The sequence below is a fragment of the Vanessa cardui genome, chromosome 11, assembly GCF_905220365.1.
Source record: "Vanessa cardui chromosome 11, ilVanCard2.1, whole genome shotgun sequence".
Classification (NCBI taxonomy): domain Eukaryota; kingdom Metazoa; phylum Arthropoda; class Insecta; order Lepidoptera; family Nymphalidae; genus Vanessa; species Vanessa cardui.
Window position 1 is genome coordinate 4973988 of NC_061133.1, and position 72089 is coordinate 5046076.

Here is a 72089-nt window from a genome sequence, read left to right on the forward strand (position 1 = left end):
AATGTCTGTTGTAAGTATGCTTAGACTATCAATAGTGCTCGACCCCTTCCGAAAGCCAAATTGAGAGGGAGCAAGTATGTTTCTGCTTTCCATTAACCATTCCAGGCGATTCTTCAAGAGATGTTCAGTGATCTTTGCCAAAGTAGATGATAAAGCTATAGGTCTATAAGAATTGCAATCGGAAGGGTTCTTACCCGGTTTAAGAATGGGAATAACAATTTGTGACTTCCAAGGTTGCGGGATGATTCCTTTGATAAAAACCGAGTTAATAATATTTAAAAAACAATGTTTAGCTTTATCATTCAATTTGGAAATAAAAGAGTAAGGAACGCCATCTTCCCCAGGTGTCGAATCGGATAGACCATTTAGTGTACATTGAAGTTCGGAAAAAGAGAAGGGGGCATCCATTTCATCCAAAGTAGATGCTGGCGTAGAAATTAGAAAACTGTCCTCATATGGGACAAAAGGGGGGGCAAGCTTATCAGCAAAATTGTTAAGCCACTCAGAAGGAGTATTTGAGGTAGGGTTGTCAGAGTTAAGGCAACGGCGGAATTTTTTAAGTTGGGACCAGACTGCAGAGGAAGAGGAACGAGGGCTCAGGGATTCACAAAATTGAATCCAACTGACTTTTTTCTTTTTAGAAATCAAACGTTTTAATTTGGCATCGATTCTCTGATACTTGTAAAAATTATCCATAGACATACACATAGTGTATGTTTCTTCAGCCTCTAGTCTCTGTTCAGTTAATCGTTTGCATTCCTCATCCCACCAGGGGGTGGAAAGCAAATGATTTTTTGAGATGTGTTTTTTGGGAAAATGGAGGTCAGCTGCAGTTAAAATACCATTAACGAAAAGGTCGTAGCAAAGGATTACATTTCGATAGTCTTGCGACACAAAGAGGGAGTCAATCATGTCGTCAACAGATTCAGCATATGCAGACCAATTAACATGCTTTAATTTATATTTTAATAAAGGATTTGGGTTGGAGTATGGGATGGATCGGTTATTTAAAGAAAGGAGGATAGGGAAGTGGTCACTACCAAAAGAGGATGATAGGACATTCCAGGATAATTGAGAAGCAAGGGCAGGAGAGGTTAGGGATAGGTCAACAACGGATTTTGGGTTTTGATTGGGGTATACTCTACGAGTTGGTGAGCCATTATTGAGGATGCAGAGGTTTGCATCATCAAACATGTCCATCAACAAGAGAGCAAACGAATCACAAAAATGTGAACCCCAGGAGGTATGGTGGGCATTAAAATCCCCCATGACAAGGATAGGATGAGGGAGATTAGAAAAGATGGCGGATAATTCGGGAATTAAAGCGGGATTAGGATGAGGGATATACAGGGAGAGAAAAGAGATGTTGAGGGCTCTAACAGCAACAGCATTAATATGCTGGCTGGACAGGGATAGAGGGATTTGGGAAAAGGGAAGGGAGTGCCGAATAAAAATGGCACTCCCGGCATAACCATCACTCCTGTCATCTCTCAAACAGGAGAAGCCCGGTACCCGGAATCGGGATCCAGGGATCAACCAAGTTTCAGAGATGGCAATAATGACAGGTTTATGGAGATTAATAAGAGAGAGGAGTTCGTGTTTTTTAGGCCGGACGCTCTTGCAGTTCCATTGAAGGAAGCTGATTGGGGCCATTTTTAAGGATTGAGAATAGTTGACCTAAGTCTTGAGCAACGTTGGACGGTAAAGGGATATCATTACAGGTTGAAATAATGCTTAGAAGTATCTTCGTTAACATTTCCAAGAAGTTGGGATTGTTATTTACGGGGAGAGGAGTATTTTGGTTGAGAGCACAACCGTTGGGAGTAGTAGAGGGACAATTGCTAACAATGGATTGGTGAGCCTGTTTATCGTATCCTTTTCCAAGCGGTGATCTTGGGCGAGGAGTACTTATAACAGTCTTACGATAGGATCTGACAGGTGAAGGGATAGATTTGTTTGGGATAGTTGGAGAATATATAGGAGGGGTAAACATCTCTTTTGCAATCTCTGCATAGGATCTACGAACAGGAGGGAACCTTGAGGATGCTTCTATATATGACACATTGTCTTGGGACATAACAATTTTTATGGATTGTTGGCGTGAAAATTCAGGACAGTCCTTATCCGTAGTAAAATGAACACCTGAGCAATGTAAGCAAGTGGCGTTATCCTTACTTACATCACAAGACTCACCTGTGTGGGATTTGGAGCACTTAAAACATCTAGGTTGTGATCGGCACTGAGTTTTTATGTGACCATAACGGCAGCAGTTCAGGCATTGGATCGTCGGAAGTTTATACATTTCTACAGGTAGGGAAGTATGATAGGAAAACACTTTATTGGGAAGCATTTGCCCCCTAAATGTGATAACCACAGATTGGGTTGGGACCCATGTGATAACACCATCGGTAAAAGTTTTCCTGTTAAGGCGTCTGATTTTTAAAACTTCACCACATCCAGAGGGAAGTTCGAGTGATGATGCTAATTCATCCATTGTCCAGTCCACGGGAATACCCTTAATCAAACCCATTCTAGTAATATTGAAAGTCGGTACAATAGCTTTATATTTACACATTTCAATAACAGGGTTTGCTAGAAAGGAGTTTGCTGCCTTGCTTGTTGAAAACTCAACAGATATTTTATTGCGTCCTACATTTTTAAGACCATCATTAATAATACCACTAATTTTGTGAGTATGTAGAAATTGCCCAAATTTGATAGCCCGTATAGTAGTTCCTGAAGCAGGATCAGAGACTTCCCGGGACACATGAACAATGAAAGGGCCTTTGTCACTGTCTAAGTAACTCTTAGGGCCTTCAGAGTAGGAAGGATGGGTGTAGATCGTTTGGATGGAAGGAGTTGCGGTTGTGGGATGAATTACCGTTTTTTTTATGTTGGAGTCGGAATTAATTGATTCCTTATCACTTTGTCGTTTACGAGAAACAGGTAAAGAAGGAGAAGAACAATTGTCAGGAACTAAATCCACTGAGCCACCTGGATCAGGGGGTTCGGGAGGAGTATCAACCTCCATTATAAAACTTAAAAACTACAGAATATTAAAATACAGCAAATACTCACAATATGAATAAATGTTAGTAACACCACTAACCCAAATATCAACTAATAGTACTATTAACAGTAAAATACACTACAGAACTAAACGTAAACACTCAAAATCTCTTAACACGTGTGTTAACCAACACTAACGCAAGCGAAAAAAAAAAAAAACTAAAAGTGGTTTAATTCCGCCTAGGTCAACTGTCATGGAGGTGAATGATTCAGAACGCACTTATAAGTTGTCATTTGTCAAACGTCATCTTGACATGAAACATTTGTGATTTATTTTTGTGGTGTTTATCGCTTTGTTTTAATTAATGTAAATTTATTTATTGATATTATTTTAAATTGCAGTTTATATCTTGAATCATATATGATGACATCGTTCCTTAGATTCTTAGGATGGTTCGGTCTAGTGTCAATCATAACGATTGCGTTACTTGGTTTCGAAGTGTATCTTACTTTGCTTGTATTTTTAGTTTCTTTCCTATTTGGGTAAGTAATTTAACTAAAATTTAGTAATAGAAGCATTCATATGTCAGGATTGAAGTAACTTATTTGCTAAAAATATGTTTTGTTTACAGTGCTTTGACAATTTTATATTTGAGCTATGATAACAAGAAAGTATTCTCTGGTGATATTGATTGTTTGGATGATCCATTGCAACAAACAAACTTCTCCATACAATCTTCTAAGGTAATGAAGTGAATTACACTTACCAAAAATTAATGTAATACTAATGATTACTTTTTTAAATTTATTTTTGAATATTAAATATAAATTTACAATACATATTTAGAAATGAAAAAATTCAAACATAATTTACCAACCTCCACAACCAACAATTCATTTTTTTTTATTTTTCTATTGTAGATTATGAAAGTATTCCAGGATGATAAACCTTTGCCTAAATTTGATAGTCGAATTACAGGCAGTGAAACTGTCGATTCATTTCTAAACGAAATTGTATCAATCATTGTTAATGATTACGTAACTCCTTGGTATGAACTGATTACTGATGATCAAGAATTCACTTCATATGGAATAAGAAAACTTGTAGTGGCTGCGGGTGCAAATGTATCCAATCGGTAATATTTTTATATTAAAGAGTAAAAAGATAAATGAAGAATAGCTATTGACATTGTTGATAACTTACAATGTTTAATTTCAAGCAAACAATCCAATTATGATAAGTAACTCTGATCTTATAATGTTGTTTCATTTTATTTTATTGAACAGTAATGTATCATTGAATATAAACATTATAAAAGTAAATCAAAAAACATTTTAATGTAGTATTAAAAATATACACACACAAAAAAATGTGCAAGATTATTTTTGTACTTAAACACACATACACAAAAGTTGTAATCATATATAAAAATTAATATTTATTTAATCAATATAATATTTATTTTTTATTAGAGTGAAAAGTGTGGATTGGATTCATATGCTATCTACGAGATTTCCTGAAGAGTTAACTTTGCACTTAAAATTATATAAGCAGTCAAGAGTGAGGTTGAAGCATGTGCAATTAGTAAATGCCAAAGAGGTCAATGGGACGTCGAAGCCGAGCCCCAAGAAACAAGAAGAGAAGAAAACTCATAGAAGGAACAAAAGTGAAACTGATTTGTCATGGCCACCAGGTAAAGTAACTGTAAGAACCTTTTTAAAATTATATCCTAACTAATATTACCTGCTACATAATCTATACTTCTATAGTAATATTATAAATGTGAACGGGACTCTGTCTGTCCGTCTGTTGTTATTTCCAAATGAATGAACAGAGTTTAGTTAAATTTGGTGTAAAGCAAACTTGAACTCTAAGAAAGGACATGCTTTTTTGCCTGACAACTACATACTTTTGTATATATGCTTTAGGGTAAATAACCATTTTATGTGATCTTACACTACCTTTCTCTTTTTTTATTTTGGAAAGTTCTATGAGAATCATTTGAAACTCAACTCAACAGAAATAAGAGTCACTAATATAGTTTATATCTGAATGTTGGGTGGTGGCAGCTGATGCCACAAATAAGTCCTTATGTAAAATGATTAATAATATAAATATTAAAATGGTTTAAGAATAAATAGTTAATTTAACTGCAATATTTATACTAGTTTTTTCTAGTTCTTATAAAGAATATTTTTGTAAAATAAACAGAATCATTCAATTACTAAATACAAATTGTCTACATATATATGTATATTATATAAAATGTGATTGAAGAGCAACAATGAGGTTTACTGCAGTGAAGGAATCAGAGATTCAAATTAATCATAGATCCTATTTTCTTTTTTTTTTTTATCAAATATATATATATATATATATATATATATATATATATATATAAAATATATATATATGTATCAAATATATATACAAATATATATATATATATATATATATATATATATATATATATATATATACTTTCGATGAAGTTCACATACCAAAATTTTTCTGCTTTGGTGTTCTCTTCATAAATCTATGAACAATCTGAATCATTCCAGATACACAAACTTTTGGGAAGTCTAAATTCTACAGCAGTTCTGAGAACATAAATAGCAACAACATTACGGATCTCTTTTTTGATTTGGAATGTTCAATGGAAAACAAGCAAATATGTCGGGATATATATTGTAGCGATCCCGAGAAAGAAAATGGTAAGAAAATAAAAATGAGATTTAAATTACGGGTATTTTCTTATAGTACGACACAACTTAGATGTAGCATCGGCAAATTCAATAAAACCGATTACTGCCGATTTATACAACCAAATAGCTCCCTATCGCACCATTCGATGCTATTATCGCTATAGATTCTCGCGTCAATTCAACCTGAGAAAGCAAGTGAATGTAAATCGACGTGTCAAATTAACGAAATTCACATAAGAAATAAATATTGATAATTTGGCATACTTAATTCGGATGTGATCGGTTTTACGAATTTTGCCGATGCTACATCTAAGTTGTGTCGTACTATATATGAATTTATTTTTAATATGTCATTGATATCAATTTTAGCATTGCTCTGTGAAGTGTCTGAAGCGATATTATACTTAATTGCACCAGAGGAGGCGTGGAACTGTCATGCTTTAAAGTTAATTTTAATAGATTTGATATCAGCAATTGTTTTGAGGCCATTAATAAACCTTTTAAGTGATCCTGATAATATAAATAGAACCATTATAAGATATGTGAGTATCAAACTGCATACATTTTATTTAATAAACATCGCCATCATCCTTTATCAATTACAATAGATTTCTTTTGTAAATAACTATCTGGTACGAATTTTGCTGTACCTTTTATGATAATGAAATATTTAAACCAATTTAATAGTAAAGTTCCAATCATGCAAACAAACATTATTTGTGACATTAGCAATATTATCAGACTAGTGATCTGAATGTGATATTTTGTGTATGTTAAATTTGGACTCTATTACCATTATCTTAGAAGTCATATTCTATATGACATAATTGTGTTCCGTTCATATTATATTTACAGTGTTGTCGAGATTCATGTTTGTCTTCGGAATTATTTCTTTTGGTTATAAGATCGTGCAGCGACGCCGAAGAGTTGGACGCTACACTTGAATTAGTTCAGAAGGATATACAGAAATTGGTAAAGTTATATTTATATTATTATGAATACAGTAACGTCTCGCTAATCCAACTGTAATTGGTATTTGAATAAAATTTAATATTATTTTTTGTTTTGTGACATGTTTATAGTCTGGTAGCGTTAGCTACCAGACTATAAACATGTCGTGTCCAGACCTTGTAGTACGTAGTACTTATTAATATTAATAGTAGTTAATTTAATGAGACTGAAAAGTAATAAATATACGCACACATACGTACATATTATGATCATTTTTAATGACCTCTATGATGACCAAACTTTAAGTTTGCGTCAAGTTCAAACTAGTCAGGTTTAGCGGTTGATTTTCGAAAAGTATATTTCAGAAATTAATTTTTTTTAATACAGTATTATTATGTTTATAGCATTCAAAAGACAGCGCTGGAGAATGGGAATTACAAGATCGTCAAAAGTTATCATCTTTGCAGTATGTGTCTAGAATCATTCAAGCCAGGAGAGCCACACTTGGACCTCAAGAAGGTAAAGGGCTGTTCTTATCATAACAGGAAGATTTAAGAACAAAATTATATACATGTAATATACTAATAATATGAATGTCTAAGTTGAGTTAATTTCAACTAATAACACAAACACAAACAGGTAAATTTAATATATTCATATTGTACATGTTACGTGGTTAAGGAAAATAATTTTGATACTTGTAAAGGTAATTCAAACAACAGCAGCACAGAAAAGATATCAGAGGAAGTAATGAGGACGCTGAAGTTTCTAAGGGCGGTCGCTGCTTGGAAATCGAATGCACAATATTTGCTCGAGATTGAGTTAAATGAAGCAGGTATTTATATATATATTTAATATTTATTATATACATCTAAAGAGTTTTAGCTCTAATGAGGTAGATAGACTTTTTTACTTGTAGTTGCTTTGAAGTTTAATTTTCAGCATTTTCCTATTCGGGTTTGATACCCGTATAGGCAAAAGGTTATAAAAATGAGTCCAATTTAATGGAGTATATGGTGTTGTAAAGTTTTACATAGTGATCAAATATCACTTTTTATGAGTTTTTATGTGCTAAATTAGTGTTCGTATCTCCGGCTTAAGGGTAACCAGTTTGTATCATTAAATTTTCATACATCTGTTGAATCCGAACCGAATTTTCCACGGGGAATGTTCCGAGGAATTGTTCGGATTAATCCCGGCTGCTGAATTTCACCTTCGGACATCTCGCCAAAATTCTAAGTTTCACCCGCACCACCTTGATGTCCGAAAATCCACAACAGCGCGATTTCTCAGACATTTTCTGCCTCCCACAACCACTTTGTGGAACCAGCTTTCGCCGGCGGTTTTTCCGAACCGATACGACATGGGAACCTTCAAGAAAAGAGCCTACTCCTTTTTGAAAGTCCGGCAACGCACCTGCAAGTCCCCTGGTGTTGCAGATGTCCATGGGCGGTGGTAGTCACTTTCCATCAGGTGAGCCTCCTGCTCGTTTGCCACCTAGCCACATAAAAAAAAGTCGTGCTCAACCAAGTTCTAAGGCTACAACATCAGGAACAGAGTCACTACTCAGTTTTATTCTAAGGTATCAGTGAACCAAAAACCGATATGTTTCATTAAATCACAATATAAACACAAACCTATTGAACCAATATGATGGGTGGGGTATTGATTTGTAAATTAATGACGCAATATTTTTATGTATAACTTTTTCAAATACTTTGCTGATTGTGTTAATTATTGATATTGGCCGGTAATGTTCTATTTTATTTCTGGGACCGGTTTTGTGTGAGGGCATTATTAATGCTTCTTTCCATTTAGCTGGATAAGTAGCAAAGCCATTTAACGATTTGTTAAATATTATTTAAAATGACATGGTCCTATATGGTTACTAAACGTCGTCGGCAACGGGCGGGCTGGGTGGCCGTCGATGCAATGGGTGTGCGGTGTGTGCAGACGCGCCGTCGACGTCGAAGGCGGTGGTTGACAACCTGCGCTCGTCTGCGCTGGAGCTGGCGGACGCTCACCTGTCGCCGGGCCGCGCCGCCGTGCTGGGCGCCGCGCCGCACGCGCACGCCGACCTCGTGCGCAAGATAACCACGCACGGCGGCGACTTCTGCGCCAACCCCGTGCTCTGCTTCGACGATCTGCAGAAGGCCGTGTGCGACGCGCTCGAGGTGAGGAGAATAATGCTCGCCCATTGGTCGATAGCAGCCGATCACGCGATAATCAACCAATGAGTGCTCGTGTTTTAAAAAACGAACATTATAGTCTGTTCGCGTTAAGAATGCAGTGAGTTGTCATTATTTACCGGCCTGACTCCGCCCCCTTTGACCAATCAAATCTTTTCAAATTACAAAGTCAAGTTCACATTTAATTAATTATTAACTGATATTTTTTTTTTTTATAATTTAAATTTTGTTTATTTATATATTTATATTTAATTTATTCAAGCCTTACACGTAATAATTAATGTAACCTATAGCTACAAGATGACGTTATGTCAAAATATGTAAATTTCTACATCGCGATGGCAAGATTCGCAAACGATTGTATATACCTAGTGTTAAGAATTTTGTTGATTAAATACCCCGATTCGATTTTTACTTTAATGTGTATTTTTTAAATTCATTATACTTAGTCTTTAAATCAAATATAATTTGTTAGAATTTTAACACAAATATGCATACACCTTCACCCTGCTGTTAAAAAAGATTTGATTGGTCAGGGGGCGGAGTAAAGCCGGTAAACAATGACAACTCACTGCATTCTTAATGCGAACAGACTATAGTTAATATTATATTTCAATAGCATAAGGATTCCATGCGACCGGATAATCTGCTATATGCATACGGTACTCAATTAATAATTCAACTCTATTGAATATTTAACTATTTCTATCCACTTTAATTTTACTTCCAGGGTTTCGATGGCAACTTTTTCTCGAATTCATATGTAATACCAAAGATTCATTTTGTTGTTTCATCAATAATGTCATGTCCATTCAAAATCAAAGTTGTTTGTCTTAAATCCTATCATTGGAACGATCATTACAAATGTGCCTGAAATGATTTCGAATGTCTTGAATGAAATATTCTTTTTTATAGGACGATCCATCTTGGCAGGCGGATTTCATGTTGGATAGTGATAAAGATATACCAGATAAAATTAATAGGTAATATTAACATAATTTACGTTGTTTTACAAGTTTCAAAACTGGAAATAAATAATTCTAACATTTTTCTAGTGATTTCGGTCGGGAGAACAAGATGGATAATCTTAAATACGGCGGTGAGTTCGATTTTACAGCTTAGTTTAAGCAAAAGTCACATCGAAATGAATTGTATATAACAATGTTTTTTTTACACACGAATACATTTATTTTTGTTTATTTCTCGGTGATTTATGTCATGAATGTTATCAACAGACAAGTGCAAGCGAATAATGAAGACATGTCTCAGCCAGTTGCCAAAATTATTTAACAAAACGAAGTATAAATATAACATATCAAACAAGTCCTCAACCTTTCCCCGCTCCTTGACCCGAAGAGTTCCAAGTAACAGGAATCATACGATACCCAAATGTACTTGTGGGTAGCAGTTCTATATATTTGTAATTCAGCTAGAATTTTCGTTTTCTTTTTTCTTTTGCACGGTACCCGCGTGCTCGTTCGATGTTTGCATGGTTATAAGCGCCAATCTACACGAGAGTACATTATTGATTTTATTTTCTGTAGGACTACTGCCGTAGATACTATCGTTAGTTTTATTTTATTACAATGGCCGTTCATACATTTATTGAATCGTTAATGCGTGACGTTCTTTATATACGTGTGTCTATTTTTTTGATTTTGAATATAAAACAATTTATTTATATGAAAACAACAACACAAAACACACACTTAGATGTCGCATCGGCAAAATTCGTAAAACCAATCATATCCAAATTGAGTACGCTATCCCAAATTATCAATATTTATTTCTCATGCGATCTTTGCACAAACGTAATAACCTGTAATATCATATGACCTAATATATTCGTCAATTTGACGCGTCGAATAACATGTACTTGCTTTCTTTGACGCGTGAATCTATAGCGACGAATAGCGTCGAATGGCGCGATAGGGAGCTATTTCTATTGGTTGTGTAAATCGGTAGTAATCGGTTTTATTTTCATTCCATTGCATTTTCTGATGCCACATCTAATTTGTGTGGTACTATACTTTACTAAATACAAAATATTACAAATCATTGAGAAATGTATGGACGGCCTAGATGTTTTGTTCGTGTTTTCATGCGTTTTCCGTGATCACCACAGGCGATGTAGTCCCGCCGGTGACGGGAGCGAGACACAACCGGTCACGGTCGGATATTGTCGGCAGCTTCGCGCAGAGAATGGTCAACGAGTCTGCAGGTAATAAATATTCGATGTGTACTCTTATATATGTGTATATACAGGGTTATTGGTAACTCGACGTATATCCGTTAGGAGATGATAGGGGTGACTATTTGCAATTAATTGTAACCCTCGTATACATAATCCAAAAGTGAACCGAAAAACCGTTAAAAATTCCCGATATTTAAGCGAATGTAATCACAATATTTAAACATTTATATCGTCATTTATTTCAGCATCATTACATAGTATAAAACAAAGTCGCTTACCGCTACCTATCCCTTTGTATTTTTAGATCTTTAAAATTTCGCAACAGCTTTTAATGCGGTTTTTTTTTATTAGATAGATTGACTCGAGAAGAAGTTTTTTGTATACAATACATGGACAATATAGTAAGGAAACACTGATAATTTTAGAAGTTTCTAATGTGATGTAAATAAATATATCTTTTGTAGTATATTTATTATCAGTATTTTACTCATGCAGCCGGGCGGGGCGCTAGTTCCCATTAAAGCTTGGTTAAATAGGCTATTTGATTTTTGCGAAAATAAATTGTGATTTATTGTAATCAGTGTATATTATGAGTTTAAAAATGGTTATTTACTTAGAGAGCTTATGATAAAGTCACTTTCTTGTTAACCTTGCTTTTTTACTGTATGTACCACAGATTATAATACAAGAAAGTGACTTCACCGACCCTATTGCAGCGCCATATTGTCCAAGAACCTTTTTTGCGCGCTATTTAAATACGGAATTTTTAATATGATATTTTTCGGCAAATATGTACTAGAAATAAAAAAAAATCAACTTTTACTGGGTTCCTTAACTTCTACTAAATAATATAAAATGGATGGTCGTATTAAAACATCCCGTCCTAAAAGAAATATTGGTGATTACTTAATTTTGTTTACACTGATGATTATTATTGTATAACATTAGTTAAAACTCTTTCCTGTGTCTTAATTTTTATTTCTTTTCTAGGTCCCTCAAATCTAAAGTCAACAAACACAAGCAACCTATCTTTGTCGCATTCGTCAATAAGTCAAAGCGCAAAAAATATGATGTCGCCGCTCTCCGCTTATATCATTGAAACAGGTAACAATCAATTTATCTTTGATTTTTTACATTTAGATTATATTTTGTTATAAACATATTTACGATGCTTAGGAGAAATCACAGAATGCTATTGAAGTATTCTGTGATTTATCTAAAGCTTTTGATTGTGTAGAACACGAAACGCTTATTTATAAGCTTAAATATTACGGTGTTAAAGGTAAAGCTCTCGGTCCCATTGCTTCATACTTAAGTCAAAGAATCCAGTAAATTTTCATTAATGGAAAGCCTTCTAGTTCTACGTTAAAAATGGGTGTTCCACTAGGTTCAATTTTAGGTCCCTTTCTATTTCTAATATATAGAAATGATCCTCCTTTCTATTTTAAAGTTATTTGTGATATAGTGTTGTTTGCTGACGATACTTCACTGATTTTTAAGGTTGATAGGAAAAAAAATTGACTATCACGATGTGAACGATGCATTATCAAAGATTCACGATTGGTTTACAGTAGTTATTTTAGTTTTTAATGCTCTAAAAACAAAATGTGTAGTTTTAACCCTAACTAGTGTTAGAAAGCAAAATTATAATATATCTTTAAACGGTGACCGTCTTGATGTAGCTGATACTACGGCGTTCTTAGGAATAGAATTGGATTCCAAACTTCAGTGGGGTCCTCATTTATCATCCCTAACAGAAAGTCTTTATTTTACATTAGAGAGCAATCTGGTCTATTTATAAGCCTACTTGAATAAAGTTTATTTTGATTTTATATTCCAGCTCTAGTTCAAGATAAAGGCAGAACTTTTGGGATATACGCGATAGCAGTGACTCGAGCGTCTGATAACGAAGTGTGGCACATATACCGACGATACAGCGACTTTTATGACTTACACGCTTCTATTAAAGAGAAGGTTCTGTTTTAATATATGTTTTCGATGCGTTAATTTAGTTTTGCCGACTTTTTAAATTATTATCAGATCATATAATTTAGTCTGCTCGGAAAGACATTTTAGCAAAACAAAAAATAGTGGAATTAATTATTTTCAAACAAAATTACGTTCAAACAAAAAAATTATATTCTAAATCCGCTCTGAATGACACGAGTTCTTAGGTTTAACAAACGTTTAAAAAAAATATGATTTTATTTACCTCCTTATTTTTTCGAAGTAATTTAAAAATAAGAACACTACTTTATTTGTTGATTATAGGCCTCAATCTCATTTCGATCTGAGCGACAAAATTTCTGTAAACGAAACATAATTTAAAATACGAAACAAATAAACTTGTGTTAACGTTCACATTCCTTACTCCACAGTGGCCGGAACTAGCCCATCTACCGTTTCCGGCCAAGAAGACATTTCAGAATACATCTCGAAGCGTCTTAGAGAACCGAAAACGTATGCTTAACAGCTATTTGCAGAGTTTAACGAGTATATCGAGGGACGCCAGGTACATGGCGCTCTTGTCGTCGCAGTATCTTGGGGGATTCCTCAGTCCTGAGATACAGACTGAGAGACATGGTAATTCGGTAAGATTTACATGACGTGTTGTAATCCATTTTTGTCTTGACTCGGTAACGGCGCGATTGAAAGGTTGATGACCTTGAGTAGGTTTAAATAAAACTAATTATAACGGATGAATCGCGTATATTAATTATTTTTAAACATCCCGACGTTTCGAGCACTTTGCAGTGTTCGTGGTCACGAATAATAATTAGTTTTATTTAAATGTGTAATAATCTTGAGTAGGTTGTTGGTTCTTTTATAGAAAATATTATATAAATATCACATAATATTTTAAATTAAGAACTGTGTAAAAAAATAACTAAAACGATGCTCAATTGTTCGTTTTAGTAATCATATTTTTTTTATAGAGTAAAACCTTTTTGATGGTTAATGGTCACCTTTTTCTATAGATATTGGTACTACAAAAAACTTTTGACCCTCCTTTCGCTATTAACGTACCTTGTGTGTTGTACTTGCAATAGAATAAATCAAAACAATTTGTAAAAATCTATTATAAATAAATCGAAGGCATAAGACAAACCATAGACAATATATGTGGTATTATTTTATTCAAAATGTCCGTTAACATAAATAAAATAACAATATATTGTTATGTAAAAATATTCTAAATCAAATTGTGTTTAATGAATATAAAATTTAATTGATATTTTCAGATCGATGCCCTTTTAGTGAATTCAATAAAGGCTGGTATGAGGACTCTGAAGAGTATGCCTGATCAATTCGCTAATACCGTGGACGGTGTCATGGACGGTAAGAACACAAATACGTATGTTTTTAAAGGTCATATTGGCCGGTTTTTAAAAATGCCGATAAAATTTGCATCCCCCTAAAAGATAAAATGCTCCCTTCGTCACTTTGCTTATGCTTATGCTTTGTCTTTTAAAGAACCATAAATTAATATTGTTTTAAAGAGAGAGATCGCTGTGTAACAATTCAGACGATATGGAATTAGTACTTTCCTTGGGATATCATTTATCAGGTAGCGATTAAAGAAGTTAAGAATATATTAATTGATTTTATTATTAAAATACACTGCTATAGCCTCTTCGAAATGCATTTATATATAATATATATGAATTTGATGACACTTGGTATAAAGCAAACATAAACTGCAAGAAAGGACATACATAATCTACTTTTTTGCCTAAAATATGATAGTCATGACACCCAACACCCTAAAAGGCGACTAGTTAACTAATAATCTAAGACATTACCTTCTCAACTGACAACATATTTGTTTGTTTAACATATAGACTTTAGGGTTACCACTAAAAATAATAAAATTAATGATTAAAATCTATATATTATAATCTTTCGGTCCCAGCCTGATCATTATATTATTATATATAATTTATTTATTGTTGATATGATATAATCGTGTTTTCTCTTGTGCAGGTATATCAAAAGTGTTTCAAGGGAAAGGTGGGGAAAGCTACGACGATATTAGATCTGCAACCTCCAGTGATGTGCAAGATCAAGTAAGTTTGCTGTGAACATATTTAATACTGTGAAATACTTAAGTTTCCTGTGGAAATTAAAACTTAAAAATACCAAGGAGTTGGTCTCCAGTAGGTGTTCGGATGTATATACTTGTTTAGACTTGCAACTCTGTGCAATCCCGCCTGGGTAGATTTAAGTGGGTATTAATTCCAGCAGTAATCATTGCATATTCTTCTACCAATTGATTTGTTTTCCCGTTTGCAAGTATTAAAGGAACATAACATCTTAAAGCTTAAGACGCTGGCGTATGGATTGATAATGGCGCAGTTAATAAAACTTATGCTGTACTATAATAATTTGTTGCTATTTTATATCATGCTAAACGAATAAATACAATAAAAAAAATATATTAGCGTTACAGTGCCAGTGTATATCTGTGGTCGTAACTAATTACCATCAGTTCGCCCATTTTCTGGACTGACATATTCGATAGATTTTTAATTTTAATTTAACTTAAAATACTTTATTGCACAATACACGACAGTTATTAGGTATTAAAGAATAAAAAAAACAACAACAATTGGTGTGCAAAGGCGGTCTTATCGCTTATTATTTTTTTTTATTTTAGTATTACTACTAGTATAATTGATTTTGCATGGTGGTAGGGCTTTGTGCAAGCCCTTCTGGGTAGGTACCACCCACTCATCAGTTATTCTACCGACAAATAACAGTACTCAGTATTGTTGTGTTCCGGTTTGAGGGTGAGTGAGCCAATGTAACTACAGGCACAAGGCACATTGACGATGTAAGGAATAGTTAATATTTCTTACAGCGTCATTGTCTATGGGCGATGGTGACCACTTACCACCAGGTGGCCCATATGCTCGTCCGCCAACCTATATAAAAAAACCTTTTCTTGTTTTTATGTTAAATCTCAATTGTTGTAATTTTTTTTAACAGGATAGTGATGAAAGCGTTCCCTTACGATTGTTGGAGGAAGTTTTGGGTATACGAGGTCTGTGGTTGAGACGACGTCTTCTGGCGCCACTGAGGACTATAATTGCGGATCGAGTTAATAGGTATGTCGCTTTATTACACGATTTTGTATTACTCATTATTGATTACTTATTATTGATTCGACAAATGTCCACGATATTTTTTCACACAGTCACATAATGGTGCCGGCTTGAATTGAACCCCTAACCCGCTAAGATGTTTCCATCTAATTTCGGGTCAATGTTTGATTAAGTAAATATTACATGAGATTTAAAATTAACAGAGATATTTTTATTACAACAATTATTAAATATGGGGTATTTACCATGTTTTTTTTTTTTTAAATACAAGAAGTAAAAACAAAGTATATGTACAATGTACATATAAATTGTTTTATTTTTATTGATTGCAAACTTATGCATACTTTTCGTTATTGTGACCAACTGTGGGCTAACTTATAGGAAAATAAAAGATTAATGACGTCATTTAGTATTTCGTTCATATTAATGACATCATATATCGTACTTCGTACTTATATTTGTTTTTTATTTTCAGAAAAGTTTTAGAATTTGTGTCATCGTTGACGTCTCCAAGGAATGTAGTTCAGTATTTGAAAACGTTTAAGTAAGTACATTGATTTCGCTATTATTTTTTAAAGTATGTGAATAAATAAATTAAAACATCTTAATATTTTAGACAATGGCTGACGAATCGAGACAATCCGAGTGCGGTATCAAGAGATACCGCAACGAAGGCAAGGACGAGGGTAGCCGCTAAGATCGCTTTGTTAGCTGCCGCTTCAGGTAGGAGAAAAATAAGTAACTTATTGAGTCACAAAAACTACACGATACTTGTACTGTGTTATATTGTGACTGTTCAGAATATATATTCCATCATACAGATACACCATGTCTGAAGACCTTGGTCGAGTGGTGCGTACACCGGTTTTCATGGGTACGCCAGTCCGAGGTCCCGGGTTCGATTCACGACTGACTCAATATCATTAGTTTTCTATGTTGTCTTGGGTCGGGGTATTAGTGGTACCGTCGTTACTTCTGATTTCCATAACACAAGTGCTTTAGCTACTTACATTGGGATCAAAGTAATGTATGTGATGTTGTCTCATATTTATATTTATATTACAATGCCTTTAAAATAAATGTTATTGAGATTGAAAAAAAAAAACTATTTTTGTTGTGACGGTACATTTGTACACAGATGTTTCGTAATGTTATGAAATATCTTTGAAATAATGTGCATTATATTATGTAACAGGTAGCGTCATAAAAAATATTTTTATACTCTTTCTAAAGGTTGGAACATTCTTGTAGGACTTGATAATATTCATAATTCTAAGTGATTTTATTTTCTTTTTTGTATATTAATTTAAAAATTGTTTATTCTTTGGTTACTTATAAAACACAACATGTTATGGAAGAGTGGGTCCATCTGACACGAGTTTGAATCATGCTCACTAGAGAGACTCATCCTTAAATATGCTATGTAAACAGTGGTAGCGAATAAAAAAACAAGGTGATGTTATGTAGATGGGGTCAAATATTATAGTCAACTTAAGTTGCATTAAGCGTCAGGGTTATCTTATTGATTTCCTATTGGAAGTTATTAAGACAGATTCTTAAATATATATGTATTTAATTTTGACGGATATCCGCGTTTTGAATGCGAGAGTGTTTTGTTCTTGTGTTTTTAAAGGGACATAAAATACTTATCTTTTAGTTGTTAGTTACCGTCTCGTAAAATATTGTTTATGTACGAAGTCCCGACAACATACTGGTCTGGAACAATGAGTCACATATTTAATGCATTGGAGATATAAAATTTGACGACCTCCATAATCGAGTCGTGTGTACACCGGTTTTTATGGGTACGCCACTCCGAGGTCCCGGGTTCGATTCCTGGCCGAGTCGATGTAGATTACTATTAGTTTTCTATGTTGTCTTGGGTCTGGGTGTTTGTGGTACCGTCGTTACTTCTGATTTCCATAACACAAGTGCTTCAGCTACTTACATTGGGATCAGAGTAATGTATGTGATGTTGTCTCATACCATGCCTCTTGTGCCTACCAATTGATTAAATCACAATGAATTGCCTGTACTGACTTGCCATTCAAAATGAAACATTAAAAATACTGATATATGCACTTTTATTGTGGTCAGGTGCTAATTGATACATTGGCTCAGGAGATTGCCTTCATCTATCCTCTGTAAGCACATGAAAGAAGAATTAATGGAGTATTTCTTTGCGATTCGTTATACGTAAACGTTTATATGTGGATTCAAATTGAACCGCCCTAGTCTCGGGCTTATTTAACTGGGCTACGCCTTTAACTGCGTTATTAAAATATTTATTCGTGATTGTTATGCGTTATTTTAGTTACGTGTGAATCGATTTTAATTCGTTTTTTCATTATTTAAATAATAAACTACTGAATCAATTCAGTAAAGAAAACAAGAAGCACTTATCCACGATATATTTATACAAAAATAGATTTATTTTCCCTTAATTTATTCGGTACCGAGATAAAATAAAACAAAACTTTCTTTCACGTAATACAAAATATTTGTTACAAACATTAAGTTGTCAATATGTACTGAATTTTTATTGTCTTGAAAATGGAATCATGTGTCATCAATCAAATATTTGAATTGATTGAAACTTCAAAAGTTTAAATTGATCTATTTGCTTACCGATTATACTTAAAGTATTGTGGTGTTGCCTTTTTTTAACCCCTCCATTCTATCTTACTTACTATCAATGATTTCCAATATATGGTTAGATTTACATATAAAACCTTCTTTCTTTGCCGAGTGCAAGATGCTTTATAAATAAAATTAGGCACATGAAAACTCTTTGGTCATGCCTGTTTGAACACGCGATATTCGCTTAAGATTCACGTATTCTAGCAACAAAATTCTCTCAACAATTTCCATTAGAAATTGTGGAGTGAAGTAAATGGCTATAAATATGTATTCATGCCCTTTTATAAGAAAATCCGTTAACATACGATAAAGATTTATTCATTTCGTTAATTCAATGAAAATTTTGAATATAGAATTTTGAGGTTAAACCATGGTTGAGTTACGCGATTCTTAATTTGGCGAATCGCCAAATGTTTCGGGCTTTATCAATACGATATGAGACACGGTATTGTGCGGTTGATACTAATTTACTATGTTTTTAAAATATTGGCTACGATAGCGGTATGTGTTGAAAATACTTTTGTTACTGTCGCATTTATAATATCTTGTTAATTTACTTAATTGCGAACTGAAATTTTCGAAATTATATTAATGTTCTAATATTAATTAATCGTCGATGAGAGCCAAGATGACCAAGTGGTTAAAACGCGTGCATCTTCATCGATGATTGCGGGTTCAAACCACTGAATTTTTTGTTGGTGTGCTTAATTTGTGTTTATAATTCATCTCGTGCTCGGTGGTGAAGAAAAATATCGTGAAGAAACCTGTATGTGTCTAATTTCAAAGAAATTCTGCTACATGTGTACCAACTCGCATTGGAACAGCGTGATGGAATATGTTCCGAACGTTCTCCTCAAAGGGAGAGGAGGCATTAACCCAGCAGTGGGAAATTTACAGGCTTCTGTTGTTGTTATTATTGTTGTTGTTGTAGATGATTTTGGTACGTCGCTAAAAGTTATTTCATTATGTAAATTAAAATTTAAGGACAGCAAAAGCAAATAATAATTTGTAGAAGATTTATTGTTTATTTTCACGAACGAAGTTTGCAATGAGTAGATTGTCGTATAAGTTGCCGCTACGAGCAGCACTATATAAAAATTATGACATCTTAAAATGTTTTGTGTTACAATAAATATTTTTCTTAACAACACGAACGGGTTATGTGTGCTCATAAGCAAAGTTTATAACATCTTAGATTCCATAGTCATATAAGATGTACATTTAAATAAAACTAGTTATAACGGATTTTAATCGCGTATATTAATTATTTTGGACATCCCGACGTTTCGAGCACTTTACAGCGTTCGTGGTCACGGGTAGACTAAGGTGGCATTTGTCTATTTGAAGAACAAAAGAAAATATTATTTGCAACTACCGCCAACGATTTCTCAATTGGTATCTTGAGTAACGTGCGTGCAATCGGAATGTTACTCAAGATACAAATTCTACCCGTGGCCACGAACGCTGTAAAGTGTTCGAAACGTCGGGATGTCCAAAATAATTAATATACGCGATTAAAATCCGTTATAACTAGTTTTATTTAAATGTGTAATAATCGTGAAAATTTAAGACAACATTACATATAAGATGTAATTATTAATATCCGGATGACTTTCCTACCTATTTTATTTCCCCCATTTAAAGATGGGGTTGGTATTTGGGACTCGGGACGGTACCCTCTCCTTTTCAGCGACCGCTACAGGATCGCATTCTCATGATACTGTAATTACTTACATACCTGCTAATGTGATGGCTGAGTATTACCAACAATTCACAATCTCAAAGATTTGACAACTCCTACACATGTATTGGTGTGCTATTCTGCATAAATGTGTACGCAAACAAGTTGTACCCTCGATTTCTTTATTCTTGAGTCAGTGAAACAACTGTGGAGATAGATTAAATTTAGAGGACCAACGACTGAACTGATACTGAGATTCGCAACTCGAGGTCAGCAGCCGTATACAACTACAATAAATAAGTTATGTTTGTTCCAGACGATCTCAGACACATAGTGGGGACTGATGCGGCTCGTAGGGGTCTCCTCACGGTTTTTGATATGTTCCAAACTCAAGAAATAAATAGACGACTACTCTTCGTTTTACTTGAAGGTATATAATTATTATTATTATGCGTAAAATTAAAATCGATACCTCGAAACGGTAGGTTTATACCTACGTTTTCGAGGTATCGATTTTATTTTATCAAGTGTATTGTATCTTGACAGGTACAATACACTTCATGATAAATACAGTAAATGGTATGGTATGGTGAACAGTGGAGCTATTACGGTTTTAGCAAAGCAACTGTTGTTACCAATTATTTTTTAAGAATTATGGACTTATGTACCATAATACTCAATGATACAGATTTCTCGACTGTAATATTTATGTAACCGTAATAGCATCACAGTAATACATATAATATAATAACTGAAAATAGTTTTAGGATAGAAAAGAGTTAGAGGATAACTCTTCTCATATCATTCTCCGTCATCTGACTGTTTTTTGTTTGAAAATAAAAATAGTAAAAAGAATTTATTCAAATGTGCAAATTAATATGTTTTAATGTAATTTACGACTGTGTGACGAATTGATCCAGTTCGTATTGTGCGCGTTCGACACTGTGCATGAAGTTATTTTAATTAAGAAAACATCTTGTTACAGTTACGTTGTGTAATTTATTCCCGGACAATAACATACAGGATATGTTCAAGAAATTATATTCGAACTCACCCCGAGTGGCCATCGTGAAGAAATCCGTTAATATATAACATATATATTATTAATAATTTAGATAATTGTCAATTCTTTAAATATTTTGACCAATTTTACAAGTCAAATGTGTTCTGGTAGGTACTTACCTATGTAGTATTATTTTTATAAGTTTATCATAACGCCGTGAAGATCCTTAAAGGAGTATCATATAGATGAAAATATAGATACGCAATTTTAAAGCTTAACTGCTTTGAAATAGAGCACGTTTTAGCTCGGAAAATTTGTATGATATGTCATTTGATTTTTAGCTAGTTTAATATTGAAATACTTGTTGTGATATTTTGTACCTAAATAGAATGTCTATAAATCATTGTGTGCTATATCATTAATTCGAAGTGGGTTGTGTTGGAGTAACCCACTTTGTCCTTGAACTGTGAAAATTTAGTGAATCGTCAAAGCCAAAATCGATTTTTTTAAATATTTGCATTGTGGTAATATAAGGATGTATACTGTTACGTTTTGGCTGCTAAAAATATAATAATATAAAAAAAATATAAAGATTATTATATACTTATTTAATGAATATTGGATTTGATTAGAAATGGGGATTAAATTAAAGTTATATGACATTATAAGGTTAAAAAAAATCCTTACATGGTTTGTTTATGGTAACAAAATAGTCTTTTTATTTTTAATTTATATATTAGTTAATTAAATTTAATTAGCAAAAGATACTTCTCAAACGATATTTATTTTATTTTTGAAGTCGTAAATTGATGTTTTTAAAATGTAAGGAGGTGTGTCTAGTATTGTTTCCAGAGTATATAGAAATATACAAAAATATATTATCTGTGAAAAATTTGTAAATGGAGGTAACTGAAGCAATAACAAGTATTTTTGTACGAGTGCCATGAATGATTAAAAATTAAGTTTTTTTTATTTTATTTGGTCAGACAATAAATATTTCATGATTTAAAATTAGTTAAGTAATAATATTCTTGTTCCTTTAATAAATAATTTAAAGTATTTTTTTTATATTCAGCCTGTATGATTTTAATCGAAAATTTTAAAAAGTCGCTTTCTTTAATGTTTTATTTTTCGAATTTAAAACTTAGATTTTATCTGTCATTAATAATAAGGAATTTTGTAATATTTCTACAGGTTGTATTTACTAGGAGTTATTCTTTACTCAGAATTTACTTAGGTTTAATATTATAAATTGGAAATTCCAAAGGATTTCAATAGAATACAAGTATCCATTGTTAACTAAAATTGTAGATAATTTATTACATTCCAATTGAGATTGACGATATTTATTGTGCTAACTTAAGAGTTTAATTCATAATAAAATTAAACTAAATCCTTCTTTCTTTTATTTCCCTCTCCCTATATAATATTTCTATCCCTTCTTAGTACGAATTTTTTTCAAAAATACATTTATTTAAGTAATTGAAAACATTTATGGTTATTCAAATTCTATATTTTTTTCATATAAACAAAAAAAGAGGACTTCACCCAGTCATCGTTGATAGAATTTTGGGTATGTATTGTATAAAGAATAAATTGATAGATACACACATATATTATTGTTAATATGATTATTTGCATCGCGGGAGATCTGTTGATGAAACTTCAAAGTGTTAGAAGAAATTTCTTCCAAGAGTTTTCTTGAAGGTATATTTTGGACAGGTAATGAGCAAGTGGAAGAGCAAAATACTTTTATATCGAATAAAGATTTGATTTACATTTCAGTCAGTTAGTCAGTTAGATAGATGTAGTCAAAGAAATAATACTGATAGACCTTGGTTTTGTATTATTTGTTAAGTGGTATTTCGTCAGATCCACTTGATTCCTGTATACTAGAATGAGAAAGATAGCCAGACTAAGAAGATAATTCTACTTAAAAGAAGTAGTTGTATCATTTTTTTTGTTACACTTTTTATATATATATATATTTTTTTCTATTTTATAGAATAAGTTGGCGGACGAGCATATGGGCCACCTGATGGTAAGTGGTCACCATCACCCATAGACAATGACGCTGTAAGAAATAATAACTATTCCTTACATCGTCAATGCGCCACCAACTCTGGGAACTAAGATGCTATGTCCCTTGTGCCTGTAGTTACACTGGCTCACTCACCATTCAAACCGGAACACAATAATAATGCGTACTGTTGTTTAGCGGTAGAATATGTGATGAGTTGGTGGCACCTACCCAGGCGGGCTTGCACAAAGCCCTACTACCAAGTAAACTTCCGTTAAACCTAAGCATTTTCTTCTACATATCAATAAGGTCAATAATCAGCAATATTCACTGTTACGCAGATGACAGCAAAGGGACAAAGATAATGACCGCACTAGTATTTTTCAAGAACTCAAATAGATAGTTTCAATTTAATGTGAAAACCAACCTTGGTATTCACACCAAGGCAAGACAGCAATTTACGTCGGCTTATTGTATAAAACTATACGAGGCGAAAATTTGGCCCTACGTGGAGTACTAGCATTACCTGGGGGCGAAAACTTAGTACCAGATTCTTCCAATTTACCATTCTCGACGTAGACTGCTGCTTGCCTCTGCACGGAAATATGAATCTCTCTGCATCAAACGCATTTTTCATTGGGCACGTTCTGAGTAATTGTTTAGATTAATCGCTGCCGTTGAATTTGCCTTCCGTGTCGTAATTTGTAATTTCATCTACACGACCTCGTTATCCAGAAATTCACAACAGCTCAGCTTTCTCAGGCTGGTCATCTTTCACGGTAGCATGCGTAAGCGATCCCGTGGCACCCGCCGAAAGACGGAGAGGGTACCACTGGTTTTTTAGTGGGTAAACCCGGTCCTGGGTGAACTCGGCGTCCAGGAAACCGGGGAGTCCCACACACCCCCCCACTTTCCATCACGTGGGGGAAGCGCGTAAAGCGTTTTTCCAGCGAAAAAAAAAGGCTGGTCATCTTCCATCCGGTGACCTGAGTAAATGATTTTTGTGTTACAAGTTGAGATAGAATTGGAAGAATTAACTCACTTACATTTTTACTCTTAAATATGTTACACGACGACTTGGAATAGGAATAAAAATGTTTAATGAAATCGTAATAGAGCATTATATAAGTAAAATATGACATTTTAATAATTAATTTTATACCCATATAGTGTATTGATATCATCCTGATCGATTTCGACTACCGCGGTCAATCTCAAGGGAGACTAGGCACTGCGTAGGACATGTTATATTATAATACAAATGTATTAAACTGTATATCATGTTACAAGCGTGTGTACACATAGATTCGCTTTCTATTTTTTCCCTAATTCGACGAAAGAATAATTAGCAAGAGTTCAGGACTACTCTATACGTGCTCACCGAGGTAAGGAAATGTTCCAAATTCCAGAATTCAGGCTGTTGTTGAAATTTGTTTAAAAAGAGTAACTACTGAGCTTCTTGCCGGTTCTTCTCGGTAGGATCTATTTTTCGGACCGCTGGTAGCTTTGTCAAAAGCCTACTTAAATATATATTATATTTTGATTTTCATTTTTACCTGTATGGAAAAAATTTGCTAATAACAATTTACTTGAGTTTTGTTTAAGTTTTTTCCTTATACAACCCTATTCTCTCTAACCCACCAGTACTTTTTCTGTTCTCTTATATTAAATCGCAACAATTTAGTAAATTATAATTAAGACTCCTCTTTATGTTTCTGCACATCTATAGCTGGTAAATGAGACCATAAACGATGTTCTATGTGCAGCTATCGTCCTGTAATCACTGGAATAAAAATTGGCTTACTTAAGCATTTAATGTTATGAATTCTTGGGTTAATAAAGTATATTTTTATATATAAGATTAATAATTACCTTAGATCTCTTAGTGTTTATATGTATAGAAACATTTTTTTAAATAATACATGGATCTCTTTTCGGTCCGATTCCGTAATAACGGGTCAAAACCGATTCCGATGGAAGTTGAGAGATTTTCGTACTTTGGGTGGATTGCGTTTCCCGTGGGAATTTACAGACATAGGGTTTTTCGTCAAGATTTTCCTGTAAACAATGAGTAAATGTGCGAGTTCGTGAACGCTATATTATCTACATATATTTTGTATTTTTATTCTTAGAGATAAAGGAAAGGAAAGCGATTGCTCGAAATTTCTTGTAAAGATATAATGTTTCCTCATTTTATATCACATTAGTAGTTTTCACTACCAGTTTTCATTTGGAAATTAACCATGAAATCTCAAATTGCTTGATACATAATTGGTCAAGTCTGCATGACCCTTATATTTTTTATTTGTTATTAAAATAACTAAGAACAAAACTCATTAAAACTTGTAAATCAAAAATATATCTTCGCAAATTTTCAAGATTTTTTAAGTTCACGTGACAAATCATCACAAAGAATATAACTATCTAATAATTCTAGTCTAGGTATTATGCTCTCTCAATTTGAAATTCGTTCAGTCCAAAATTAAATAATTCAAAGGAGTTGAACGGTAAGTTGGATTGAAGGCGCATTATGCAGCAAAAGATTGCCAAATGAAGGCGGTAAACGCGCGATCACTTTGTGTCGCTCGGTTTGAAGGGTTGGGCGGCCGCCAGCGATCTACGTCTTGGTCAATACTCTTGGTAATGTCTATGAATTCAATACTCTTGTAGAAATTTTGCTACAATTTCAAAAATTTTGAAGTAATTGATGTAATAGAAGATGTTTCACACTTATTGTCGGCATGTGTCCGTAATCACATTTTGAGAGAAACACTAAAATTTGAACTTAATTTAAATTTATTTGATATTGATGTTTTTAATTTTATTCTTAGTTAGCCTTTCAATATTTAATTATATTCCAGCAATTAAAATTAATGAATTTGTTAGTAATTATCTCAAACTGATTTAGTTTTATTCTTTTTTGATCATATTTAGCGTGTAACGATGAGGCCGATCTAAGGCTGCCTATAAAGACCCCATAAAAATACAATAATAAAAAAAAGAACAATTGTATACGTACTAAATATGATGTAATTTTTGCAATATAGTCATAGCAAAATTATCGAAATATTATTATTAAAATAAATAAACAAATTACGCAAGATTCAATCGTGTCTATTGTATCGTGTCACTCGTGTTTTGTACCATATCTTGTATCTTGGACACTTAAACGTCCGATGAGGGTAGTGGCGTAGTATCTTTCTTGTTTTATTGTGATCGATGCTACGCTGTTTTAAATAAATATATTTATATTGTTTTATACATCCGTACCTTAAATACTTAAAATGGTAATAACCATAGAGTACCAGTATATATTGAGAAAATAACAAAATGAGAAGTCGTAAAATAATAAAATGATCAACAACAGACAACAACAGCAGATTTTCCACTGCTGGGCTAAGGCCTCCTCTCCCATTGAGGAGAAGGCTTGGAATATATTCTACCACGTTGTTCCAATACGAGTTGATGGAATACACAGGTGGCAGAATTTCTATAAAATTAGACACATGCAGGTTTCCTCATGATGTTTTCCTTCACTGCCGAGCACGAGATGAATTATAAATACAAATTAAGCACATGAATATTCACTGCACAAGTATTTATTCAGAAATAAAGTGCTCAGATAAGTCTAACTCGAGTGACATTATTGAGAGTACCACTGCAATTTGAACGGGTTTGCTGACGCGGTGGTAGATCTTTCCCACGGATCCCACCGCTATTGTCGTGTAACTCTGTCCGGATAACTCAAGACACACGTTTCTCGCAACTTGATAAATTATCTACCAAAAAAAAACTTCGTTTCACGAAATCGCTCTTATCGTCGGACGTAGAATAAAACGTTATTTAAAGGTAGGAGAACATTAGATTAGCATTATAAGTAGTCTATTGTTAGACGGACTTTTCTCAAAGTTGTTTTTCAGAGCGGCACACTTACATTTTTTTATATTCGTTTTTATCGCCGAACCCGTAGGCAAGCGTTATTGAAAGTCCGGTCGACTTAATATAAAATTAAGATCACAATAACGACATTTGTTAAACAAACTGCCTGTTTTTAAATTAAATCGACTTTTTTAGGAGCCTATTTGTAAGGTATGCTCTACGTCAAAAGTAAATTGAGTGTGATTACAACAGTAGCCTGTAAATTTATCACTGCAGGGCTAAACACTCCTCTAACTTTGAGGAGATGGTTGGAACATATTCCACCACGCTGTTCTAATGCGGGTTGGTGGAATACACATGTGGCACAATTTCTATGAAATTTGACCCATGCAGGTTTCCTCACGATGGTTTCCACCGCTGAGAACGAGATGAATCATAAACACAAATTAAGCATATGAATATTCAGTGGTGTTTGCTTGTGTTTGAAGCCGCAATCATCGGTTAAGATGCACGCGTTCTAACCATTGGGCTCTCAACAACAGTCCATAAATTTCCCACTGCTGGGCTAAGGCCTCCTCTCCGTTTGAGAAGAAGGTTTGGAATATATTCCATCACGCTGTTCCTATTTGGATTGGTTGGGCTCTCGCCTCATATTTATTATTGATTAAGATTTTTTCAACTATTCAATAATATCACCATTTAGTTCATAGTTTTCATACATAGCTATTAAATAAGATAAACGTCATTACGATCTACAACTTCGTCGACGTTATTAGCAAACTGGTTGGGCATGCTCTTCAAAGTTCTCATACCAGCGTTTATTGAATTCAGATGCGCATCGAATTGAAAGTACCAACTAAAATTAAATGATTTCGTTTTAATAGAAATTTCTCGAGGTATTACAGATCGATTGGCTTTTTTTGTTACAAATAATTGATTTGAATGTTATAATTACCTAAGATGATATGACACGGTTAATAATAATAGTCGAGTAGCAATATATGTAAATTTATGTAAATACATATATGTGTATTTTACTTGGTGGTAGGGCTTTGTGCAAGCCCGTCTGGGTAGGAACAACCTACTCATCAGTTAAACTACCGCCAAACAACAGTATTTAGTATTGTTGTGTTTCGGTTTGAAGGGTGAGTGAGCCAGTGTAATTACAGGCACATGGGACATAATATCTTAGTTCCCAAGGCTCGTGGCGCATTGACAATTTGAGGAATAGTTAATATTTCTTACAGCGTCCTTGTCTACGGGTAATGGTGACCACTTACCATCAGGTGGCCCATATGGTCGTCCGCCAACCTATGCCATAAAAAACAAAGAAATAAAAATAATATTTGTTGACGTAAAAATAAATGTAAATAAACAGAAGTTAATTTACCAAATAAATGTAAAATTCGTTACATGTATTTTTGCACTTTACAAAGACTGAAACTTATAACTTATTTTTTATATTATAACTGGTTTCCGCTCATGACTTCGCGCGCATAATCCGGGGACAGGGTAAGGCTGTGCAAGTGTTATGTACCCTACGTCCTTTGATTTATGTAAATGTAATGATCAGTAGTAGTTAAGCAACTTATTTTTGCATTAATAATATTACTTGTTTTCGACCCCTGCTTCGCCCACGTGATACTCGATAATCGGACAGTCGAAAGTTTTAGGTGAGAAAATCCCTAAAAATTTCGACTGTCGAATTTAATATTCTTCCTTGGGGTTCAAGGTTGCTTCATATGAAGTTTCATCAAATTCGATTCAGAGCTTTAGTTGTAACTGACAGACAGACAGTACTTTCCAATTTATAATATTAGAAACTTCTAGGATTGGATTGAGAAAGGCAATTCGTACATTGATAGGCTTGGAATTCTTTACATAATTATATTTATACAACATTTATAAGAGTTTGTTTATTGTGTGTGTTCTATAATAATCGCTTATTTCAAAAATGACGAGAAACCTTTTTATGAAACTAATTCCTTTAATCCCGAACGAAGCTTACAGTTCATTTTATTTTTATTTTCGGCCCCTAAAAGGGTGAAAAGGTGTGTAGAACTTTTGCTTGTAAAAGTTAGGAAAAAAAAGGTTCTATTGTTTTTATTTTTTGGTAGTATAACTCTTTAATATTATAATAAATAAAAATTTTAACAAAAAGAAAAACCGACTTCAAATAAAACACTATTTTAAAACAAATGAATATGACTCTAAAACTCTAAAAAATATGTTGAATACGCAATTATTTTTATTACTTTTTCGTGCATATTCATTTGTTTTAAAATAGTGGACATCATATGACATCACATCACATACACAAAATTTGATTAAAGATAGTAAGAAATTCTGCCCCATATCGCACCCTAACTGCGAGCCGTATAGGAGCTCCATCACTACATAGTATAAAACAAAGTCGCTTTCTCTGTCCCTATATCTTTAAATCTACGCAACGGATTTTGATGCGGTTTTTTTTAAAAGATAGTGTGATTCAAGGGGAAGGTTTGTGTATATAATACATGAACAATATAGTAAAGAAACACTGATAATTTTAGAAGTTTTCGATGTGATGTCGTAAATAAACAAATTCTGTAGTATATTTAGTATCAGTATTGCACCCGTGCGAAGCCGGGGTGGGTAGCTAGTTGATTATAATATTCGACTATGATAATTACATAAACATAACCACATTACGGAAGGTGACTCAAATATCCAAATAACCTATAAATAAAAGATTCGACTGAGTATCGCTAACGTGCTCCTCAGAATTGTTCCGTTCCCTTCCGTTCCGTTACTTTCTCATGGATCCTGTGCTCAGAACCTTACCAAACTTTCCAAACCAAATTACCCTTGAAGTATATATTTTATAATAAAAAAAGAATTATCAAAATTGGTTAACGTGATTTTCAGTTATTCACCTATTTGTCGCGCATATACATAATGCAAATTTAAGACTTATGTCGTTTTCATATGGATACCATCATCGGAAAAAAATTAAAAAAACTGGGACCCCACGGGAAGCACTACTTTTCAAACAAAAAAAATTATCAAAATCGGTCCACCCAGTGAAAAGTTATGAGGTAACAAACATAAAAAAAAAAAAATACGGACGAATTGATAACCTCCTCCTTTTGGAAGTCGGTTGAAAAAATAATCAAATTATACAATATATTTTGATATATATTTTTTAATTTACCAGGAAAACACGAGTGATAGAAAATTAGATAACAAATTTAATGAACAATGTAAAGTATTTTCTTATTATTATTTTTTTGTTTCATAAATATAAGGAATAATAATAAAACGCATTTTATTGCACTTTATGATCTTATTAGCGATACCGGCTGGTGTATTTCTTTATCACGAACTCGGTTTTAACTTCTAGCTGTGAGAATAGAAACAGAAAATTGTAAGACATTTAATTGTTTAATTTTCCAAATAAACTAAATCATTTTTAAATTATTTCCAGTTTATTAACGTAAGAATTAATTGCATAAATAAAATATGAATTAAAACTAGTTACTGTATAAATCTTGACCGCGTGGAATGGTGGCAAGAATGCTAGCAGCATTTCCCCGTTGAATCGCAATTTCGATGCTCTGGGCAAAAAACGAACCATCCTGGCTGGTTTAGATATGGTTATTTATACGTACACTAAATATTAAATAATCTAAAACTGTAAGTGTTTTCGATATACAGCATAAGTCTTATGAGATCGAATTAAGTAACTTCAACAGTTCTTCAACATAACATTCTTCAGTTCGATCGAATTAAATATTATAAGTGTTGATGAGTGCTTACTATAGCAGAAGCCGTCTCCAAATCATTGAGATTAAAATCCAATTATGCGAATATTCGCACGAATAAAGATATGTTGAAATATGTTTTAAATAATAACAAATTATACAAAATTAATGAAATAAAATGAGCCTGTATAACTTAGATAGCGCCGGAAATATGAAGCCTAACAAAGAGTATAGTATATTTGTCATGAAGATTCCTTGTGGCTGTAATTACACTGGCTCACCCAGCCTTCCAATCAGGACACAATAATATTCCGGCAGTATAATATGCGACGAGTTTCCACAAATCCCAAATCCCGAATATATAACATCAAAAATATTACATTATAATACCATGTCTACATCCTGTGTATATATTCGTAATAACTTGAATCTTGTTGAATTCCTTCGATATATTATCCTGAGTTCAAAGGGTTTCAGTATGGATGTGTATCGATCATTTATTATGTAGGAATCCTATTTCAAACGGTAAATAATTTTACGGATAGTGGTTCAATTAAATTGGAGAATCACTTTTTCCATTTGGGGCCAAAAACCGTCGTCAAGTGCCACATTGACAGGGAACAAATGATGTATTTACAGATAGAGTGGAAGGGTTTTTAGATTTCTAAGCCGGGAGTCGAACTTGCGACTTTCCATCCTCGTACACATGTCAGCGGGATTTAATCGAATGTTGCCAAAGTATATTTTAATGTCTCTTGGTATTAATAAAATAAGTGCTTCCTGAGAATAACGATCCAGTTATTTTTAAAGTGAGAGTGAATATTTTATCTTTACTTATCTTAGACTACATTAATTAGTACTTGCGAGTACAATAATTGCCAATGCCTGTATGTAACCTATATTGATTAAAATACGTATTTGTTTTTTTTGTCGTTTCATCATCATTATTTATATATATAACTTATTTGAAAATGAAGTAGACTTCAACAAAATCCAATAGATATAATTTTATTAGACAATTCATAGTAAGAAATCTTATGAATGATTACTGAAATCAAAGAACTGCGTATATTTGAGTACGACCTCGATTCGATGTCGACGTGAAATAATTTGTAAATAAAGCGCCCTACGATATTTTAAAAGACGAAATTGTTTCCGCTATTACACTGGCCTTTCCAGCGTCCCAGCGCCAATAAATGTAGGTGGGTATTTAACAGACTATTTACTGCGCGACACTCCGCTCCCCGACTCCACTAATGCTCTTAATTATTTTTGCCAGTGTAAGCTGTTTTTCTGACGGGGGGGATGCAATTGCAACATTTTGCATCTCGCCCTACCCTCCACGCCGAGTCGCTCTCATTACGTACTCCGCTACCGTCCGCTACGGCTGAGATCTCACTATAATTACACTTTAAATCAAGTGTAGCAAAGCGGTCAACCGCTCGAATGTGGTATGAATAGTCAATCGTCATTAAATTGTTCAGCTTTGGTAGTCTAATGCGGATGAGAATGGAGTGCCCTGCCTAATGCAGGAATATAAAGGGCTCTTCTTTTTTCACTGAATACTTCAAGCTACTTTGAGGTGATTTACTGGATCTACGTAACCTTACCGTCGCTACTCGTATTATATTGAAAATTAAAGGAGAGCAGACAGATTGTATGCTTTTATAAGAGATTGAATGGCTGATCGACCTATTATAATTTTCTTTCTTTCATTTTCTATTATTAAATATTTGTATATCTGTATACAATTGACTCAATGTTAAGTACCTACTTAATTAATAAATGTACCTTATGTTTTATTAAAACAACTTACATATATTTCAGTATAAAAGTTTATTGGAATAAATTATTTATTAATATCTAGTATAATACATAATAATAGGTAGTGAAAATTCGTCATGAATAATCCGTAAAAATAGTCATGAATAATCCGTAAAATCCGTAAATATAGATAATTAGCATTATAATTTTAAAGTATAAAGCTAATATTATATGAATAATTCTTAACATTTGACTCCAATAGCTACTAAAATTTTCTATTTTTTTAATTTATAACCGTGCGTTACAACAACAGTTAAAATTAAATTAATGCAGCCCAGTGATGTTCGTTTCAAATTTAAGCAGTGCAAGATTTAAACGAGAGTTCACGTTTCGTAGGTACGTAATTATACCGCGGCTCGCCTCGCTTCGAGCGCAATGCCAAATCGCTTACTCGCGCCTCCGTGTCCTCTACCTCAGGACAACTTTATCTAAGTAATATTTTGTAAAAAAAATGTTTTAAATACATTTGTATCGATTGTGATTAAAATTAGTATACATATACATATATACATAAACAGGATAATATCGCTTTTTGGCTAAAAGTATCTCAATAATTAAAGTTTAATTAAATAAATATTAGATGAGACATGATTCAAAGTTGTGGATATATTTGAAAATATTTTTAAAACTTAATTTTGTATATGCGTATATCATTGACGTATGTTCATAATGATATATATGAAGTAAGTACATAAGCTATATATTATTGATGTTGAGTTTCAATAACAGTGTCAAGCTAATGAATAAAATAAAGCAAGAATATATCAAATCGAGTTCGAGTTCGAATCGCAATCGAGTTTCAGTATTACCGTCTCCAGTACCCTGAGTCAGCCCTGCTCACCGCGCTCGGCTGCACACCGCTTCCTGTCACCTTTGCTACAGACTTTCAGTTGATTTCGTCCTTGTACGCAAACGTCATGCCTAATTTACTTATACGTAGGTACAACTCGGATTTAATCTAGTTTCATTTTGTTCTACGCTGCAACTTATATGTGGGTCAGGCACACGTGTTGTTTTGCTTTCAAAGTTGCGATAGACGTAGCTTACAATAAAATACGGAGTTCTTTTTATATATCTTTCGTATGTATAGCTCTACTTTTATTCACGAGGGATTGTTACCAAAGAGTACTTTATCTTGCAAACAATTCAAATGTATTTACATACGTATTTTTTTAAACATAACCTACATATAATATAATTTGTGTGTTGTAATATTACTAGCTGTGCCTGCGAACTTGTACGCCTTTGAATATTACAAAAAAAAATATTATTGTAGCCTAAGTTACTCCCAGTTATATCTTTGTCTGCCAGGGAAAGTCCCGTCAAAATCGGTCCAAGCGCTCCCGAGATTAGACGGTACAAACAGACAGACAGACAGACCGACCGACAAAAATTGTTATTTTGGTAAATGTACCGCGCATAAATAGATATGCATTGAGTAAAAAGGGCTATTTTTATATTACAAAGAGACACTCCAATTTTATTATATGTATGGATAAAGGTATACGTAGAATAGATGCGTGTAAACTTCGCAATTAAACGCATAGGAGATATATATGTAACTATGTATAGTTGTGTTTGATTCTGATCGTGATATTAAGTGGAATCCCATAACATATACGTTTACATCGCGTCTGATTAGAGTTCGCCACAGAAGCGAACACAATCTAATCGCTGTCCTGATGCACAGTTTAATAAGCATACCAAGCTTGAACTAATAAATCAGACTGATTTGATTATTTACTGCCGGCTGCGGCACCTACGTATTTAATATAGGATTACGTTAGATTTCCTACATTAGCGCGCTACGATTGTACTTGTATGAGCCTTACATATTTGTCCGCTATAGGGTTGTTAATGTGCGCCCATTGAAACATACAATCTTTAAATTAAAGCGATAGGCGAAAGTATGTTCTCTATTAAAACTGAAACAGTCGATTTATTTTACAAGTAATCATATTTTATTATTATAGTTATTCGCTCAAGAGCCTGCAAATTAACATAAATACTGTCCAGTCCCTGTGCTTTCTGCTTAGTGAAAGCTCTTTCAGATGGGAAGGTTTTCCCGCAAATGTACAAGCTGTTTCAAGATGGTATTAGTCACATTAATAGATGCGCTTATCTAAAAAATATTGTAATATTTTCTGTAAATATATTATATACACAATACACGTTCTTTCTTTCTCAGGATATTGTCAGGTTTCTTGATTATCGCTCTATCGATTTATATTGTACAACATAAAAGGAATTAATACATTACTCAATCCAATCACTTCTATCTTCAGTATCTATACTAGTTTTGAATAATGAAATATATACATGAGTAATATGTTACATAATACGTGCGTGTACAAATAAGTACAGTTACAAACATTGTACATTTTTATAAAAATAAAGTAGTATAGTGTATCTAGAATCGGATTTGAATTTCTAAATCTGAAGTTTCAATTCTCCCTGCTCAGATTACCCCAATGCATCTTAGTTGGATTGCACAGCCCTGAATATAACAGACCGTTGAGTTTGCCCTAAATTCATATGATGATCCTTACTCGGCAGCGTCTGCCGTCGGCTATGACTTACTAGGGTTGTCAGTTAATTATAATCAAGAAGGAGCAATTTGACTGACCGCCTAACCGCCTCGTCGCTTACAATGTACTATTACGTATATTGCGACCGATGTCTGTATCTTGAATTAATTCTGCGAATCGATCGTGATCATCAATTCTAACAAAATTAATAGTTTCTCGAATGCTGTTTATAGATGACATGTTTTTGAATATCGAATTAAATAAATTGACCGTTACAGTTTGAAATTTTGTTTTCAAATTTATTTTTAGTCTGTTCTTTTTTTGTCTTTTTAGAAACACTACGAAACTTTTTGAAACAACATTGTATATACATTTACTTTTGATATTTGAATAAAATTTTACAAGCTCGTCAAAAACGAGTATATTTAAATCCGTTAATATTTTTAAAATGCTGACGTTGAATATAAAGGATTAAGTTAAAAAACTAAATCCGCTATATTTGAACCCTTATCGCAGGCGGTCATTCGTCGGATTTAACGCCGTGACACTATTAAGTACCTCCGTAACGTACCTGCATTCCTAGTCATCCGTATAAACCCGTAAAGATCGTTTGTTTTATGGCACCGTTCCGAAAACGCTTTACTGAATTACCAGTAAAATACAAAGGAAAGAAACGAATGTTCTACACCTTTTATCCTGAAGAAATATTTCCGAAATTTATGTACCCTTGCAAATCGTTCTATATGACGATTCATTCGATTTTTTTATAAATATTGATTTAAATACGTTATTTGATTTAACTCAATAATTTGTGACATTCGTGTACTGCCGTTTAATATTTTCATTACAGTGCAAATAAATGCATCCGATAACAAATACACCGTGTATTTGTTATCTTGAGAAGTATTTCCTGGTAATTTTTAATGGATTTAAAAACGCAAGTTTATTTGTTAAAAGATATACAAAGTTCTAGAAGATATATAACATACCTTAACAGAACTCTTAAGATCAAGAAACTCAAATATTAATTGTAAAAGTAAATATATTTATAATCAGTTTTTTTTAAGGTATTTGTTTTCGTTTTAGATATATACTTTTATACATCCATTATTTTTGACAATTATTTCTGGACGAAAAATGTTATTTTTCACGTTGGCAATACGAGAATATTTCGAATGTAAAATGTTTGCAGATTGCAAAAATTTGTTCATATGATGGATACAAATTACAAAGTGCATAAAATACGTTATGAACAATCAGAATAGTGGAGTGAACGGCACTCTACTGGGGCCTGTCATAGTGTCATTTCAAGTAGATTCCCGGCTCTGGTAGCATAATTACATACAGATTATACGCTAAATATTATAGAATATTAAATTCTGTTTATACCCAAAATAGATGCTGCAAGATGTATATTAGATGTAAAATTTGGACATTCGCATGATTTCCATGGAGTTTGAACGTTCCGTGACCCTTTTTGGTTTTAATTAACATTTAGAATGCACATACAAATTTATTTAAATATATATAGCTTAATAGGCTTAGACTACAACACCTTGGCATTTACGTTTTTAAGCTGTTTTGGTAGAGATGTAGTTTTTGAGACATGTATATTGTTTTATATGAAGAATACCTTAGTCTACTTAACAATATTATAAGAAAAAAAAGTATAATATACTTACTGCTCATAAAATTAACATCAAAATAATCATTTTAATATAAACGTTGCAGGTATTATATGGAGAGGACGACTTTAAAACAACAACAACAGCCTGTGAATTCCCACTGCTGGGCTAAAGGCCTCCTCTCCCTTTGAGGAGAAGGTTTGGAACATCTTCCACCACGCTGTTCCAATGCGGGTTGGTGGAATACACATGTGGCAGAATTTCTATGATATTTGTCACATGCAGGTTTCCTCACGATGTTTTCCTTCGCCGCTGAGCACGAGATGAATTATAAAGACAAATTAAGCACATGAATCAGCGGTGCTTGCCTGGGTTTGAACCCGCAATCATCGATTAAGATGCAAAACTCTAGGAGATTTTTTTAAACATCAATTTAGAATTTTTATATGAAACTGAAGTAGCATTAATAAGACATTATTATTTCTCAACACAAATTGGTTTATTAAAAGTCTAGCATGAAATCTTAGATTGAAAATAGTAGTTTCAGCTGAACTACAAATAAATTAAACATTTTAAAAGTATATGGATTATCAACAATAAGATATAATGCGTTCAATCGAAATCATTGTCGGAATTTATAACGATAACATTTAAAGAAATCTATAAGCAAAGTTGAGGGAAATTTTGAAAAATATGATATAAGGGGGCAAGAGGCGGGAGGTCGGCAACAACTTTGAAGAGGAATCGGTCCCTCGAGGGCCGTGATGAATCTTTCAAACGCTTTATCGCTTTGCATCGGGAATCGAATCGCCGGTCTTTACTCATTCTCGAATCATACAATTTATAGGTGTTATCGAAATATAAATATTTCTCGGTTGCGTAAGAGATTAAACATACTTCAGAGATTTAAATATCAATAGGTAAATAATAAAGTACTATGTAAGGCAGTCATAAATAATAAGTGTTTCCTGCCGAAGTCTGGAGTAATGATTTCATATCTTTATAAAGTTTGACATCTAAAAATTTTATAAAATCAAAATGGCTCATTATATTTTATGACAAAATAAATTGTACACGTTTCGTCGGGCTACGTAAATTCTTTTGTAATTTCATTGTTGAAATTGTAACGACTCTGTTTTCCGGGCAACAAAATTACATAGTCTTTTAATTTTCATGTACACAAAAACATTCCGCGAATGTAGCTGCAGCAACAACCGCGTAAAAACTAAGTGCCTACTAATACTAGTTAACTTTATGTTATGAATTCTTGGCTAAGTGGTTAAGCTGGTGATAGTCGGAGGTGAGGTTGCACCGACGAGTTGTGTAGGTCACATTACAGCCCGTGCTCTTAGCCGCTGGCACTCACACTTAACTCGGTATGTTTACATCTCTCGTTATATCACTTAATGAACATAATTGTACTTAATTTAGGAAAGTGTTTACTTATTTGTGTTTACGTTCGCAATTTTAATTTTACTTTTCATTGGACTTAATATTTCTTTTGTTGGTTATGTTCGAATATTGAGATATTGCTTTTCATGGGTATTAAATATTTAATTCTGATTTTTGTATATCAATCAAATGATCTTAAGTGGTCACATAAAAGTGAAATGCGCTTCCAATCTTGGGAACTAAGATCTTACGTATTTTGTCCCTGCAGTACTGGCTCACTAACCCTTTAAGGTAGAACACAATAGTACTAAGTATTCCTGTTTGGGAGTAGAATATCCTTTTGTTATGTTACTATTTGTGGAAACGGTAAATTGAATAAGGTTTTAATATTATACATTAAAAAAAATGTATTCAATGCGTTCACGCATTTTTCATCTGAGTAAAAACTTTTTAGAGTTGCTTTTGGCTTGGATATCAGCATTGTAATATCAAGGCACAATCGGGTTTACAAAAATATTTATAAAATATAGAGGCAATGCAATACATGAAAACTATCTATTTACAATGAATTATTCGATTGATATAATCAGTGATTTTTTTTTTATTAAAGCACAATCGGGTCTTGCAATATATATATAAAAAAAATAGTAGAGTTGTAATGTACCATAACTATCTATTTACAATGAATTAGTCGATTGATATTATCAATGATATTTTTTTAAATTAGGATTTTCGATATAGCCCAAACTTTTTAATATGTGAATAGTCAAAAGAACACACGTACAAAATGTTCGAGTCTGCTCGAAGTTATTTCGATATTATTTTGACTAGGAAATATCCTGGAGCGACTTTAATAAATGCTGTGAAACTTTCAGCAATCTTGTTTTGCTTTATTCTTTTACGTTCGACATGTTTGCTTTTGAGATTTGGACGAACGAATTTTCTATTGTTGCTTTGTTTGAAGTTGACACAACTATCTTCTCCTTCGACTTCTTATTTCGTTTCGCACATCGCGTTGACAAATTTCTTTACTTGTTTATATGTATATTTACATTTTGTGCTTAATTTAATCTCTTTATCATTCGTACAAGACAAAGTATTTTTTTAATGCAACAATAAGGTCAAGAAATATTATTTACAGTCTGTAGTTATAAAAATAATGTAAAAGATTTAAAAAATGAAATTATTACGAAGTTAGTCGCAAACGTAAAGAATTTCAATGGCTACACTTGAGTATCTTCCTTTTGAGCTCAAGTTTTGCGAAACAAGCGACATTGGACGGAATAACTTAATTCCGATTGAGAGCACTTAAAAAAAGAATGGGTCTTAAAGGCAGGCACGATAGCTCCCGCTCTTGAGATGTGCTGATGCTGCGAAAATCTGTAAAATAATACCCGTTGCTAGTTAAGCCGGTTCCTCGCTGATACAATAAAATAAATACTCAGGGACTAAACTACAAATTACTACAGTCCTTGTTCAGCTTAAAATAATTAAGATTCTTTGTCCGGGCGACGGTTTAACTTTGCTGCATAGTGTCTGCAATCTTGGTGAAGGGTCGCATGAATGTCTTTTCATAATATTGTTAGCGCAGCTTTGCTTTGTTAAATCCATTGCTAATATTTTTGTTGTGAAAAATGAGTTATATTTTATGACTGCACACCGGAACTATTGTCGTGATAATATTATTATGTTACTTAATTTATTATTTTATAATTTATAACATGAAAATATAAAACATTTTCCCATTTAAGAATTATATTAACATATGAATCTATTCTCGTATAATTTAACTTGTATGTTGTACGACTGATCAATTTTAACGTCTATGTAAAAATCCGATTTTTCGTGTAAAAAGAACTTTGAAACCTATGGTATTTTTAAAAGAAAAATGTGTCACCATTTTCTTTTCTATTTTTCTAAAAGAAGCAAGAATTTCGCTCGAGGTAAGTTGAAGGTGCTAGAGGCTGGAGTGGCGGCGTGCAAACTATGTGTTGTCACCGTATCTGTTTATTCACGCTGTTTTAAAAACATATAAATGGAACACGCAAATTGTGCACACAACTATAGCGTGTTTATTTTCAGCGAAATTTAAAGTTATCAACGACGAAAACCAACGAAAAGACTCGATATATGCCACATGGAATTTTCCGGATTCTTAGAATTTTGTTAAAATAATGATGCTTATTTATTATTGATTTAGAATATATAGAAGAAGAATTAATATGCTTTGCATATGTAAATATATTACGGGTAACGTATACATCATTTCATCCTGTTCCTACATCATGGCGTCTAAACATGCGATCTACTTTTAATTTGACTATAAACCGGATACAATTTTGGCGCTCTATTTTTTAGGATATTTCTCGGTAATAAGTGTTTCGAGGATAAATATTTTAGCCATATGGTATCTCTATGAATGATATGAACTTTGTAACGAGTAAATTTTTTTTTATATATTATACATTTTTTGTAATAGTTTCACGATGTTTTTTTGTTTTTATTTTTTTTTTCAATTTTTTTTAATATTTTTTAAAGAATTGGACGTGAATGATTGTGTAAAAACAGCGGGATTGCGAGAATAGGGTAATTTTGGTAATACTGGGGTCAAATCAGCGTGAGGTCGGCCTAAAAACGTGCTGTCACAAAGAGAATCGTGCGAGTGAGCAAGAGGGCGCTGCGAGGTCACGCCGGCCGCGAAGAGCCCTTCGCTTTGTTCAACTGCCAACAATGCCTGCTCGAGCACCACTACAGCATACTTGTATCGGATGCAAGCGATGTTTCAGCGACGGATTAGGGTCCACGAGTAATTATACGATATTTATGCCCACTCCATGTAACAGCTCTGCAAGAAAAGCAATGTTGAGATACGGTTATGACACCGTAATTTGGATCCCGTATAATTTTTTGGCAGGAATATTAATGTAGGTGGAGCACAAGCCAAATTGTATAGATTATCGCCGATTGGAAATTTATCGTTGGCGACGGAGTGTAATGGACTTACTTAATGTTAGGGACTAATTTTGTGTAGGTTCTTACTGCGAGCCAATCCAATCCTTCTAACATTTATAAATATTAGACATATTTTCGTTATTCGTGTATTTAATATTTGTCTCTCTAATGGATTATATTAAAAAAATATTACTGTATAAATAGAAAATGATTTCATATATTTTAAAATAACAATAGATAAACTATATCATCTTTATTATTATGATACCATTTTATTAATCTTCTTGACATTTGAATCTGAATTAGATTTATAGAAATTTTGTAGAAAAAAGATAAACAAATATCAATGTAAGTGAACTTTATAAATCAAGTTGTGTCATTACAAAGCCATCTTTTTCTAAAAACAAACATAAATTAGTTCAATGCCGAAAATTGAAGCAGTTAGTCAAAATTTGTTTATCAAGTCGTAAAAAACAGAAACACACGTGTACAAGCCAGTCGTGATCTCATTACGTTCGTCGTAGTCTTCAAACAGAGCTCGTATTCATTTTGAAGGATTAACTTGAACTTTACACGGTCGACTCTTCCGAAGCTACTAACCGAGCTAACTAAGCCACAAGGCTGTCCTGCGGAATTTGTCGCGTTGCGTCGCGCCACAAAGCCGCAGGTGCCACGCTATATGTCACTAGTTGCCCGAGACCACTGGGGCCTTTTCCTAAACTTTACGAAAATACTTCGTGCGAAAGAACTAGGGAATACTTTGTATGAAATTAATCGGATATTTTATTGAGTTTTGTTTTCCAATAATATGGTTGTAATTTTCACCAAGAATTTGGGTTGTCTGCAAGAGATGGCTAATTAGCCATAAGTCTGCCCATTGTACAACACTCTTAATCAACGTTCATTTTTTATTTTTCGTTCTTGTATTTTACTAATTTTGTTTTTTATTTTTTCTGTGTCTTTCTTTATTTTTGTTTGTTGTGTACAATAAATATATATTTCATTCAATCATTCATTCAAGATAAGATGAGTAAAATATTCGAAAACGCAGCTAATTTGCAATACAGCTAAGCAAGATCAATAGTGCGAATCGATCGAAGTCACGTTTTCCGTTCAAGAACAAGCGAATAATGCGAAGAAATCCGCAAGGTGTACAAAAAGACACAGAGGTAGATGTTTAACTACAAAGTCCGGCTAAAAGGAATAACGCAAGAGTGCCTTTTGCTTTGTTACACCATGCAACAATAGTAAGAAGGGAAATGATTTTCCATTCCACTTTTTCTGAGGTTCGCGAAATGGCGCGTTTTGTCACGGCAACAAACAAGTCCATTTCGACATTTTCCAGCTTTCATTTAGAGCAGGTGGCAACCGTCATGTCGTTTCTAGTGTGTTGCTGACTTTGCATCGCATAACTTTGAAAAAGTCTGTCGCAGCGCTGAAATAACAGATCATTTGTTTCGATAAATGAAGTGAAAATGTTACACCTTTGTTACGTGTACAAGTTTTCCGATGTAAAGAATAATACGTGTACTGTGTATACGTATCGTAAACGCGACGTGCAACGTTGTTACCGAAATACCCTTTATTACATATAAATAACAACTTGTATTTTTATTTAAGATAACATTCTCACGATACATAATAAACAAATATGTTAAACTTTCTTATTTCAAATTCGAAGGCGGTATTCGGTAATTTGAAGAATTCTTACTTTCGAGCATGAAATACCAAAAAACATTTTGTATAATGTTTAATATCGGTTAAGATAAGATATGTAAGTACATTTTTTTAATTTATCAAATAGCTTTTAAATGAACATTTAATGCGATACACATTATTATAGTTGGCCGTTAAAAATAATGTCATCACTAAAGCAAAGTGCGCCGTGCGACGCTGGCGGTGGACATCGTGCAATTGTGTAATACAGGTAGCTCCATTTCAGTGCCCACATTATTTTCACTGCAGCGGGTATACCACAAGAAATAAAAGAGACCGAAAAAAGGATACTCTTTGAATGTTTTTTATTTCATAGAACTGCAGCAAAGTGTGGTTTAATTGCGTGGTGGTATCGTTATGGTTACATATATATATATATATATATATATTTTTTGTTTCCTTTATAGATTTATAAGAAGTAGAAAGGAAATATAAAATCAATACAATACTTTCAGTTAAAGATTTTGTATGAGGACTTTATCTTTCACGCCTTTGTTGAGTCTGCTTTGTGCCGTGTTTGGTTCACTTAGTTATCGGGAACGAACGTGAAAATGGAAGGATATGGGCGATATTCTTTAAGTCGGATGTGGGAGTCAGTGGAAAAAGCTTGTCCACTTGTAGTGTAACGTTTGTTGTGAAAATTACACAACTTTCTAGTGGGCAGCGAGGGAAGAAACTAGAGGGGCGCCGCCCCCCACTACGCCTTCCCCGCACTCACCTATGCCCTCCCCAAAGACAATAGCGAGCCAATAAAAGTTTTATTGTACGCTATGATTTTGGAAACATTTTTCGAGATGACTTCTATAAAATTCGCAATTTATTCAGCTAGTTCTGAGCAATTCTCACAGTTTATATACGTCCACAGACTAAACTTTAGAACAAATTTACTTAGACGTTTCATATTTCATTTTTCTATTAAATTCATACGAAATGGAAAGCTAAAGAAATTAATGATTCATATTAAACAGATATGAAATAATTATGCGAGTATATTGTTATATTATTTCTAATTTTTAAATCGTTTTTATTAGTGTTAAATATATTGTTTATATAAATAGTGCTTTATTTAAGCCAAGTTATCATTTTAGATCTTAGATTGCGCAAAAGGCCGGACTATAGTCCATAAATAACCAAAAACTATTCGAGTATCTTTGTAGCGTCTTCGTGGCGTAGGTGTTAATGTCATAAGGTTAAAAATTTAAATATAGAACATGGTATCTTAAACCTTTAATCCTGGCGCATATTCGAAATAAGATTTAGAATTTTAGATAGACGATTTTGTTTGCAAAATGGAGTTTTGCTTTACAAAGAAAACATTTTACCTGTTTGTATTTTGGATGTTTGTGAGGGCAGTAGCGGTTAGGGTGGTGGGGGTGAGATAAGAATCAAATAGATGTTGTTTCGTTGCATGGCTGTGTTGTACAACATATGCAAGCGGCGACAAATGGTGTCAACATCTTGACACTTGAGCTGAGAAATTATGATTCCCGTTGAGATTACACACAATATACACAACGACACAACGTTAACATCGGTACAATGGGTTACGAGTTCTGCCAGTGAATAAAAATTAACATCAATGCATATTTACATCATAAATAAATTTATTTAAATACGTACATATCTAATTAAATCCTCAAGACCATTTTGAATCTGCTAAACTAAAAAAAAGTAGAATTAATATTATATTTTACCTTCTTTACTTTCAACGCGAACTTTTGATAGAATCAAGTAAGACGAAAATGAATAATCTAGGAACCTTAAAATAAACAAGCACATTTCAAAGGACTTGGGAAAATATTTTAATGGCCTTAATTCGCGCGGACGTGTTACAATAAAAACACGCGGCAAATTTAATTTAAGGTCAGAAATATATTTTAGTCGCTATAAAATGGCATATGTAAAACGTGTGGGAAAAGTGCAATGGGTTCGTAACAACATTAAATATTTCTGGTAATATTGCGGTTACCTGCGACAAGCAGTTGTGCGGTATTTTCAAAGAGATTTTTATAAATAATTGCTTTTGTACTGTATTCCAGTTTTTAATGTGCGTGTATTTCAACGTTAAAAGAATCGTGGCGCGGTTTTTGTTCGTGAAAATTCCAAAGTAGAGGACAATTTTATTTCTACCTTAACAATTCATTTTGTGCACAATATATAATTATAGCGTTTCCGTTCTATTTACGTTTACATTGTACACTATTGTCCTAAAGAGAGACCTAGAAATTGCGAGAATCAAAACCTTCCGAGCGCGCTATAGTTTTTACCTGAAGTATGTTACGTCTGACGTAAAAGTCATGAAACGTATTTTGGCAAAGCGATAAGGAAATGACACAAAGAAAACAAACTACAGTCCGCTTCGGCCGAAAATTTGTGAGGGCGAGGAATAGGAAGGGGGCGCGAGATAGCACGGCCGTCGAAGTTATTGGAACGGTGTCAGAGATCGTCCGCGACGGATATCTATCTACCTGCACTCCTTACCTACTATCACTGGTGCCAGTTAAATTATATTATTTTACAGCTAAGCAACTATCGCAAAGAAAAAAGTTCCAAGAATCAGTTTGTCCTCTTTTGTGAAGCTGAATTTTAGTTCGTATCGATTTACAAAATTTTCTTTAACTTTCAACAAATCTCATTTATAGTTTTGAGTTTTTGTAAAGATCCTAAAATGAATTAGTGTAATGGAGTGTTTGTGTAGTGGAAAATTTCGCTTTAAAATGAACACTTAGTAATAACATTTTTGATTTAATTATAGATAAGATAGCGAAACAAAGAAAAAAATTAACAAAATATGTACGAAAAGCTATTACGGAGTTATTTTTTGTTGATTTTACTGTACACTAAATATAAGTTTTATTTAATTAATTGTGGAAAAGAGTTACTACTGATCTTCTTGCCGGTTTTTCTCTCTAGAATGTTATTAACTTAATACTTTAATATGACATTTGAAAGTTAAGTTCAGTTCAGTGTGTGTACATGAATAAAAATTGATTAAATCTTGACTTTTTTTTAATATATGAGCCCTCAAGAGACGTGTTTTCCGTACCGCTGTTCATACTACAATTTTAATTATGTTATTTAAAATTGCATTTTATTGCCAGGAAAAGTCACATTGCTATCAGAATTGATTTTTACTTATTTATTGCTCTTATAAGATATAATTGTTTTACTATAAGATCATATTTTATTAAAATTTATTTAGCAGACAACCCTGAAAATGGACATACAGAGAAATATATCTTCACTATATATTAAATCAACAATTTAATTGAACATTGAAATATGAGATATAATTTAATACAAGCACCTAAAGATGAAACAGTTTGATTTTTAACATGGTTTTTTACAAATCTTTTAATGGTACAATTCATTGCTATGGATAAGCGTCTTATATAGATATTTGTAATATAAGTGATAGCGGGTCGTTGTCGGATATCATCTCAAACACATATGTATGTGTACATAAGATTTCTTAAAGTCAGTATGGATCGATACAGCAGGCATTGTAAATTCACCGACCTCTTTCGACTTGAATTGAACGAACACGCGAACACGATTGACGCGTTATCGTTTTGTCTGAAAATAGCCTTCCACGAAACGATTTCTATGGACGACCCATTTAATTTAACGGACAATGTATACAGAGAGTGCAGAGAAGCGATTTGTCAAGGGAATGAATTTCAACAAAGGGCTTATTCATTTGAATGGCAACTTGTTGTACTCGACCGTTTTAATTTCATAAGTCGTTTATCATAATCAAGCGAGGGGCGAGGGGTTCGCAACCCATGTCACTGTCTCCGCGGCTATGAAGGAAATGTCACATGCCTTCGGACAATGCGGACATCTCGTGTGTTCGCGAAATGCGTTGCAGCGAAGAAAATGTTACGAAAATGACGCTCAAGAAACGGGGTTCAGCGTTGCAAATGATACAAGATGTCATATCGTGTTCCGCTCTATAACCTTGTCGTGTAACGGTGAAACTTTATGAGAAATTGCAGAATGTTATCTAAACTGAATTATCGTATCATGACATTTTTCTTCCCTCCGTATATCATGTACTTGTATATTCTGTGGTCGTCATTTGCAACATTCTGAACGAAAAACCACCGACTCTATTTTGCATCATAATATTAAAAGTGTTATACGGTGTAATCTAAATGACGTTTCAAGATATACATACATAGAATTGTCCAAGATCATAGATATCATATGTCTATCAATGTCAAGGTCAACTTGGTCTCATAATAGATTTAAAAGGTTCCGCTATAAAACCTCATCGGCAAGCCATAAAACCTAATGTGCGTACAACATGTAACGCATTGCATTTCGTTATCAAAAGCTAATTTTCCTTCGTCTGATTTATAGGCACTTACGAAACGACCTAAAGGTCTCATGATATAGGAAAACTAAAGTAATTTAATTCCATTGTAATTTATGGAAATACCGAAATTTAAATGAATATTTCAAACGTTCAATTTGCATATGCAGGTATATCCACATTAAAACGTATAGAATGAAATTTCAATAAGTCAAACGTCCGTATTTTAGCTGAAGCGGTTCACAGAATGATAAAACAATATGTATTTAATTTACGATTTCCCTCAGCAAATATATTCAGCGTGTGTTGTGGACCTAACTCATATAAATAAATGGCTCCTTATATCACGGCACGGCACGGCGGAATCAAGTGGGTAGTTACTAAATAGCTTCTACCGGTCGACATCCCTAATCTAATGCGCTCGGTTCTGGATTCGATGCCCGACCGGGGACTGCAATCTTCGACCTAGAACGCCGGTAACCGTGTCGCTCCTCTATATTACTCCGATAATGGTTAACCGGACCTGTGCTGACATAGACTAACTACCCGCATACGAGATTCAATATGTCCCAACAGCGATTCTGTTTTAGAATATAAATTAACTGAATTTAAATTAAAGCCGCTAGATCGCCATTTCGAATGTTGTTTGGAAGTAAATGCGGGCTACTTGGTAATTCTGTTCCGCGAATGTGGTGAAGGTAAACTATTGGATCAATTTTGTCAATTTGCATCGATCATTAGATTTGACATTACTAAAGATTGCACATGGCGGCTTGAATAGGGGAACGATTTGAACATGATTGTATAATAATGTTTAGACTGTGTATGTATTAGTAAGACCACGTTAATCTTGAGAAAATCAAAATGTATGCCTTCTTAATTTGTGTTAATAACTATTTAAAACGGTGATTGAAAACATCGTTAATTCTTAATGTGTCGGATGAAAGTCAGCCACTTGTGTTCTCGAACCGAACCACATTGGAACAGTGTGGTAGAATATGTTCTTAACTACATCCTCTCCTTCCAAATTTAAAAAGGCAAATCGCAAGTCCCCAATAGAACAGCACAGTTTAATAGAAATTTTACCGTGTAAAGAAATATATTTAACGTAATCATTTTATTGGGCAGTTTGTCTAACGTATTGTGTTACACGCATTCTCGTCGATGTCAGAACGGCCGATCGAAATCTAAATAATAAAGATCGTGAGGCAGTCCCTGTGCAGGGTAGGCTTAGTCGTACAAAATTGGAGTAATAAAAGAGGAATGCTTGCGAAACTTTCGCAATAAAGCCAACGAGTATCGACTGTTAAGAAGTAAAGAGTTCTCGAGTATAATGGCCCGTGTACATAAGTCGTGGTTATTTATACTAGTTTAAACTTCGTTCCGATTGCACTCCTTGTATACTAGTTCGAGTAATATTTATGGATTTATTCGTGTATTGGAACGTGATCTAGAAGAATATTTTTATGTTCGATAAGAATGAATCAATTTAAAATAATTTATAATGAGATTATTTTAAAAATCGAACATTATTTTCTTTAATGAGATTTATTTTCCTTAGATATACATTATTTATTTGTATATTTTGGTTCGTGTCGTTTTTTTTATGACATATGTGGCAAACGAGCAGGAGACTTACCTGATGGAAAGTGACTACCACCGCCCATGGACATTTGCAACACCAGGGGGATTGCAGGTGCGTTGCCGACCTTTAAGTAAAGAGTACGTTCTTTTCTTGAAGGTTCCCAAGTCGTATCGGTTCGGAAAAAACACCGGTGAAAGCTGGTTCTACAAAGTGGTTGTGCGAGGCAGAAAATGTCTAAGAAATCGCGCTGTTGGGGATTTTCGGACATCAAGGTGATGCGGTAGAAACTTTGTGTTCATTCTCCGTAACAAATTTAGGATATTTATAAGTTTTAGTCGTTTCGAAATTCAATACATTTTTATAATTGATTAAATCAATAATACTAAACCACCATAAAACGTACATATATAGGATTAATTAGCAATTAAAGAAAATAAAACTAACTCACACACTAGCACCCAATGTCTGTGCATGTGTAGTTTAATAAGAACTGATTTTCAGTACAGTTGCATGATTTGACCGACACACAGGCAGTGGCGGCTGATCTTAGGCAGCAATCTTCGTGCAAAAACCTCACGCCCGAAATTTGAAAAACTACGACATAACATTGGGATCAGAATACTGTAAAAAAAACAAGGGCCTCGCAAACTGTATCTTGCCCACATTAAGATTCGATCTTGAGCCGCCACTGCACACAGGTAATGCTAAATAAACTCTCGTAAATAAACAAATACAATATAATATAGCTATTGCTTACCCTTAACATAACCATTATGTTAATAATATGTAATATATACATCGATAAGTGTACGTATAGACCGTTGATGACATAGTTGATATAATCAACACATTACGTAATCAATTTGATATTGAAATAATGTTATATTAGAATTCTTATTGTATATATTTACTTGTGGTAGGGCGTTGTGCAAGCCCGTCTGGGTAGGTACCACCCACTCATCAGTTATTCTACTTCCAAATAACAGTACTCAGTATTGTTGTATTCCGGTTTGTACGGTGAGGGAGCCAGTGTAACTACAGGCATAAGAGACATAACATCTTAGTTCCCAAGGTTGGTGGCACAATGACGATGTAAGGAATAGTTTATATTTCTTTTCTGCGTTATATTTGATAAAAAAAAATATTTATTCATTTTTGATCTTAAGTGTAATTCAGTTTATATTTCGAAACAAGGAAATTCATATGGAATTTGAATTTAATTTTCTATAATGATTGTGTTCGAAATTCAAATATTTTGCGTGCACTAGGAATATTTGACTCGTCATTATTTCAAGCTTGTGTGTGCTGTTCAGTGTATTAATTGCAATAAAAAAATTGCTTCAGTGAAATTATGACATGTACGTCATATGAACTTACAGCTGTTTAAGAAATTATATTCGAACTTGTAACATTGTACACCTGAATAAATCATTACTTTTTTGTTGCATTTGCTGTCGAAATGCTTGGCCCTTGGAGTAGTGGTGCAAAAAGCTTTATCAAAAGTATAACACCTCGCCTCATTGCCTCCACTGGTGACAGGAGGGCTGGTTCGTTTTTCGACCAGAGAATCAGAATTGCGATTCAAAGGGAAAATGCTGCTAGCATTCTTGCCAACATTCCACGCGGTCAAGATGTATTCAGTAACTAGTTTTAGTTCATATTTGTATTTAATGTTATTAATTTTTATGTTCATAAATTTTATTATGAATAAATCTGTTAATATATACATACATATAATATTATATTAATCATTAAGACAGTTTATCAATTCTCTAAAATTAATGTGAATAAAAGTATATATTAATTGCAAGTATTATTCAGCTTGAATAATGGTGGAATATAAAGATGAAATTTTAAATTTAATTAATTTTAATAGAGCATATTTTAGCTTAGGATATAATATAGTAGATTTTATGTATTCGTTGTTATAGTTTCAGATTAAATCAAAATTAAGGGTGTTAGTTGCCATGTGTGCCAGGCAAAAAAGAAGGTTATGTTCTTTCTTGGGGTTCGAGTTTGCTTCATACCAAATTTCATCAAAATCGGTCCAGCAGTTTGGTCGTGAAAGAGCGATAGACAGAGATACTTTCACATATATAATAATAATATTGATTATTACCTAAATGCAAACGTAGCAATTGGGATTAAGAAAATATTGAATGAAACTGGTTTTTCCACCATTTTTAATGTCATTATTATGATCTACTTAATTTCACTACAATTCAATTTATATATATTTAGATATCAACAATTACTAACTACACGCTTTTCTATCTAGACAACCTTTTATAGAATATATTATAGAGTATGAGCCTTACATATTCACATATTTTTGACAAACGGTTTTTTATTAATTGGCAATGTTAAGAGCTTATACTACAGATCCGAGGTTCCGAGTTCAAATCCGTATTCCAGGCAATAAATGTTATTGAGTTTCTGTCAATAAATTTTCAATACCAGCTCGGAGTTGGGCGATGACAGTGCTTCCACTTCCGTGCCTTGGAAAGCCATTGCGTAAACGTAAAACCGTTGGTCCTGCTACTGATCTCCTTCCGGTCGTGTCGGATTACCGTCCTATCGGATTATGAGAACGAGGGAATAGACAGCGTACCTGCATTTACGCACACATTCGAACACTGTGACTTTTCCATGTGTGTGAGTTTATATTTTATCTATATATGAACTACCTGTGCCCGCGACTCTGTGTGTGTTTGAATTGCACACACATACTATTTTGAAGTCGTTCTTTGTATTATTTTGCTTTTTTATGTACATCTTTTTCCTTTGCACCTCCTTTTAAAATTATTCACTATTTTGAAATCTAGGTTGCAATGAATTTTTGAGGATCGCTGACTGTGATATTACAATTTATGTTAGATTTGGAGTCAGAGGTCCACTACTAGTGATAAAAATGTAAAAAAATAACTAAAAATGGTTATTGTAGCCTGTGTATCTCCTTATTACATCAGTTATCTGCCAGTGAAAGTCCCGTCAAAATCGGTCCAGCTGGTCCAAAGGTTAGCCAAAATTAACAGACAAACAGGTAGATAAAAAATGAGAAAAAATTATGTTTTGGTATAAGTACGTGTATACACGCATTAAAGACGGTTATTTTAATATTACAAACAGAAACTCAAATTTTGTTACAAGTACATATATAGATAAATCACTTGCAATACGTATTATAATTTTTCGAGTGTTTTAAATTAAAGATGTAACAAAAAGGACTGTTGTTAGTATGGATCCTTTAAGAACGTAGAAGAACTAGATTCCATTAAGAACTAAAGTCAAGACAGAGTTTGTTAAAACTCTTTCCTTTAACTCTTGATCTATGTATGTATCTTTCTTTATTTAGTAACTGAAACCTTTTCTTTAGTTTTAGTTATAAATTTATTGTGTAGCATACATATTTTAATGAACAAAGAAATGTCTTCGCTTTATTATTTATTTTAACTGTATATTTCAATTTTCATATTATATATTGACATAGATTATATATATAAACCTATATATGTTATAGGTTTATATAAATTATGGTATACATACATTATATTATATTCTACAAATAATGCAATAGTAACTTCATCTGACAACTCACATTGAAATCCTTGAACCGACTTAGATGAATATTGGTGTGGATACAGTTTGAATAACGAGGAAGGCTATTGTTTAAACATATTGGAGGGGGTTTAAAAAGGGGGATGATGTTTTGTGAGCCATAGGTTTATAGTTTTATAAAGTTCGAGTGAAACCGAAGCTATTTATTTATACGTTTGACATATATTACTGCGAATAAAGTTCTTGATTTCGTAGGGGCAAAGAAGTATGGTTGATTGCTACGCATAAACTATCTAGAACTACAAAATATGTATTTTAGTTATATTTCATATATGCAATGTATTAAAATTTTGGTTTTAAAACATTACCGAAAAGGTAAATCTGTTTATTTGTAAAGAAGAACTCACTTCGTAATAAATTCGAATAAAGATATCGGTAAGAGAATGAGGTTGCTTTTGAAATGCAAAAGAAACTATAGTAGGAGAAATTCGAAAGTAAACCAATAGACAAATTATGCGGCTGACATAAAGTAACTGATCTCGCTCGGAGGTGCTTGCAGCGTAACGTTTTTGGAGTGTTTCACGTGGAAAATAATTACATGCCGGCTGTGACGTATGAGCGCTATTTAAGCCGGGCCCAAAGAGTAATCGTAGCGATAAACACTCACAATTAAACCATTGCTACGCGACGCACGCCTTTCTTTGCACTTCTCTTAATGAAGATTTGTGGTTCGACCGCTTAGTTCGGCGAGGCCTTCGGTATTCTTACGTTAAGAACTTATTATTGCGATGTACGGGAGTATATTTTTAAAAACTTTATTTGAACTCTGATATTTCATTTTACGTTATTAAAAGTACAAACTGACTTAAAGATAATTTATTTTCGACTTAACTGCTCCCAGTTCAAAGAGATTAGCAATTTTAACTCATTCGAGATGAAATAATATTGAAAAGAAATATATATATCGAATATTCGATGGCATAATGTAAATTGGTAATTAATTACAGATCGGTAGATAGGGAGTATTTGTATGGCAATGTTTCGATTAGTCTAATTGATACGTGTATTGTGAAAAAGGTACTCCACGATCGGGTTCGTACACGTACATATATTGTACATATCGGTCAATTACGTAAATAACTTTAGGGACTATAGTTCAACATAAGTTTCTAATATATCTTAAAAGCACGACGTTTGTTAAGGATACTCTAAAACAACTACAAGCGATAATCCCTCTTAGTGTGTTTTTAATAAGCGATAAAATTGTGCGAATCGTAAATTTTCAGCGAATTTAGATATCAAATAAAGAGTACTGTATAAATCGATAGAATTAATTTGCAAAGTGTAAACAGCGATCAGTATTATAAATAAGGAATGTATAAATAAGAAACGCTTTAGTTGAATATCGAGGATTTGCATTGTAAATGTAAGTCGATAGATAAATAAACTAAGGCCATTCGTCTATTGATGCAAATTCTGTGTACATTCACTCTGCTGAACGGTCGAAGATGTATTTTCGGCTGCAATCTCAATATTCATAAATCGTACGTTTGATTTTATAAGTAATATGCGTTTTATTTACATCAAAATCATTTAAATTGAGTAAAAATAAATTAAAAATTGCTGCAGTACATGACACATTCATTGCTTAGTGGCAAGAATGCTCAGCATTGCCCTTTTGAATGGTAATTCAAATCCTCTGGGCGAAAAAAAAACCAGCCATATATCACCAGTGGAAATAATAATATTCGCGATGTTGTATGCTTAATACAGGTTTTTTATTACTTCAAAGTTAAAATGTTTCAATCGCATCCGAACATAATATTTTAGAATAATTTTTAATATTATTATAATAATCGTCAATTTTCGCTTCAGATTATTCCGCGACGACTTCGGTCTTTAGCCTTATTCAACCTTATATAAAACCAGGCATTTAGGACACTAGTGTCAGTCTATCAAGTTTTTTGCTAGAGACTATATCCATTACGTGATATGATCAGGAACGTCTATAATGGCAAAAGATCTTTTATAATTTGTTTTCATTTGATTATTTTAATTACAGGCTTTTGTTTTTAGATATTATACTTTTTAATTTATTTTGACATTGTTTAATATGAGTGAGCAGAGATGGCCCAGTAGTTAGAACGCGTGCATCTTAACCGATGATTTCGGTTTCAAACCCAGGCAAGCACCACTTATATATGTGCTTAATTTGTGTTTATAATTTATCTCGTGCTCGGCGGTGAAGGAAAATATCGTGAGGAAACCTGCATGTGTCTAATTTTATCGAAATTCTGCCACATGTGTATTTCACCAACCCGCATTGGAACAAACAGGGTGGTGGAATATGTACCAAACCCTCTCTTTAATGGAAGAGGAGGCCTTATCTCAGCAATTTGCAGGCTGTTACTTTAGTTTAATATGAGTGCGACTTGGAAGTAAGAGATCCGTATGCAATAACGTCAAACGACATATGACACTCTTTTATGCCGTCATGCCGCCATACCACTTCTTCACTGCCGCTCAAGCTAGTCTTGTACGTGATTGGCATTAGGTTTATTATGTACTTCATTGCTAAATACATAATAATATAAACTTGAAAAAAAAAAGAATAAATCACATTTAATAATTTGGATAGGTAGAAAGAAAAAGGTAAAAGTAAGGTGAGGCAACAGCGTTGGATGTTATGTGTGATATATTTAATGTTAATGGCCGGGTACAGGTGGGCGAGAAAATTTACTTGGAATCGTATTAATATGATTGATCAAAGTATTAGAAAAACTCAGCGGTACTTTTCCGCGTTTTTACTCGAATATTTCGACATTATTATTATTTGTACTTTACTATTGATAAACTATACTTAATTATATTATAGCTTAATTTGACTTTATAATTCATCTCGTGCTCAGCGGTGAAGAAATACATCCTGAGGTAACCTGCATGTGACAAATTTCATAGAAATTCTGCCACATGTGTATTCCACCAACCCGCATTGGAACAGCGGGGTGGAATATGTTCCAAACCTTCTCCTCAAAGGGAGAGAAGGCCTTTAGCCCAGCAGTGGGAATTTACAGGCTGTTGTTGTTGGTATATTGATAAACTATGTTATATAAAATACATGAATATGTTATACTAGCTGTTAGTTTTGACATCATACGGGTAAAAGTCGTCATATAATTTTTTTTTATATTAATGTGATTACGTTGTGATTTAAAGATCTTAATTTTTCATACATTGTTATGGGTGTGTTTGCTTCAAAGGGACTGATTCTTTTAGATTTTATCAGCATGTCCTTATATAGGTATAGTACGACACAACTTAGATGTAGCATCGGCAAAATTCGTAAAACCGATCACATCCGAATTAAGTACGCCATCCCAAATTATCAATATTTATTTCTTATGTGAATATGATCTATACACAACAATCTACACACAATGTCGATTTGCTTTCTCGGGTTGAACTGACGCGGGAAACTATAGCGACGAATAGCGTCGAATGGCGCGATAGGGAGCTATTTCTATTGATTGTGTAAATTGCCAGTAATCGGTTTTACAAATTTTGCTGATCTACATCTAATTTGTGTCTTTTTTTCTTGCGTCAATCATCGAAAAATATTTAACGTGTCATTGACCAATCGTCGAGAATGGTTATGGGCTATTCATTTTTTGAATTTCGTAGATCCTCCTTTCTCTACGGCCCAGCGAAGCGGGCTTATATCAGCTAGTTAATCTATATCACTGATAATAAAGACACACAACATTACTCATATTAGTATAATGTGCAATAGGTTGAAAGTTTGTTGAGTTGAAATACCCTAGTGTAAACACTTGGAAGTTAATTGAATATCGCAAGTTCAAATCAAAAGAAGTACTATGTTTGTATGTGCTTGATTTACGTTTAAGATTCATCTCGCAAAGAAAAATATTGGATGAAACCTCAACACTATGGACAAGATTCATCCACATTTGTAACCAGTAGCCCGCAGTGGAGCAGCGTAATTGAACAAGCTCTAAACCTCCTTAAGAGGAAAAGAGCCCTTTACTCAGTAATGGCACAATTACGGGCCCTCACTAAAATTGTATAATACAATTAAGTATATAGCACACTTAATTGTAATTCTGATGTGATTGTATTTGAAAGAATTTTTTATTTTTATTTTATTAACAAGATAAATGTAACAAGATGAATGTCTGATAAAAAATATGTTTTTTTAGTAATAAAAAGTACAATTATAATTTATGGTTCTCTTCAATTAGGAAGCGTTGAGTTTTGAATTCGGAATAAAATATAAAGTAAAGTAAAGTAACAGCCCGTAAATTTCCCACTGCTGGGCTAAGGCCTCCTCTCCCATCAAAGAGAGGGTTTTGGAACATATTCCACCACGCCGAAATTAGACACATGCAGGTTTCCTTACGATGTTTTCCTTCACCGCCGAGCACGAGATAACAAATTAAGTAAATATATATAGTGGTGCTTGGCTGGGTTTGAACCCGAAATCGTCGATTAAGATGCACGCGTTCTAACCGCTGGGCCAACTCAGCTTTTGGAATATAATATATTTATATAATATTACTAGCTGAATCTGCGGCTTTACTTGCTAGACATTTGTAAAATACAAATTTTCAACCCCAGTTTTACCAACGGAACGCGGAATTTCGTAAAGTCTCAGTGGATTTCTACACCCCATCAGGAACCTACCAGCCAAATTTCAAGTTTGTAGGTCTTATATTTCTGAGATTTCATGTAAATTCGTTGAGGGGTATTTCGCTTTTACATATATAGATTATTTTCTTATTTAAATAAACGTTCAATATATAATAAAGGCAAAGAAAACACAATTATCCTAAATATTACAAGTTGTTCAATACATTTAATATTTTATGCACAAAATCTGGAAAATTTGGCATAATTTCAGTTCGGAGTTTGCATGCAATTCTATATCAAACTTATAAAGTTTTTGAAAGGTCGACCTTGTTGGGGACAAGAAATTCAAACGAGCGCATAGTTATCTTCATTTTGCGACTACGACTTCTAAGATGTAATCTCTGTATTATATGAAGCGAAAAGTGTTTCTTTGCATTCAATAATCGTAATCATTAGAGAGAATCGAATGTTTATGTAATATGAAAATAATTATGGTTATTCAAGAAAAGTAATTTATAAATATTGAGTTATATAAATAAGAAAAATAGACAACCTTTTTTAAAACACTCCTTTACTTAAATACGCTAAGAAAAAAAACTTTACATTAAAACTTTTACTGTTGGTTAGGTTGTTTACTTTTAATACCATTAATATTCGAATTCTCAGTAAGTTTATTCATTTGCTACCTTACGGCTAACACTAAAAAATAGTCCGCCATATTTGTTTACAGTAACGTAATTTTATTTTTGAATTAGTCTCAGTAAGTCGTTTCATTTGCTATCCAGTGTCAGAATAACATTAAAAAATGATCCGCCATCTTGGGTATGCCGCCATGTTGGGTTTAGAATGACGCCACAGAGATAGCCATGCATCGTTATCCAAACTGAACGTGTTGACAAAATTTCGGCTCAAACGCATAGAAATATCTGATTATAAATTGAGTTACAAGATTTCAACCGTACATACGTACTTGCATTGCAAGTTAAATAAAAGCTTGTAAAATCATAGAATTTCTCTGATAGATTAAATAATGTATACCAATGAGGTATGCCTCGCATAAAAAAAGTCGGGGAGACCTCGTGGGGAGGGGCATGATGGCATATGAGTGCATGTACTGTAACAGCACTAGACATTTTACAAATAAGTAAAAGCAATCTTCATTTCAGTTTTTTTACTGACAACGACGGGCAGATATCCTTCCTGAATGTCACTGATACACATGGCGCCCTAACAAATATTTACGTAAGGTAAGGTTAGATTACGTATGGTTACCAAACCAATCCGTCACCAACTTTGGGAATTAAGATTTCATCCAATTATGCTTGTATTTACACTGGCTCACTCATCCTTACCAAAATACAACAATACTCAGTATTGCTGCTTAGCGGGAGGATATATGATGCTTGGATTGTACCTACCCAGGAATATTACACAAAACCTTACCAAGTCATAGAGTACTAGCATTTAAGAAAGAGTATAATGTTTACCAGAATAGTTGGAGGTATTAGAGCTCATAAACAGCTGCTCTCTCCGTTGTTGAATTCTCCTAGTCCAATGGGTGTAGTCATTGTGGTATGTCTAAAGTGAGTTTAAACGCAGAACATACAGTTTTACCTGGTGATGAGGCTCAGAGTAACTACTACTACTTACTAGCTTGTATAAGACTTAAAAAGCAGTCACTTTTATTAACTCGGGATGTGAACCCAAGATTGAGATATGCAGTTATCTTCGAAAGTAATGATAATGAAATCAATTTACAGTCTAAATTTTTTTTTACAATTTTAATGATCATATTATTTAAAGATATTGTTGTTTAAGTTATAAAATATATTTTAAAGAAAATTATCAAATCTGTTATTGCTTGTATAAATTATACTGCTGGAATAAGTTTTTGTATCTTTTTTTGACACTATAGAGATTAATTGTTTGTTTAAAATGTAAACTATAAATTCTTAGAACCAGAAGATCAGAACGGATCTTACACTACAAGAACACAAAACCAAAAGCAAGCCACTAATGGTATTCATCCCATCAGCAATCCAAGTTGCATACACAAATGATAATTCAAAATCAAAATCAAAATCAAAATCAAAATCAAAATAAACTTTATTCAAGTAGGCTTTTATAAGCACTTTTGAATCGTCATTTTACAATTAAGTGAAGCTACCACCGGTTCGGAAAGTAGATTCTACCGAGAAGAACCGGCAAGAAACTCAGTAGTTACTCTTTTTTAACATTTAAAAAATACAACGTCATGTTAATTAAATACAATTATTTCAATTAATGTATCCTGCTTGGAAGTCAACAGGTATTAACTCCACGCTTTTTTATCATCTACAAAATCTTGTATCGAATAGTATGCTTTTTCTACCAATGTATTTTTAACAAACGATTTGAATTTACTAATAGGCAAAGTTAAAAATTTCTGCGGAATTTTATTATAGAAACGGATACCTTGCCCCAAGAAGGATCCATTGACTTTGCGGAGTCGGAAACTTGGCGTTATAAGTTTATCCTTACTTCTAGTGCATATACAATGATTATCACTGATTTTATCAAAGTGATCAATGTTACTGTGAATATACATGATATTGTTGTAAATATATTGCGACGCAACAGTAAGTATTCCTACTCTGTTAAAAATTTGATTGATTGATTAAATTGCTATAGTTTATCCGAATTTGGGCATTATGCATACCCAAATGTATTCACCACTGGCCAATCGTTGCCCGTCATTAAATTCTAGATAAATTGAAATATATATATTCCTCATCGTTGCTTTCCATTAAAATTCAAGATTGATAGTATATAACAGTAATGTGCATATATAAATTTGGAGTGTCTGTTTGCAATTAAACAAAAATACTTTTTACTAAGTGCATATGTATGTGTGTGTACATGAACCAAAATTATTTTTGTCTGCCTTTTTGTTCCGGGTAATCTCTGGAGGTATCAAATATGTATATAATATCAAAAATGTAAGTGCGTTATATTAAAATTAAATAAGTGTAATCGACTATGTCATATATTTCCTTAAAAATTGACCCGAGTTCCCCTTGCGTTAATTGATTAAATTGCCTGCCTAGCCTCTGTGATATTAGCTTTAAAATACAATTAATGTACCTAATAACTTTAAATATTGATCCTAAACTTAACGTGTTTACAATGTTATATATAAAATGTTTGTATATCGGATCAATGACTAAATATTTCTTTAATAAAAACGAGCCTTGATTGTCAACTGTCTGGCTTCGCTTGTGTTTTTTTGCCAGGAATTCAAGGAAATTATAGTTAATTAAGACTTCAGTTATTCTATAGCTTAATAGTACTTTTTAAAAGTGTATGTACTACCGTGAAATTGTAAATACCGTTACATAATAATCTGTCTCGCGCAATTGTATGCTAATCTATTATGAACGTTTATTTAACTTACAACATATGTATCATAATATTATAAGGTTAGGTTAGAGTTATTGTAATTTAACTGAAATTTAATTTGATAGATTATAAACTACCGAATATTAATGCGTTTAATTTTAAACAGCATTTTACGGTACACTATTTCGCGAGATAGATTATAATCGAACGGTATTTACATTTTTTGTTACATTATATGCCTAACGCTTAATGACCAACATCTTAATAATGAACGAAGCTGAGGGCGACGATTAGTTATATAGGATTCGAAAGAATAAAACATGGAGGCATAATTAGTGCGAGACACGTCAGTTTTAAGTGATAAACATGACATAACATTTTGGTAAAAGATAATTTTGTTATGTGATGAATTTTCATCAATGTAATTTCGTGGCGAAAATGTATATTCATTATAGTGGGTAAAATAACTGATAAGAGCAGGTTGCAGGGGTTAGATAATATACAGTGCGGCACAATAAAATCATAGTTCGGTTTAGAGACTAAATTATGAAACGTACAGAGAAAATTATATGTTATTCAACGAAACAGTAAAAATACTTTGGAATCTATATTGTAAAAGATTTCATTGAATGACAATTTAACTTAGATTCGAAATTTGTATTCCAATGAGAAGCACTGGCAAGACACTCAATAGGAATTATTTTCCTCAAATGCAAGACATATTTTGTATATCCTGTTTTATCATATTTATATTCCAGTATTGGATATAATAAGGCTAACTATTAATGTTGTTTAACATAAATTAATGTACTTTATACTTAGTGAGGGATAAGGTTATAAATCTAAAATTTTGCGTTTTATTGAGGATATCAAATATTTTTTTTTATCACGAATTTAGATTTGAACAATATATTTGTTATAAAGTCATAAATTCAAGATCGTCATGTCAAAAGTCTATAAAAGCGAAACTGCTAAGCGGTGTTACTTATACACTAATATTATATAGCTATTCCTTGTTAATTAATAAAATTGTATCTTATTATGAATTTGTATTTATTAATTTAAGATGCGCCTGCATGTATTTGTTGCCAGACAGCATACTATCTTCTGGTATAAGTTTTATGTATATTTATTTAGTATGTTTATCAGTTAAGCATTCAAAACAACTTCTCGTTATTTATTTCTACTTCTTTTATTGATGTAAGTTTGTAAAGATTCGGTCTTTATGATATGAAGTAAAGTATAGTGCAGAGTTATATGCCATTACAAGTATTACGTGAACGTATGTAGTTGGGACAGATAGTAAAGGGTGATAAGGGCGATCAAGGAAGTCGAAGGGTAAATCCGAGGCGGATGAAAAGGGAATCCTTTATAGGTGCTTAAGGACACACAACTACGTTACTGTTATATTATAAAGGTCTACATAATGCATTCAATTTTATTTTACTGAGTATGCTTGAATTTTTTGTATATTCTTGTCGTTTACAAAAAGGTTGCTTAATTTATATATGATACATCGAAAACTATCTGCAATCCCTACATCTATATTGAGGTATAAATGCGATAGTAACTCTATCCGTTATCCCTTTTCGTTTAAACCTCTGAAACGATTTAGATGAAACTTTGTATGCACATAGTTTGAATGCCGTGGAAGTACCTAGGCTACATTTTTTAATTTACCCCCCGAGGGAGTCAAATTGGGGTGATGGTTTATGTGTTACAGGTATTATAATTTCGCGTGAGCAAAGCTGTAGTTTCAGCTAGTTTATTATAAAAAAAAAATACAGACGAATTGATAACCTCCTCCTTTTTGAAGTCGGTTGAAAATAGCGACCCACCTTGGCTTTGCAAGGGTGCAATACTGATACTAAATATTTTACGGAGTTTTAATTATTTACGACATCACATTAGAAACATCTAAAATTACCAGCTTCTTTATTGTATTATTTTACTTTACTGTTTTATTACTATATACAAAAACATTCCTCTCGAGTCACTCTTATCTATTATTTTTTTAATACGCATCAAAATCCTTTGCGTAATTTTAAAGATCTAAGCAACACTGGGTGACGACACAGACAACGGTAAACGACTTTGTTTTATACTATATAGTCAAATAAAGGGAAGGAAAATTAATGAAACTCAGCATTCAAGAGTAGGAAGTAGGTGCTGCAAAAAAGTTGACAAATTTCATTAAGCGATAATGTAATAATGTGTTATGCGTTAGTTTCTGTCATATACGATAGAAAATTATCTAAGTTTTATCTTTTATTATAAGAATTAATAACATTAAATGCTTAAATATATACAAATATGCACTAAAACTAGTTACTGTATACATCTTGACCGCGTGGAATGGTGGCAAGAATGCTATCAGCATTTCCCCGTTGAATCGCAATTCCGATCCTCTGGGAAAAAACGAACCAGCCCTCCTGTCACCAGTGGAGTGGTATCTGAACTATAACGCAATGTACCTACCTAGATTAGTATTAATATACGTTTTGAAGCAAAATTCCTCTGCTTCACCTTGATACGTCTGCCTGCCTGAACACAATATACTCAAAAATGGATTTTCATACGATTTTAACTAATTTTAAATTGATAAATAATATGACGGTGAATGTTAAAGATAAAATCATATCGAATAACAGCTTTATTGGTGTGCACTGTATAAACCAACAGAGTTATTTTCTGTATTAATAATTTCGTGCAATTGCACGATAGATCGAGATGGCCCAGTGGTAAGAACGCGTGCATCTTAATCGATGATTGCGGGTTCAAACCCAGACAAGCACCGCTGATTCATGTGATTAATTTGTCTTTATAATTCATATCGTGCTCAGCGGTGAAGGAAAACATCGTGAGGAAACCTGCATGTGACAAATTTCATAGAAATTCTGCTACATGTGTATTCCACCAACCCGCATTGGAACAGCGTGGTGGAATATGTTCCAAACCTTCTCCTCAAAGGGAGAGGAGGCCTTTAGCCCAGTAATGGGAATTTACAGGCTGTTGTTGATGTTGATGTTGATGCACGATAGATCCATTCGAAACCTATCTACAATTGTAGACTGCTAAAAATCTGATGGTTTCAATCGACAATATTCGCAAAATACGTATAATCGAGATATTTCGATAACCTTGAAATTCAATGACTTGACAGTTCAATGGCGGCCATCTTTGACGTTTACAGGTGCGTTAAGAAAGCTGCGTAAAGAATGATTGTTATTAGTTTTCATCGCCCAAATAGATAATATAGATATTTTATTACGCTTGAAAAAATATAAAAAGTAAATGATATAGATATGAACGGTTTTTATATACTTTTATTTATTTCACCTGAGCATAGCCGGCTTTTCGTCAAGTAATATTATATTAAAATGTAAAAGTTTTGTGCAGACCCTTATTTTGACAGCTGAGGCGAGGTTACTATACGATAAACTAACCTAAGCTACATATATGAGAATTGCTATAAAATAAGCACAAAAAGAAATTCCATTTCTAAAAAAATTTTAAATACATACATTTAAAAATGGGCGTTTTACTAGCACACGCTATAGTAGTGTACCTCTGTATGCAACTATTAAGAACATAATAACGTCAATCCAATGCACCTATTTCGAAACGGTGTCAAAATAATGAACAATTATTTAAACGAGCCGATGTTATACGAATAAAAATGCAGCGTTGTTTTAAATTTACGATAATTCTTTTACAGTGTTGTCGCGAGCTATTAAACTTAACAGAGGTATTTTTAAATAACGTTCGTCAGCTATCAGAGTTTTATTTCGCATGGTTCCGTCGCGATACATTATACGCAGCGCTGTCAGCAAATTTAGATTAGGCGAATGCACTTGCATGGGAAATGCGTGCAAACGCGGTTATCAAATGCAAATTTATTCTAGCTACCGGATTAACTGTTCATCATCGAAGCACTTGCGGTAATTATGTGAGCGTGGATCGAGGAACGGCGGTGTCCGAGAATATTCAATGCGGCGTTCGTTGCGGACCAACTTTCAGACGAGGGGAAGATTTATGAATATTGGTTCGACACTGTTTTACTTCTACAACTTCTGCATATTGTCTTTGAAGAAAAATTTTACGTTGCATAAAATATATACTTAGTTTCCGAAGCAAGTAAAATAAATGAAATAGTTTGTTTTAACGAAAACTTTTGGATAATTTGGAAATGAATTACATTTTTAGGTTATAAAGATATCTTGAATTTAACATTGCATGAGAGAGCATTGTCGCATGTAAATAGTTTTCATATGGCGTGTTTTGCTATGTTTAATGTTTATTGACTTATTTAAAAATATAAATACTTATACGGGAAATTATATCGGGGACAGATTCCACGCGGCCTATGAATATTGTAAGGTTAAAAAACCTATGGTATTTGTAGCGCTTAAATTGAAACTGTACTAAATATTATTTCGTACAATATGAATATAATTTAATATGTATCAAAATAAAAAGTATATAAATATGGGACTTTTCGAAATAAGATTTATTTAGACGCAAAATAAGAAAACAGAAATTTAAATGTCATTCACCGATTACTTATTTTTGTGAATACGACAAAAAATCTGGAGTTTTATATAAAAATAGACATGAACCCGATGGTATTCTAAAAATCGATAACCATGCTATTACTTAGAATTAGACATTTCCATAAAAAATTTCATTTATTTTAACTCCTTAAGGGATAAATTTTCGAAAGCGTTTTAACTACTGACTCTTTTCGTAAATCCAAAATTAAATATCGATTGAATTGAGCTTCGATCGAAAGTCTTTCGTTTTCCCCATTCTAAAAAAATATATATGTTACTCATTTTTTAAAGATAGTCTTATTTATAAACAGAAATTAAATAACGATTCTATTAATATTTCAAAAATTGAAAATACACTACATAAACCTTCATTCTAAATTTCACCCTCCCAGGTCATGAATTTTTAGAAATGTTTTAACAGTTGATTTTTCTCTTTAAACAGAGTCCAAAATATCAATTTCTATATATCTAACGAAAAAATGTATTTCCTACAAACCTTCAACCTAATTTTCATACTCTCAGGTGATGAATTTTCAAAAAATCTTGTATATCTGTCATCAACTCATTAAAATAATTCTAAATACCGAATTCCACAAACATAAGAAGTAGCAAATTTCAATGCAAACCCTAACTCCCCATTGAATTCCCTTAGGGGATGAATTTTGAAAAATCCTCAGTTAGTGCGCCCCTATGTCCCAAAAGGAAATTAAACTGTGCAAATTTACATTCTGTTAAACACACTGGTTTAGGGCTTACATTCAATGTCAGTCATTCAGTCATTTTAAAAATAATGATGTAGATTTAACTCTTTAGCCAAAATACAATTATCTTAATCGCGGGTCAGAAACGGTCATTTATGTATTTATCTTACAAAAACATGCAACGGTTAAGTTCAGGTCAGCGGCTGAACGTCTGTTATCCGACTGCGATTACCGTCAATATGTCGAGATTGTAAAATAAAATGTAGACTACAAAACATTTTTAAACGAATTTTCCAAATAAAATACACGTTTCATACTTTTCGATTCCCTTATCTATGGAAGCGGTTCTTTTTTTAATCTCTGAGAACCTTTACACGCTCGTGATAACTCACTTTGTAGTTGGATGTATAAAATTCTTTTATGCCTCATCGTTTTACTGCCCTTATTATAATTTTTCGTACAGCCCGTTCTGGCCACTTTAACTTTTCTATGAGCCGCATCATAAACGGTTTAGTACCGTAACGGAGCTCAAATTACAAAGAAAGGAAATAACGCCGCCCTCCTTCTGCCCTTTATGAAGGGTTTCAATATAAAGTAATATTTCGAAATGGGTCATAATTCGAATAACATTTCTTTGACCTTTACTTGCCGTATTCATGAAACCGGTTCCATCCACTTATGAACGCAAGAACAAAGGTTACAAACAAAATATCAAAATAAATATAATCACGACGCTAATTGATCGGAGAGAAAAGTTTTCGTCAGTTATTTGTAGCCCGAAATCAGTTACTTTGAGGCGTTAATAAAAATGCTGGAACGTTGAAATTAAGGGCTCTATACGAGCATCGTCATTAGGGACGAAATAGGGTTGTATCCTGGCAGTAATAAGTCATGTCTGCCGCAGACCACCCCGCTAGGCGGCAGGCGGCAGGCGATGGCGGGCCATTACCCGACCTACTGGAGATCTCTAAGTATGATCAACGACCAGTTTAAAGCCGCAGTTGTCATTGCAAATGATTGAGAAAATACATATAATGTGATAATGTTCATTTTGCATGTTAATATTTATGACACTTATTAAGTTTTTATACTACAAATAAAATAGTTAAGATTATTTTATTCTTTAATTTTTTTTTAATATATTTTATATTTGATAATTTTAATACCATGCGGTATGTTATATATGTACTTTCTTTGCTGATGTTGAAATCATTGATTGAAAATACGAAAAGGATAACGTTTTTCAGCAAATTGCGAGTGAGATGTCAAGTGAGATTTGAGACACAGAAAAGTACTGCTGATACAAGACCAGACATTTTATCTTCAAAAAACTATAATAATTGCGATACTAGGTACCTTATACATTATTTCATTACGTTTATTTGTAAAGCGAATAAAATATTAAATAAAGTAATAACAGTATCTCGTAATTCGCACAAAATAAATTCCCTCATAATATATAATATCAAGAGCGAATAGCATGTAAATACCTTGCAAATACAAATCCTGAACGTAAGCTCGGAACACTTTCCTGGGTCCCGGTATCAGTTCGGTCCATAAACTACGGAACCCGCCGCCTCGCCCGCGCCCCGTCCCCCCGCCGGGGCCCATAAGCTCAGCCATTTTTTTAAATGCGTGCCTCGGATGCCTCGGACCCACGAGCACGATACATCGACGGTTTGAAGTAACTTTTATTTTCTTCGCCATAGTTTATTTTGCTCCAAGTGACAGTGATAACGAATTGTATGCTAGTTTTATTGCGCTGTTTCGGTGCTGTGTTCAATTAAGTACTTGCGCAAGAATTGGAGGTACGGTCAACGGATTGGTCAATTAAAGTTGATGTAGTGCAACGCGCCAGCGATGTTTTTTAGAAAGACGTATTCACTGGCCTATATTTAAATATACCTTTTAGGGATGGAAATCTGAACTCATTTATTAGACTACTATAAATTTGCTTCAACATATTGAGTTTCGTTACGATATAATTTGTAAATTACATTTAATTGATTCTATTAGGAACATTTTAAAAATATTGTTTTTTTATTTTCTTTACATACTTTATAACTTTATTAGTTTATGCTTTAAAAAACTGAATATCGGTTAATTGGAAGAGTAAATTAATAGCATATATATTATGTTAAAGTTTGTACTCCGGTGAATATACATATATTTCCCTTTTCGAACCGACACCTACGTTATAACCGGTTTAGGCGGTTTTTTGTGTTACGCATATGCGTAGTCGAAGTATATACTTCAAGCATTGAGTGGTTAACTACACGAAAGTGGTGGTTTGCCCACCCACCACCAAAAGTGTTCCCAAGGGCTAGCGTCACGCAAGTGGTCGACCTCAATAACATAATTGGGAAGAAATAACGCATCATGTTAAAATTTGTAATATTTGAGGTTTAAGAATTTATTCTCAAAAAGACAGATTCACTTACATGAGAACAGTATGATAAATATAACAATAACAAAAAATTATATTCGCCTTATAGATACTTCGTTAACCGAATAAAATATAGTAAAATAGCTGTGTGTATTTTAATTGCTACAAAAGTGGGTATTCTCTAAAATATATTTTGAGAGTTTATTTATTTGAATGTAATTTAATTGCTATGAAAAAATTGCATTATATAAATCTGTACTAACAATATCAATGTATAGTACGTATACCTGAAGCGCGTTCCGTAGAACACTTTAGGATGTTATATGATTATATAAGTAGGTATGCGTTGCGGTTATACTCCTATAAAGACTATTGACGTCACACGTTCTTGTAATATAAATAATAATATTTATTACTTTTTTAATGTTATAATTGATTACTCTTTATTAATGTATGTATGTTATCTTTAGATAACAAATTGATCGTTTGCGTATAAACATAATCGACAGAATATTCTTCAATCAGCTAATGAGAAATCGTAATTAGTATTTTCATACGTACTAGTGTTTAATTTGCTAATATCAGGGTATAATGTCGACAATATCATAATCAAAGCAACCAGAGAAAGCATTGTGAGCGCGACGCCTTCATTAGACTAAATAGATGATATGCTCTGGTGAAGTGAAGCGTGGATCGTGATATCGACAATATGACATGTGACATTAGCACAGCTGTTCGCAGTCAGATATGATTGAATAATGACATCTATCTCACAAAGTTATCTATTTCTTTACACCTATTATGTTTGGATATGGTGATCGCGCGTCAAAGGCTACCGTTGATAATATATAGAGATTCAGATTTTGTTATAATATGTTAAATTCACGTTGGATAAATCATTTCTTCACGAAATGAAATATTTGTATTCGCACAATTGAAAACGATTTGAATAAACGTGTACTTGGTCTATCGTATGATATAAAAAGGTGTCTTAAATTTTTTATATATATTAAGAGTTTTTAACAACATTTATTGACAAATTTGAAATGCATGATTAAAGAAAAAAACGATGTTATTAGGGATTGTGTTATTAATGCATCAAATGACCAAGTGAAATTCAAAATATACATAAAATAAGGAATCATTATTTTTGCTTATTGATTGTTAAACGGCATAAAATCCCAGTTGGGCTTTTTCAAAGATAATCATTATAGATTACAATAAAGTTGAAACATATATTTTCATTGGAGATAAACAATTGATAAAAAAAAAGAGATTTTCATACGGTTTTTATTAATGAGTCACAGCGAAAGTTTAGATAGCAGGTAATCTAATTAATATTAAAAGTTTTGACACTTGACATATTATTAATTCTGTGTCTGTTTCCTGTTCACAGTTTAACCTGAACCGATTAAGATGAAGTTTGATTAGAAGATAATTTGATATTTTTGGAAGGATATAGGCTATTTAATTCACTCTTCGATGGGGGTAAAATAAGGTTTTACGGGTAGTGTGCCATAGCTAAAGACATGTATTTTATACATTTCGTGCAGATTTAGCTAGTATAATCTTAAAAGTAATATTATATGAATACATCTAATAAAATATTTTTACGTGGACGCTTTGTCATTGAATAATAGATCTATTCAATATATCTGTAAGGTCGTCTTTACCGTTACCACAAAAAAATAAAAATTTTGCAAATAAAAGCTTATGTTTTACTACGTATCATTTAATTAAATGTTATACTAAGATGTTTAGGTCGTGATATATTAATTATGATATTATATTACAGTGAATATGTTTCTCCTATGTGAAATTCAATTTAATTAGTACGTATATTTTAGCTTGATGCAAAAAAAAAATCAGCGTGTCACTGTTTACAGACAATTCGATGACAGTCACGCAGGGAGACACAAAGAGTTTTTGCATGAGACCTTCATTAGGGTAACTAGACGGGGTACACAGCAACGAATAGCGTGTTTACAAGCGCTAAATGTATTCTGTAGATAGTTTTTGTGAAATTAGCACTGACATAAGTCAATACAGTCTCAGACATATAAGCTAAAGATAAACAATGTAATTCTTCGAATGTATTGATGATTTGTTGGAAACACAAAGGTATAGCTAGTTAATTAGAACAGAAGATCGATCGATATTACGGTAATTAGTTGTATTATGTGGTTCAAAGAAATCGGACACCCTCTGTGGTTGGAACAACTGATTCGAAGCCGAGGATAGCCGATTCGAACATCAACTGAGTGGGCACGTGCTTGTCACATGTATAATTTATTTCATGCTTAATGATAAAGGCATATATTGTGATGTTTTATGTAAATAAAAATTAGCTACATGGCTATTCAGCATTCGTTTTGGAGGAGCTGTTGCATTAAGGAATCTTCTCAAAAGCAGAGGAGCAGATTTAGTTGTGGATCGTTTAGAGATATGTTACTTTTGGGATCTAAGCGATAAGCAGTCTTGACTAGTGTCTGCGCCCTGCCTTAGTTGTCGCGGTGACGGTTGCCCACTCCGACCGCAGGAGTGGAGCTGAGTGTGGCAATTAAAACTTGCGAATGTCAAGTACGGACCTGACGAGACCGAGCGTTATTATTATTTTTTTTATTTTAAACGAACAAATAAACGACGCCGCTTAGATATGTTTTGAAGTAATTATTAGTTTTTGAATATTTTATGTAGAACACAGAAATAATTTTATTTGTTGATATGTATGATATTGTGAGTTGATATAAGTTATCTAGATTAACAGAAATTTAATTTTTATATTTAATTAAAATGTATATATAAGTTAATTTTCCTGTGTGTTATTTTATTCAGGGTCGTAATGGGATTGGTGATGCCGCGTCCAACACGTCGCGATAAAAATTAATCTTATTCCAGTGCTTAAAATATGTTTTCTGGGTCAACCGTGTTACGTAACAATGCGAAATAATTTGAGCCAACACTTTAACATTTTTGAAATGCAGCTAAATTACGCTCGAAACTATAGTACTTTTAAAACCTTGTTTACCAACTCAAGCTGTCTGCTGTTCACTTCGACAACTCGAACACTGCCGAAATTTGAGCCAATTAAACCTACAATAGGAATGAAACATTTTCGGATAATTTTGGTGTATTGTTAGATGTAAATATTTACTTATTAATCGTGCTTGCCAAATAGCTTCGAAGCAAAAGCAATCTATACTAATATCGTAAAAGCAAATGTAACTCTGTCGGTCTGTTAAGGTTAAACTACGGATTTTTTGTATAGAATTTGGTACGAGGTGGTTAAGAGGTGAAGATGTTGATGATTGATCGTATGCAAGTTTTTTAAGGATTTTCATCACAAAATGAATTTAATGCAAGTTATGTTTAAAGTCCAAATATTTTCTTTTTAAATTATATCAATAGTGGACCAAATATAATTGTTTGTTGTATGCTATTGTCGGCAAATATCAATTCAGTTTTGAATAATATATTTTAAATCCTTTATGTTTTATAATTCCAATAATTTAATTCCATACCCGCAAATATCCGATCAACATCCGGACACAGACCTAAATCCAGTAATGGCCAATTCCACATAATGATATCATCCATCCATCCGCGACGAGCGAATAATGGCTTAATCTTCCAATCGATACATTTAAACGACTCGACTCATAAGAGAATGCGAAACACTTAAAAACCCGCATACCATCCACTGTATCATTAACATTTTCATAAAGGGCTTATAGCCGACGTTTCCTCTACCCGCTAACATATTTTTCATGGTTGAGCCCATTTCCGAAACTCCTTCAGAATGTAGG

At 33.2% G+C, this 72089-nt stretch overlaps 1 protein-coding gene across 1 annotated transcript; it reads left to right on the forward strand.

The window, feature by feature from the left end:
* The first annotated feature begins 3318 nt into the window (after window positions 1-3318).
* LOC124533665 (sorting nexin-13-like) lies at window positions 3319-22873 on the forward strand. The gene is made up of 23 exons (XM_047109084.1): window positions 3319-3552; window positions 3642-3753; window positions 3931-4145; window positions 4483-4703; window positions 5572-5724; window positions 6085-6257; window positions 6571-6687; window positions 7071-7185; window positions 7373-7501; window positions 8620-8840; window positions 9771-9838; window positions 9911-9954; window positions 10981-11076; window positions 12040-12153; window positions 12890-13023; window positions 13428-13640; window positions 14292-14388; window positions 15034-15116; window positions 16039-16157; window positions 16630-16698; window positions 16771-16877; window positions 20792-20905; window positions 21461-22873. The coding sequence occupies exons 1-23, from the start codon at window positions 3431-3433 to the stop codon at window positions 21565-21567; spliced, it is 2943 nt and encodes a 980-aa protein (XP_046965040.1). The 5' UTR covers window positions 3319-3430; the 3' UTR covers window positions 21568-22873.
* Window positions 22874-72089: the final 49216 nt, after the last annotated feature.

Excerpts from the sequence above, each read along its gene's own strand:
- LOC124533665 (XM_047109084.1), top strand. The coding sequence starts at position 3,431 with ATGATGACATCGTTCCTTAGATTCTTAGGATGGTTCGGTCTAGTGTCA. Across the intron at positions 13,641-14,291 it reads CTGAGAGACATGGTAATTCG|ATCGATGCCCTTTTAGTGAA; the intron begins GTAAGATTTACA and ends TGATATTTTCAG. Across the intron at positions 15,117-16,038 it reads CCAGTGATGTGCAAGATCAA|GATAGTGATGAAAGCGTTCC; the intron begins GTAAGTTTGCTG and ends TTTTTTTAACAG.